This window comes from Mus caroli, unplaced genomic scaffold (genome assembly GCF_978045245.1).
Source record: "Mus caroli unplaced genomic scaffold, Mus_caroli_1 scaffold_6, whole genome shotgun sequence".
NCBI classification, from domain to species: Eukaryota; Metazoa; Chordata; class Mammalia; order Rodentia; family Muridae; genus Mus; species Mus caroli.
Window position 1 is genome coordinate 50,011,484 of NW_028227261.1, and position 72,089 is coordinate 50,083,572.

The following is a 72,089-nucleotide window of genomic DNA, read 5'->3' on the forward strand; positions in this document are numbered from 1 at the left end:
TAGTTAACACCATGGGAACAGAATGAGGAATTGAAGGAATTCTTTACGTTTTTATTTTAATTTTTCTATAACTAAAATAAGTTAAAAATGAAGCATTTAAAACTAAGTGGCCATGCTGATTAGGCAGTGTTTATGAGAGAGACAGTGAAAGGCTAAGAGCCTGTGCTCTGAGTTCAAACCCAGCTCTGTAACTGATTCATTGCATAATTTGGAGCAAGCTGCCGTCATCACGCCGTGCCTCTGTTTCTTCGTTTTGAAAAGGAGTGTCAGCATAATGCCTACTCTGTGAGACAGTTACAAAGATTAAATAAGGACTCCTTGAGAAAGGTAAGAACATGGCTTGACATGGGATGCACACTCCATCACTTTCCTCTTTTATTGGTTATGCACAGTGGTCCTTCCACGCCAGGCAGTCCTGGAATTTCACTTGTCAAAGGATGAGCTGATGGAAGATGCCAATCACCTGCTGAGACTGGAAAATAAAAGAATACAGGGGCCAAGGTAGAGCCTCGTTCTGTGTGCTCAGAGCTCACCAGCTCAAGGGTTGAGGAAAGCAAAACTACAACAGTGGGTGGAGTCATTCAGATGGAATGGTGATGAGATGTGTCAGACAGGTTTTCTGTCCTGTGATGTACACACATGTTCCTGGAGAGGCTGTAGCAACTGACGGAATGCTTCCAAAGCAATCTCCCTTCCTCCCTCTCTCTCCCTCCCTCCCTTCCTCTCTTCTTTCTTTCTCTCTTTCTTCTCAAGAAAAGCAAGTATCTTGATTCTTTTTAAGAAAATTCATGCTGGGTGGTAGTGGCACACACCTTTAATCCCTGCACTTGGGAGGCAAAGACGGGATCTTTGAGTTGAAGGTCAGCCTGGTCTACAGAGTAAGTTCCAGAACAGCCAGGGCTACACAGAGAAACTCTGTCTAGAAAAAAATAAACAAACAGAAAGAAAGCAAGAAAGCAAGGAGGGAGAGAGGGAGGGAGGGAGAATTTATGATTTCTAAATGTCAATGGTTCAAGGATGTAAAATAGCCTGAGCCAACAGCCCATCAGCCAGACTCAACTTGCAACTGAACAAGATATAGCTAGTGGTTCCAACTTGAAGTGGTTACCATCTTAGAAGGTACAATTTGTAAAGTATCAAGCATGTGGGGTCAAGATACCTGCCACGAATCCTCTCTGATGTTAATTACACAATCCCAAATACACATGCATGTGTACGAACACTCTCTCTCTCTCTCTCTCTCTCTCTCTCTCTCTCTCTCACACACACACACACACACACACACACACACACATGCGCCCCTACACATGATTTCAATACATGTATTCACATCACGTACATCCGAAAAACTCAGAAACAAAATTAAATGTAAGTCTTAAACTGGAAGTCTCAGAACCATTTATTAAGCCCAAGTCCATTAGGAATAAATACAGATTAAATTCATGTTGTGGCTTCCCTCTTATTCACTCGCCTCTAGGCCATTTCCTGTCAAGTGTTCTGGGGAAACGCTTAGAAGACTTGGACAGGTGTCATGGGTGTTTAGTCCTCCTCGGTCTTGAGTTTATCAAAATATCTCTCTCCTTACCACCTAGTGTTGGCATCTGGTAGACCCCTAATAAATAATATACAGTATTCACGTAGTCCTGAGAAGAAATGTGAGGATCACAATAGTTTGTACTTCAGCTGAAGAGGGGAAAATGAGAAGTAAAGCCAGATACCACATGGGGCGGAAACTAGCTCCCGGACTCTGCCAGTTGGTTTTGATTGCTTACCAAGGGGGCAGGGGTGGGGGAACAATCATAAAAGGGGTGGAATTTATTTCAGCAAACAGTTCTTTTCAAAGAAAAGGAACTCAGTTACAACCTGAACACAGTTGCAAACAACAACTTAGTTAAACAAAACAACATGTTCAAACAATAGAACGTCAGGGTTTGTGGAAGAAGCATTTGGTGTCTGCGTGTGTGTGTGTGTGTGTGTGTGTGTGTGTGTGTGTGTCCTGGAAGGAAGGTAGGAAGAACATGCTTGCATATGTCATCTTTCTATCTATGTATACTTAATACCTCTGGAAACCAAAGTAAACGTACACACTGTGTGCTTAAGTACTGAGGGATTTAAGGTTATATTTTTCCAAACACTACTCAATCAGCAAGTGATGGGCTCAAGAGCCAAAAAAGATCAGTTCCTCCTTGCTCCTGGGTCCCTATTCCTTTCTTCCCTGTCTTCTCACCAGCACATCATTTCTTAAAAAATAGAAACATTAAGAGAAGTTTGAAGAGGTCAGAAGTATGTATAGTAAATTCCAGCAACAATAAAATGAACTTGGGACATTTGGACATATAGACAGGTCAAAGGGGATAAATATTGGTCAAAGAAAGGCATTAAAGGCTAATGCATACTGATGCATACTTCAATGCATGGGGAAATCTAATATTGCTGAGAGGTCTTGGAAACTATGAAGATATTAATGTCAGCTAACAGCAAGCCTCCAGTGAAGCTCTATTCCAGTGTTTCTGTCCTCCACCTTTTTTGAGTTCCTGCAGAAAAGATGGTACCACCAGATTCCAACAGAATGGAAGGCAGGCACCCTAAGTCAGTATCTGTCGAACAGTTTACAAGCAAATGTGTTGGGGATCTAATCCAGATCTCTGATTCCAAAGCCTTGAGTTGTTCAGTCATGTCCAAGGACAGCCCAGCTAGGAACCTGCAGAGGAATTTCAATCCGACAACAAGATAGCTCTGGCAAGGGATCATATTCAAAGTCCTTTTAGGTGTAGATGATCCAGCCAGAATGTTGGGATACATACACACCTTTACTCCCTAACATTGACGGTAAGACTAGTTTGTAGAAGGAAGCAGCCATGTTTGAAAGTGACATCTTATTGAGGGGCAGACAAAGTACTGAATCAGAGAAAGATTTGACAAAATGAGTTGGAGATAGGATACGGAGATAGGAGAACAGCATGAGAAAGAGAGGCTACTTAAAGAGGGTGGGGGAAGAGGAGTGTGTGTGTGTGTGTGTGTGTGTGTGTGTGTGTGTGTGTGTGTGGCAATTTTACCAGAACAGTTGTACAGAGACAGGGTGCACAAAGACACAGATGAAGACAGAACAAGACAGAGAATGAAAAGAAGCTAGAAGATTAGAACATATTGCCAAAGTTAGCATGAGGTTAAGCAGAGCAATTCAATCAGCAGCTGAGGGAAGCCATATTAAATCAGTCTTCTTGGAAGATTGGATTGTATGCAAGCTAGTTTGCAGGCCTAGGCCTCAGAATAGTTAGAACAGAGAAGGAAATACTCTGGGATCAAGCCATGTATTCACACAGCTTGGTTACTCTCATCTAATCCCAGCATCTGAGGAAATAAAAGCAACATTTACAGAAACCAAGCATGCACTATGACGCACAACAGAGTATATAAGCCTGGAACGGTAGCTCTCACTTTTTAATCCCAGTACCTGAGAGGTCAAAGGAGGTATGTCTCTTCATTTGGACCCTGCCTGTTCTAAACATTGAATTGTCAGCTAACTAGATTTGCATAGTGAAAACTCTTCTCATAAAAGAAACAAGGGTATATAAAACGCTGAAAGAAAATTCTTGTCCTGTGTTTTCTCTGTGCCCAGAAAACATCAAGCCACTGTGAGCAGCATTGGGAATGAACACATAATACTCTGCCTTGGCATCCACGGTGATATCAGGGGTAGAAGGGATAGGTAAAATAAAAAAATAAATAAATAAAGGATGTAGCCCAGGAGTTCACGAGAAACCATTGCATTCAAGAGATCCTAGAGAAGTTCCTGGAGTTGATGCCGTGTGCGGTGATCCTAGAAGGGGAGACAGGATTTTCCATGGGAGATAAGGAGGAAAATACTGTTGTAGATGCAAATAGAGGGATTGGAAAGCTGAAGAGGGTGTGGAAGCAACAGGATTTGCTGGAACACAGCAAGGTCCTGAGGTATGACGTAAGAGGTAGAGAGAAATTGATCTAAAAACCTGAAGGACCTTGAACTTGAGACTGGGCTATTTGAACTTGATGTTATGGGTTATGAGCAGGAATGGAGTAAGTTAAATAGATATAGGACAAAATAATTTTAATGAGAGGGAAGTTGGCAGATGGGGAACCTGAGTTGAAAGATGATAGAGTCTGGCCTGTGTAGGAATTCCAGCTCTGCCACCTGCTGTATAGCCTTAGGTAAGTCTGTACCTTTCTGAGTCCCAACATCTTTAGTTGTAAATGCAAATAAAAACAGTAGTTTGGTTTACAATGACTTGTGTTAAAGTAGAATGTAACTTTGAATGGTTCTTCAAGTAGAAGGTCCTGATTTACCTAATATTTGGTTTCTCTGCTGTTGGACATAATGGATGACAAGGTCATTTCTCTTTCAGTGCTGGTACATGCTACACAAAGAATAGATGATGTGGAGGAGAGAACACTAGTTTTAGTGGCAGATAGGCTTGGCCCTTGGTTCTGATTCCCTTAGCTAATAGAAGAGCTCACTGATTGACATCAAGCCAGATGTGACCCCTCTGAAATCCAGGGTCCTCTCAGCACATCACAGTCAACATCAGCAAATAACTGAGCCTCGCTCCTCCTTAGGTGTCCAAATGTGTATGTTTCCAGAATCGTTTATAACGACAAGGGGCATAACTTTTTCCAATAGAGGGCTGAGAATGGGAATGTTGGCTGGACACTCGAGCCCATCCTAAAGGTCCAACAGCAGCTGAGATAATGTGGAATGATGATTTACAGACATAAAGAAGCATTGTGATGAGCCCAGACAAGTTCAAGTGATTCTACTGAAATGTTGACTTCCTGAGGCCAAAGAGAGTTAATGTTTGAAATGGCTGCATGAGCTCTAAGAAGGAATAGCAATGAAGCTTTCATCTGCTGGCCCCACATCAGTGAAAAGCGTTCACCTTTACGGGCCAGTTCATTGCTACCCTGTGAAAAGAGAGCTAAGACTATAAATTAAAATAAGGCAAGTTAAATCTACACAATTCTGCTTCCTGCCCCTTCAAATGTACCTTTTTCCTCCTGCAATTAATAGCCTCTCCATCACCTTTCTTTCCTCATAGCATAGTTTCACATCTGTGACTATTATAAAACGTGCTATCCGCACTGGAAAAAAGCCCACTCCCTTCTGCATACAAACTGGGATCTGCACAGGAGCACATATGTGTCACACCAGCACACTCCTGCCTTCCTACCTACATGCTTATGAAATAACTGCTCAGGGCGTGTGGCTGATGAGGATGTCACTGAGCAGCCAGATGACCTAACCTTGATGGCCTCTTTCCACATGCTATAACACAGACATCCAAGCTTAGCTGCAAGTCAGCCCTCTGAGCAGAGACCCAGAACCCAGATGCTCTCGTATTAAAGCCAGCCCCCAGAGCACTTGTTCACAGGTCTATGAGAGCTATTGGCTAGGAGCATCCACTGTGCTTCCTTTCCTATCTCCAGGAGCTGAATATTCTGTAGATGCCTACTGACTTCAAAACCATGTGTTTCTATTTTTCAATCCTGTTTCTTTGGGACAATAAGAAAAACCAAGGTGTTTGAAAGAAGAGGGACCTTGAGGTGAAGCTACCAGAATGGAAATGTTTCCTGTGATTCTATAAGCTGTGACACCTTGTGAGTGTCATTTCTTGTATGGGTCATCACGCCATGGTTTGGAGAGTTCACAGAGCTCCTCCCACTGCATGGTTTAGGGAGGGATGAGGATGGGGATGGTTAGGAGCATGAGTGGCTGCCCATCTTAGGGGTGATGTGTGAGCGTCAGAAGACACAGAGCCTACATTACACCTCTGCTTCCTCACATCAGATTTTACCTTTTGGAGATCCGTTCTCTTCATGTCTTTCAGGAAATATTTACACAAAGCATCTATCATGCCTTAGTCAAATAGAAGGGCTGACACTATCTTCTTAAATATATTCTCATGGATTATAAAAGTCATATAATTTCATCACTGGACTGAGGATTCTTCCCTTTTACTCTTTATTGTTAATGGAGTCTGTAACTTTGTATTCTTTAGGTACTGAATGTTGTCTATGGCCATACCACCCTGAACCCATCTGATCGCATCTGAATAGTATCTAATTTCCATGCTTTAGAAGAGATATACATGGTGAGCTACTCCAATCTTTTGTAGGACCAAATACAAGAACGGTGTATAATAAAACATTAGAGCAGAGGGGAAAGTTCCAGGATTAACATATACTTGTTTTCACAGGTCAATCTGTTTACAATTTTCTGCCCACTTATCCCAAGCCTCTCTCATCTTGAGGGCTGAAGAAAGGATTATGTGCTGCTACTCTGGGAAGGTTTCTGAAACACATACACTGTCAAGAATGGTAGCAGCTGTTTTCTTGATGGCTGGTTTTGAAATCAGAGGAAGAAATTGAAATCAAAACTCTAATATGGGGACTGGAAAGATGGCTCAGTAGGTAAGAGCACTTGCTGTTCTTATAGAGAACCAAAGTTCAGTTCCCAGAACCCACGACAGGTAGCATTCATTCTCTCTGTCTCTCTCTGTCTCTCTCTGTCTCTCTCTGTCTCTCTCTGTCTCTCTCTCTCTCTCTTTCCCTCCCTCCATCCCTCTCCCTCTCTTCCTCTGTCCTTCCCTCCCTCTCCCTCTCCCCCTCCCCCTCTCCCTCCCTCCCTTCTCTCTCTCTCTCTCTCTCTCTCTCTCTCTCTCTCTCTCTCTCTCTCTCTCTCTCTCTCTCTCCCTCCCTCCCTCCCTCCCTCCCTCCCTCCCTCCCTTTTTCTTTTTTGATCTTGCCTCAAGTCCTCAAGTTTCTTTGTAAAAACAGCATAGGACACTGGTCATCTGCACATAGTGTGTGGGTGTCACAGCAGTCCATCTATCTTCACACTGGCAGGAGCCTTTCCATGGAACCTTCACAGGGGCCTGGGCACCTTTGGGATCCTGGGCTGGAGCCGAATCCTGGGCCTGAGCTGGAACTGTGGCCCCTGCCTTGGCTTGGATCTTGGGCTTTGGTTGGCAGAGCCTATGCCCCTTGGCCATGTAGATTCAAATCTGCTTCCCAAGCTTGGGGTGAGCAATGAGAGCCAGATGGCTGAGTTTGCAGCTGGGGCCCCTTGGCATCTTGGGCTTGATGTCCTGAGGCTTCACAAGGGACTCAATGGCCTCGGTGTGTGCACTCACTACCTTTGCATTGTTGGCCTGCATCTTCTTCAGGCCCTTTTTGTTGTGCTTCTTGGCCAAGCACATGTTCCTCAGGAACTTGGAGTCAACCCCCTTAAGAGATTCTTATCTCTATGACCAGGGTTTCTTGATGCCATTTCTGTGCCATTTGTAGAACTGGTTGTATGAGGTGTGGTTCTTGGACTTGGCCATGTCTGCACGGTAACCCACGGCTTCTGTAGTGCCTGGAACCATAAGAGAAACTAAGGTAGACCTTTATGAATAGCACGGGTACATATACACATACATATATGGATGTTTTGAAGTCTAATAGCACAGGGCAGGGTGGAGAGAACAGAGCACCCAGCTGGCCAAGGACAAGGGACTTAGCTTTGCAGACATGCTGAACATTATAGCCAATGTTTTGAAGCTGCTGATAACAGGTAAATCACACACACACACACACACACACACACACACACACACACACACACTGTGGCTATTATTGAGGAGGTACCATATCCTCTGTACAATGTCTGTGTGGAGCTCAAGCCATTTTGAATTGTGTGAATTGACTGAATTGTCACACCTTCCCACTCCACTGTGACAATCTGCTTTACAGTCCTCCTGAACTTCACTGAGTGTTAAGAATGCTCCTAGTGAGAACATTTGCCCCAGAAAGACCAGCTATCCTTTTTGAGCACTGAGTGAAAACTATGGTGACCCTCACTGCCTCTGGGGCTAGGTGGTAGAATGCTAAATCAGACAGAAGGGGACAAAGGTATCAGAGGGGTGAACCAGACATAGGTAACTTTCCAGTGTGTTGTTAAGCTCTCTGGGCTCCTCTTCCCCATCTAGGTTCTTTGCCGCCTCTTCTTTCCTTCTTGAGTTTGTCTCCATGAAGCACTTGCTTTCTGCTTGCTGAGGTGCTAACACTTCACATTCAGGTTGTTTCATCTCGGACTCTTTCTTTTTTTCATCTCTTTCATTGGCAGAGTCAGAACTTGAGATTCTGCTGCTGTCCAAGGGTGTCTCCAAATCAGAGGCTGGAGGTAGGTACAGAAAGGCCAGCCCATTCATCCTTCTTTTCCCCTTTTCATGTAACTCCTGGTCCATAGCTATCCCATGGAACCCCATATAAGACAAAGCAGACTGAACAAAGCTTCCAGGCGCTCATCATCTTGGATGAAGGGAGAAGGTTGCTAGTGATACCCAGGATGAACCCTTCTCCTTAGATGCTTGCATGACATGGGACAACAGTTAATGAAGAAGAACAGAGCATGATCATAAACACTTTCATTGACCTGTACAAACAATTCTATTTAGAGTAGAATTTTCCACACAGACGAAAATGTTCTCTATCTAATTCTGTACAAAACTGCAACTATAAGAACTGAATGCGATAGAGTAGGTAGAACATGGCTAATTCAAGTGAGTGTTTAATTTTATTTAGTTTGAACTGAACAAGCTTTAAATTGCCACTAGTGGATTCGATGTAGAAGTTTAAACCATTCCTGGATAAGTTGTCTTACCTGAGTCACTTCATCACTCTGACCCTACAATCCCCCATCTGTAAAGTAGACACTGTCCTGCCACCTCACGGCTGTATTGGACTGACAAAGTCAGAGAGAGGGGCACTGAGTTGATACATGCCAAGTGTTGGCTTTGAGTTTTCAAAACCTTCTTTAATGAGGGTTCTTAAATGCTTCAACCTCCCTTCTAGCCCACTAGCCATCAGAGGTAGTAGAAAGGAAAGGCTGATAGGGCAAAGGGTGTGTAAACTTGTTTAGAAATAATTCTTTTGGGCTATGCCAATCTTCAGTGTCATCAGTCCAGTCCTTTAGCAAAACACCATGACAAATCAGCAGCAGCAGCAGCAGTACAGTCCACTCGGCAATCACAATTCACAAATCAGCAACAGCAGTTCAATCCAGAACTGTGAGGCTCTACCAATCAACCCAACTCCTCAGAAGTGGCCAAGAAGCCATTGGAAAATCACAAGACGTTCTTTGAAGAGTCACTCTCTATGAAGTCACGCCAAACAAGGATCAGTGACATGAGGCAAGGCTAACTAATGCCAGAGTGTCTTCAGCAATGAATAAAGAGGCAGAGCAAAGCAAACCAAGGCCAAAGCCTCCTCCCATTGTCAGTGGAGTCATTTATATTCTTTCTAAACATCACACATCCTCTCACATGTCTGCTTCAGCAAAACCTCCTCTCACCTGTGTCTGCTTCAGCAAAACATTCTTTCGCCTGTCTGCCCCAGCAAACATATGGCATAACTGAGTTTCCAAAGAAATGAGATATTTCCACTTCAGCCAGCTCCAAACTTTGCTCTCCACAAGGACCTAAGAGACCTGAGTCGAATCTGAGAATTAAGACAATGTAACAGTCTAAAATAAATGCATATTAAAAATCTATGACTGGAATGTCCTCCAGAATGAATATCTTATGATTGCTGTGTTTACTCATCCCTCATTGTTTGCCAAGAGTGTCCTGGAACAACAAGAGCTGAAGAAGATCATACCCACAGGTGCCCTAGCTGTCACCCACTGCAGTCCCAGGCTTGAAGAGAGAAGAAAAGGTGAACTGGATACCTCTCTCTATTTCCAGATGGCCAACACACCCTGCCACCATGACTTCCTCACTAGGATGGGCTGCACCCTTAATCCCATAGTCAAAACACTGTGTCTCTCAACTGCCTTGACTAGGGTACTGTCACAGCTGTAAGAGGAGTCCCTGGTGTATCTTGTAACCATCTCAAGTTAAATGTGTTTAAAAGCAAGATTAGTGGCACTCTCATACAAGCTGTTCCCCTTCGAATTTCTCATTTAAGAATGTCATTTACCAATAGATCTGGGAAATGGTAGGTCTAGAGATAGTGAGTTCAACCATTGTGGAATCCCTTGGCTTCCTACCGAACCTGCCCATGAAGCCTGGAGGTGGAATATTTTCTCATCACTATCTCACTCATTGGCCTTGCCAATAATTCAGACTGTATCTTCCACGGGCTTGTTAGTTCAAGGACCTTTTAGAAAATTTATTTTCTTAGGCTTTGATGCCTGCAGAGGGCAAGGAACACATTCTCTATATAATGTATTCTTAGTGGTCAAAACAGGTATAGCAAAATGACACTCGGTTGCAATTTTCCTGCTTTTACTATAGCATGCTCACATAAGCTATGACTGACCACAGTTTATTCCTCTTCGTGGGACTACAAGCCCTTGGTTTGTCTTTGCTGTCTTAGCACCTCACTCACAGCCCGATACATAAGAAGTATCAGGAAACTATGAATGAATGAATGAATGAATGAATGAATGAATGAATGAATGAAAAAATGGCACAGTAAACTAATGAATGGAGAACAAAGAAACAAAGGAAGCAATGGAGTTCTTTCCACTGGACAGCCCTGGAGAGCCCTGAGTAAGCCACTACCAGTGGAAGTTTAAACAAATACTCTCCCCCCTCCTCCCCATGTCACAACCCAGGCGAGACTCTAAAAGGAACCTTGTGAGCAGCCTAATGTTGAGTGAGAAATTCTCACCAACAATCAACAACCAGCTTGACCTTCCAAATTCCCATCCTCTCTCCTCTCTTTATCGTTCTCATTTCCCACCTGGCCCATTATTTCAATAATGACTTCAAACGCCAAGTTTTGCTATTCAGGGCACTATGGAAATATGTTTTTCTCATCGGCTCTAATGAAATAGTTTCCACTGTCTGTTTCCCTTGCAGATAGCGATCACAGTCCGGCCGCAATAAAAAAGAAAGCCCAAACTCTTGACCGATATAGAATCTGAAACTTGTCCTTGGAAAGCAACACCCTAGGGGATTCTATCATAACTGCTCTGGACTCGGCCTGGCTGTTCCTGTTGAACACAAGGTATTTATTTGGAATGATCTGTTTCTGTGAACTGACTTCCCGATTCTTCATTCTAAGTCTTCCCAGAAAGCCAAAAGAAGACGACTTTGAAGAATGTCATTCCCTTAAGACTTCCAGTGGAAGGCTTCCCAGGGTCTAACAATAGGACTTCAATGCCCCTATCTTCTTCTACCACCTCCTCTGGCTATATAGTCCTTCACCTTTTATTGCATTGTTGCCTGGGCACTTGCCTGTCTCAGGTTGGCTGACTGCATAAGCAAGTCAAAACCTTCTCCCACCACACACAAGATAAATGACCGTGGACAACTGTTTTACCTTTTGATTTCAGTATCCCACTTACTGCTTCATAGGATACTATGAATTACATAATATACCAGGTGCCCCACCGGAACAGGTTCCTGGTCAATTGGAGGAGCATGTGCCGTGCGTGCCTCCTTCTTGTCAGTATTTGATTTCTCTGAGCTCTTGGAGGATGATGCTAGCACAGAGCTTATAGCTGGGTGGCCTTGAGGGATAGCCCATTTCACATGTTTAATACATATACATGCTCACCTCAGCACACTCTCCCCCATATGTACACTAACCATATATGGGCCACATAAATTATATGGATAGCATATATCATATATAACAGAAATGCAGATCACACTATGCAAACTATTACATGCATACCAGATTCACAGATACTATACTACACACACACAATTCAATTCAACATACACACACTGGGAGGTGGGGTGTGGCAGGTATTTGGACATTTGCCAATTAAAATTCCCAGGGTGACTTGTCCCCACTGCCCTTTGTTGTGATCCTAAAGAGGAAACAACTCCTGAGCTCCGTCCAAAGGGGTTGGGAGGAAATGCTTTAGGAAGCACAAAGAAAGGGGATGTGCTGTCCTTTTAAAGCTTTTGATCTTTGCTGAGACCCTGTTTTCAATCCCGGCTGATAGCAATCAGCAGCAACATACCTGGATCATTCACTCAAGATCAGGTACCATTTAGCACACACTTAGGAGGCATTCGGGCCATCTAGCCAACCTTTGGGTGTTCAGCTGATAATCAGTCTGGGGCAAGCGAGCAGTTATCCTAGCTGATCTCTGCCACCACTTCAGCTTTGCTCCTTAGCAGTAGACTAGCTACAAGCTGACACTGACCAGACACGGACGATCTAAGGAGCTTGTATCTACCTTGCTGTACTTTACCAACAAATGTCTCAAAACTAACAGTTAGCCTCCATTGATCTGGGGTGTGGACCTTTATTCCATTTCATCCACCTGTAAATGTGGCTACTATCTGTGTTGTTAAGGTTTGACACCTTCCAGCAGCCTCCTGACTGTATAAGGTCCATGTGAAGCTTAGTGCCCTCAGCTCTAAACCAGTTCAGTAACAGCTTTGTTATTTGAAATGCACAGATTTCTAGAGAGGTCAAACCAGCTGTTTCCTTCCAGCCTAAGTTTAGTCATTTGTTAATTGGATTCAACCTAACAATTTCCCCACAGAGCCATTTACCATCAGGGTAGGACATAGCCACTCCAGCTCCGGAGATGTGAGGAGGTGATGGATTCCATGATGTCAGGCAAGTAGAATTTCAGTGATTTCATTAAGAAGGAGCACTGTCTCCTTTGTCATGTCCAAGTTGTGCAGCTAATAATTAAAATCTAGCTCTTCGTGCTTTAGATATTATAAAGGAAATATGTAAATTAATGGCAAGAATAGGACTCCAGAGCCCGAGCCAGGGTGAGTCTTCAAAAGAACTGTCCAATGGGATCAGCATCTTCTATCCTGTGTTGCACCTTGGTGCTGGATCAGATGACCTCCGAACGCCTTCCCCTCTTTATTTCATGTTCTTAGCAGTTAAACTAAGTTGTGTTTATTATCTCATTAGTTATTTACAGTGGCCTGGAAGATTTTCACTTTTGTTTCCCAAATATGGAAGTTATGGATCACATAAGTATCTCACTAAATATCTCAAAGCCCACAGTGGCAAAGGCAGAACACGGAGACTGCCCCATGCTCAGGACACCACACTGGCTTGCCTTCAGCCATCCCACGAGTGTCTGCAATTTGATAATGGTAGACATCCAGGGGATGGCTTGAAACTTTCTGGTCCATGTGTCAGAAAAGATTAGGGATATCTCTTGTAGGTATAGGCTTGACTGCAGAACTTCCCACTGGTCAGAAGATGATAGCTGGTCAGTTCACCCATAAATACTGGATGTCACTTTCTCAAGGTGGCCTTCCCTATACCCTTGACTCAGGGTCCCACTATTACATGTTACTTCAGTGTCTTGTTCTTTGTACTTTATAGTACCATATTCAAAGTAAGATTCCCTAATTGTTCTTCCCGTGGATGAGCCCTGAGCTTCCTAAAGGTAAGGATGACAGGCAGTACAGCTTCTAGCACTGGAACAAAAGAATCAATTACCCTGTCTCATGGGAAAGTCTCTATAGTTTAGAGACTATGAGCCAATCAGTCAGAAAGAAATATCCCAGAGTTAGCTAGAACATGCCCACAAAAGCGAATAACAGTTGGTCAGATTCCACTGGATGCTTCTCAGAGTGATAGTGAGATTAGGCATCAGATAAGAGGAAGCATTAGGATGAGGGGACCTGGAACCTTTGCTCCATCTTGATAAGTTGCACGGCTCTAGGACATCTTGGCAACTGGGCCAGGTGGACAAATTTTTCAGATTTCTTCAGAGCTCTCATTAGAAAAGATGACTTTAAAGTTGAGAAATGTTTTCCTTCTTCCACATCTGAAAGATGGAGAGGCATTGAAAGGTGCTAAGGGGTATGGAAGAATTCCATGAGCAAACATGGCAAGGGGTCTATATGAATGGATTCCATGAGAGAACAGGGCAATGTGGATGTAAAGACGGATTCCCTGAGAGAACCCGGCAGGGGCTATGTGAGGAGAGGCACCCTCTTGGAACTATAGAAATCCCCCATCAGAGCCAGAAAAGCCAACCAAAATGCTAATAGGCCAAAGTGAAGTGATGAAAACATAAATTAAAATGTGACAGTTGGACCAAATGAACAAAATCAAAATAGACTATGGGGGTTCATTCTGTAGCAATCACTAGTTGATAGAGCATGGCCATTTCAGTGCCCCTTTGGTCTGCCTTCTAGTCATTAGCTAGTTTGACAACTTTGGTCTTCTTTGAGTCTAATAAAAAAGCATGTTACATGGATTAGGAAACAAACTCAGAAGCCACCGGCCTAATCACATATCTTGGAGCAGCCAGCTGGATCGGAAGCTTATGTCTCTTGAGCAGCAGCTCCCAGTTCCTCTCAGGGCATCAGGCTGTTACATACGAACAGTTGTTTGATTGTAGGATGGTCTCACCTCAGGTTTTCCAGGACCAAGATGCCCTTGATCTTGCTTATATATTTATTCAACAAAAAATTACAGTTTTGCATTTTCTAGAAGAGAGATGTAGGCATTTCTGTTAGCAACAGTAAGTTGATAATAGTGATCGTCTGATAATACTGTTTTCAGCTACTGCACACAAGTATCCTACATCCCAGCTGGCTCTGTCACCACAAGGTAGACATGTTTTTTCAGCTTCACCATTTTTCCTGATTCTTAAAGAAATTTACACGGCCATTGTAAAAAGCATCCAAGTAGGAAATACTTAAAAGGATAATCTCCCCTATCCTTTGTACAGTATACTTTTCCCCACAATAATAGAATAAAATGTGGATCTATTGATTGTTGATTGACAGGCATGGCACAAGATACCCTCATTATACAGCACCTCATTGTATGTTGAGAATAACCCGGTCAAATGCAGTTACTACAGCTGAGGAAACAGAATCTTCCAGAGAGAAACTTTTCCAAGTTCACAGAACCAGAGTGGCAAAGGAAGGATTCTGGCCAAGCCCTCAAATCCCAAAGCCCAGCACACCTAGCCACACTCTCCCTGTACCAGGGATCTCTTTCCAATGCCTGGTGAAATCTTGATTCTTCAAGAGCATTTGTTATCTCTTGTTCTCCAATTCTACCTTGGGCCCATTACCAGAGCAAAAGGGCCCATCTGAAATTCATTTTAGAAAGTCAGTGCCACAGGGCATCTTTCAGGCGATTCTTTCCTGCTAGTTTGCTGAGCCAGAAGTCCTCAGGAAGCACCTGGCCAAAGTCAGGAAACTTGAATCTTGAGTCAGACCCCTGCTCTTGGATGCACTGCTTAGCCATCTCAGCTTCTGCTCAAGCCCCTCTCCTTCTGTATATTTTCTTATCTTTGACCTCTAAGCATTGGGTAATCTTTGAGGGGCTTCCAGCTCTGACCTACACACACACACACACACACACACACACACACACACACACTCCTGATATCCTAGAATATGGATGCACTTATTTTGTAAGATCGTTTTGGCAAAAAATAAAGCTAAAATATTCATAGTCCTGCTCAGACAAGTGACATTTGGGGAAAAAGCCAGATGATGTTTCTTGTGGCAATAGTCGCAAGTGATCACAAGCATTGTGGCTTAAAATAACAGAAAGTCATCTGTAAACAAGACAGAAGTCAATGTGTCAGTGGGGCTGTACTGTCTCCAGACAGGAGGAGAACCATTCCTTGCCTCTTTCAGTCTTTGGTGGCCAATGACATTCTTGACTCTATTTGTGTCACTCCAATCAGCTTCAGGTCTCTGGTGGCCATGTTGTTTTTCTCCTTCCCCATTCTGTGCTCAATATCTATTTCTTTCTTTCTTGTTTTCTAATTATGTATTTCATGTGTGTGTATATGAATATGTGTGTGTGGTTGTATATGTGCTTATGGAATATGTGTGTGTGTTTTGTGTATGTATGTATGGAGTGTATGTGTGTGTATGTGTGTGTATATATATATATGTATATGTGTGTATGGTTGTGTGTGTGTATTTGTGTATGTGTATATAGTGTATGTGTGTGCGTGTGTGTGTGTATGGTGTATGTGTATAGTGTGTGTGTGTGTATGTGTGTGTGTATGCGTGTAGTTGGTGTGTGTGTATGCATACATGGAATCCACAGAAAGATGTCAGTTTTCTTCCTTTGTAGTTCTCTGCCTTGTGAGGCTCAGTGAACCTAAAGCCCATCACTTCAATGAGGCCAATGAGCTACTAGGATTCTCCTTTCCTAACCTCCCAGACATACCTCTGAGGTATGTGCTGGGGATTTAAACTCAGGTTGCTATGCTTATATAGCAAACAATCTTTTCCAGTGAGCCATCTTCACAGGGCTTCTGCTTCTCTGTTATATGGATTTCTGAAAATATATTTAAGAGTCACATAGAAAATCCATGACATCTCCATCACAGCCTACCACCTCCATCACAGCCTACCATCTTCATCACAGCCTACCATCTCCATCACAGCCTACCATCTTCATCACAGCCTACCATCTCCATCATGGCCTACCATCTTCATCACAACCCGCCTCATGGAATCACATCTCCAGTGGCCATCAACCAGATGCAGTAGCATTTAGAGGCTCTGAGGATGAGATGTTTGTGTCTTGGAAGACTTATTCAGCCTACTAAGGAACACTGTGATTGCTTTCAGATGATAGTCAAAGTAGTCATTCAACGACATCACCATGGACAGGGCAGTCACACCCCTGCACTCCAGATCTAAACCACCAACCCACCATAGGTGGGCCAACAGACAACCATTTTATGACACTAACTATTGGTCATAAAAACAAACTTCCTAATGCCCAGAATTCTTCTTCTATGACCCATCCAATTTCCTAAAATACTTTTCATTATTAATTTGAAGAAAATGAAAGGCATTTTTGTTGCCATTACATTATGAATGTGCTTGTTGCACTAGCATGGACCGTCCTGCCCTAACTCTCTCACTTAAAAAAAAAATCTGCTGTCAATACATGTCCTTAAAAATCCAAAAACACATGGAATACTATACAGTCCAAAGACAGTGATCTTTAGGCTTATTAAACCAGTCCCTGGATTTTTGTAGAGAAAGAATGCAGGCTTGGGTTCTATAAGCAGCACAGAAAGAGAAACACAAAGATTCACACCTTCTCCGAGATGCCACAAAAATCCTACAGTCAGGAGGTCATTCACTGTGCTAGTCGTGTGACTTTAACTATGCTATGCCTTGCTCAGAACCTGAGGTGAGCCTCTCCTGGCCACATAACCTTTATTTATTTATTTATTTATTTATTTATTTATAATATTCTTGTAAAATGTTTGCACTCTACTTCTGAACTGTGAGCTCTGAGGTAGGAGGAGCCTGTCCTAAGGACATGATGGCTGATTTACTGGGGCATGTGGCTCCTCCATCCCTTAGCAACATCCCTGTGAACCATGGGAACTATTCCTTGTTCACAGATGAAGAATAAAGGAACTTGTGCCAAAGCTGCATAGTCAGGATCTCACATTAGGCAAACCTAAACCCATCATCCTTCCTCAAATTGCATATCCTAGCTCATCTCTGGCCTGTTGATCAGAACCTAGAATGTGGAAAATTTGAGAAGTAGATGGATTTCTTTTTCCAAAGGAAGACTACAAAAGACTAGGAAGTGTAAGAAAAGAAATAGGCTTTCATGTGTTGTATGCTGTATCACTCCTGAAGGGATAGAACCCACATGCAGATGTGACAGGGGAGAACTAAGGTTGACTGAGTCAACAGTGGCACCTAAAAGAAATGAACAACTCTCTACTACACTCAAAGCAATGACCCTAGAGTTGGTTGTATTTGGTCCCCACAGACCATCCCAGAGGCATGAGGTATAAGGAAGTAGATTTGCCACTATAGTAACAGAAATACAAGCTTAGTCCTTCCTTCAGTGACTGAATGGTGGAGCTAGGGTAGAACCCAGGCCAGAGGGCTTTGTCTATGCTTATCCCATCATCTAACACTGATCTACACCCCCCATGAAGTTTCCTCCTGAAAATCCATTACCTACAGCCTGCTCATAGGCTCTGAAGCCAGCACCTCTCCCTCAGCTTCCTGTCAGGTGCAACATGGTTGCCAATGTGGCTTCATGACACAGTTTTGACTTCCAGAGCATCATCACCCTGAACAATGCATCTCTGGCTTCCTAGTATTACTAGTATTCAGACGGCACTGCTTTTTCTTATACATTTGTCTGTTTTGCCATTTTCTATACCATATTTGTCCTCAAAGGCAACTCTGGGAAAGATTTCTGGGAAAGATTTCTGGAAAAAGGATTGAGAGCATTACTAGAAAAGGGAATGGCTCTGGTGTCTATTAGGAACAAAGTGCTCTGGCCCTGGCCATTCAAGCAGTCAACCCAGGCATAACGGGACAAGGGGTTCTGGAGGTCGAGGCTGGCTGCCTTAATTGTTCTCTTTGAAATCTTAGCCAGCTCATGATGATTAAGTTGTATCAGGAAATACTTGAAGCGGAAAATTTTTTTTGAGAAACCTGAAGCTTTAGTAGTTAAGAGAATTGAAGACCCCAAGGAAAAGAAGTACTGGGACTGGGTCACTAAGGACAGAGATGCCCACATAAAATACAAGGGAAAAGACAGAGGAAGAAATAGCTGTGTCAACTGGATTAACGAGCAGTGGTGAGAGCGCCCATGAGGGGACATCTCTAATAATAGAAAAGCTTGATTCAGAAATATTATTGGAGAAAATTGGAAGATATATGCATAAAAAATGATAAAGGATGGGTAGAAGTCTTTGGACCCCATGAGGGGCCTTTGGATTCGTGAACTGACCTTCCTGCAGAGACTGGAACTTACTGATTCGAGCCCCTGGCATTGCCTGCCTAAGAAAATTAGGCTACAAGATCTAAGAGATAGAACTTGGGCTTGGGAAGGAGCCCTGGGAGAAGCTGCAAGAGGAATGAATATTGCATATGGAAAAGAGTTTGAAAAGCATTGTACAAATAGATATTCAAATGAACTCAATAAACCAGAAGAAGAGATTCTGCCAATTTAGACAAGCTAAAAAATATTAACATTGCCCTGACCTGTTTAGCACCTTTCTGCTCTCCTGTTAATTCTGTAACTGCAAGATCAAGCCCAGTTGGCCTGTGATTTGAAGGGTTTTTTTTGAGAGTTAAACATTTATGTATAACTTGCTTTTGTAGATACTGAACTGTGACCTTATGTGTACATTGTGCTTTCTGGTGAAAAAATTACATGGGGGCTTGGGGGAAAATAACAGGTTTGAGGAAAATAATGAAAAGGTTTTTGATTGTGTATTTTCGTATAACAAGGAAGTGTGTAACCAATAAGACTGAGGTGAATTCAGAGAGAGAGAGAGAGAGAGAGAGAGAGAGAGAGAGAGAGAGAGAGAGAGAGAGAACGAACCTGAAAGCTGTCTCTGGCCATAGCTTTAGAGCAACAGTAATTTACCTACCAGCTTGCACCTGCATCCTTACCCAAGACTGGTTTCATGCTGACCCAATCCTCCCATTCTGGAGACACCTTCCCGACCCACCCCCACTTCCCCCAAAACACCAACTGAGGCTGATCCTCAGCACCTAGCCTCACTGACAAGAGAACTATGAGACTGGCTTCACTTACTATATTTACAACCCCACTGGTGAAAAGACAGGAGAAGGGTCCCTGGGGAATAAATATGACTCCCTAAAAGGATATAAACCAAATGTCATTGTCACACAGCTCTTTTGGGTATGCTTAAGGATTTTTTTCTAATGACTTCTACAAATAAACCTCTGGGTGGGGCATATGTGCCTGCATGTGTGTATATTTGGCTAATACCCAGGGCATAGGAGAAGTTATGCATCATTTAGTGTATTATGATACACCTCTTGAAAGGCTTACACACTAGAGTTGATAAACTTTGTCCCCACTTTGATCCTCCTGCTGTGAGACAGTGAGCCAATCAGCCTACATCAGTAGTTTAAAGATGAAGGTGGATACCAGAAAAATGTCATCCATCAATTCAAGACAATACCATTACTCAATTTATTCAATCAATAGATGTGCAGACTTGCTCATGGAAACATAGGTGACTCTCTAGCACAAGCTCAGCCACTCTAGAAAGTTTCATATCAATGGAAAGTTCATGCATGGTATAAGCTTTGTGGTAGCAAGGGTATTTCTCTTCTTAACATACAATTCCCAAAGAAAATTATACTATCTAGTATAGAATTAGTGTTCTATGTATTGTTGAAATGGCTGAGAATCAGCAATACATCGGACTGAGTAAAACTACAATGGTAGGCAATTATGGCCTTTTACCCGGGAACATAAAGATTTTGAAATAATCTTTTAAAATGTATCTTCAATTGTGGATCTGATTTTTTAAAAATCTTGTGTTTATCTAATCCCACAAAAATCAAGTTTACAAATTCTGTGTAGCAAACGTACAATGTTTAGATGTGTCATGGTCAATCTTTGTTTTGCCTGTTGGCTCTCTTTTCTTTCAACTGGATGTGTCAATCTCATGCTCTGTGGGAAACTCTTGTTGAGGTTTGGTCTAGTGCTATGAATTGCAATGCTAAAGATGAGAAGAGAATCCTCAAATATACCAAGTGATGCAATGTGATCTTGCTCCCTAATAAAACTATTGGTTGAATAAAGATGCCTACAGCCTCTAGCTGGGCAGAAGTAGGTGAAGTTTTGGTTCCTGGGCTTGGGGTCAGAGGGCTGGTGGGAAGTCAGTGAAGGTGGAGAGAGGAGAAGATGCCATGGGGTAGGTGAATCATAAAAACAGGGCCATGAGGGCTTGCCAATTGGAGTTAAAAGCAGCCCAGATGAAACATGGAACGTTATAACTCAGGGTTATTGATAGAAAAATAAATACTAATAACTTAGAGGGTAGATATCTGCCCACGTCCAGTGTTTTAAAGACTTATAAGTTTTGTGTCTTTTATCTGGAAACTGGATGTTCTAAAGCAGGGTAAAAACCCTTGACTGAGATAAAATTATTAATACAACAAACTCTTTCTTGGGGTCTTATACCATGTCCTTTAGAATGGTGCTTCCTATTTATAGGTTTCCATGTTGGCCATGTGACCCAGATCCAGCCAATAAGAGTTCATCAACTACCTGACTACATGATGGATCCAGATATGAGCACCTGGAAGGCAGTCCCAAGACCATTGCAGTAGTAGATTTATCTTCTAGCTTAGATGACCAAACTGCTCAGATGCTTTCTTGGTGACACCAGTATTGCTGTCACAAGAGCTCTCTGGAAAATAAAGCCAGCCAGAGAAAAGCAGCCAAAACAGGGAGAGACACAGGATCCTAAATATAGCTTTGTAGTCATAATATTAAGCTGAGCCACTCTATGAAGCAAGCTAATGCATTTCCCCTGTATTTTCATGAGCCAGTTTTAATGTGCTTCTCTAATAACTGAGACTCATGTTGACAAGAAAAAATATCAAAAACATGTAAAATTTAATAAAAATGATCAAAGAAAAGTATTTAAATGGAGAAGTCCTATCATTGATTGGTATTGCTTTGTAGTGTTATACAATTGCATACATGTTTCAGAAGTAACAACCATATGAACTGAGATTAGAGTCAATATGAGCACTTATGAGTGCTGGACCCTGCTGGGCTCTAACACAGATATGCTCTGGGCTACCAACTGACCCTGAAAGGATGAATTTCTTAGCAACACTCTTGGACCAGGACAGTGGGTTACCCTTCAAAGAACTATTAAGCTTCTCTCCTTAGGTCTGTGTAGCAAACTTACAATGTTTAGATGTGTCATGATCAATCTTTGTTTTGCCTGTTGGCTCTCTTTTCTTTCAACTAGATGTGTCTGGCATAAAGCACAGACTGACTTTGAAAGGTCAAGGGTGTGGGTTCCTCTTAATCTCATGTCTGTGCCAAGAGAAGAAGGAGGAAGGGCAAGATGTTCCTGATACCAGATGAGGATCTGTGGTGGCTGGAGTGACTGATAGGTTGCACCATAGCACTCTGTCAACTGGGTCTGGAGGCTGATGTTGAGAGAAGTGGTTTCTTCTCATTGTCAGAGAGGCTTGTCAAAAAAAATTGATAAAGTTCCATTAAGGATAAGAGATATCGTACATTGAAGAAAAGTTCTCATAACTCATGAGAATTTTTATATATTTTATTAGGTATTTTCTTCATTTACATTTCAAATGCTATCCCAAAAGTCCCCCATACCCTCCCACCCCCACTCCCCTACCCACCCACTCCCACTTCTTGGCCCTGGCATTCCCCTGTACTGGGGTATATAAAGTTTGCAATACCGAAGGGCCTCTCTTCCCAAAGATGGCCAACTAGACCATCTTCTGATACATATGCAGCTAGAGACATGAGCTACAGGAGTACTGGTTAGTTCATATTGTTGTTCCACCTATCGGGTTGCAGACCCCTTTAGCTCCTTGAGTACTTTCTCTAGCTCCTCCATTGGGGGCCCTGTGTTCCATCCAGTAGCTGACTGTGAGCATCCATTTCTGTGTTTGCCAGGCACTGGCATCGCCTCACAAGAGACAGCTATATCAGGGTCCTTTCAGCAAAATCTTGCTGGCATATGAGATTGGGGTCTGCGTTTGGAGGCTGATTATGTGATGAATCTCCGGGTGCGGCAATCTCTAGATGGTCCATCCTTTCGTCTCAGCTCCAAACTTTATCTCTGTAACTCCTTCCATGGGTATTTTGTTCCCAATTCTTAGAAGGGGCAAAGTGACCACTCTTTGGTCTTCATTCTTCTTGAGTTTCATGTCTTTTGCAACTTGTAACTTTGGTATTCTAAGTTTCTGGGTTCATGTCCACCTACTAGTGAGTACATATCGTGTGAGTTCTTTTGTGATTGGGTTACCTCACTCAGGATGATACCCTCCAGGTCCATCCATTTGCCTAGGAATTTCATAAATTCACTCTTTTTAATAGCAGAGTAGTACTCCATTGTGTAAATGTACCACATTTTTTTGTATCCATTCCTCTGTTGAGGGACATCTGGGTTCTTTCCAGCTTTTGGCTATTATAAATAAGGCTGCTATGAACATAGTGGAGCATGTGTCCTTAACTTCACATAAAACCAGAGACACTGAAACTTACAGAGGAGAAAGTGGGAAAAAGCCTTGAAGATATGGGCACAGGGGAAAAATTCCTGAATAGAACAGCAATGGCTTGTGCTGTAAGATCGAGAATCGACAAATGGGACCTCATAAAATTTCAAAGCTTCTGTAAGGCAAAAGACACTGTCAATAAGACCAAAAGGCCACCAACAGATTGGGAAAGGATCTTTACCAATCCTAAATCAGATAGGGAACTAATATCCAATATATTTAAAGAACTCAAGAAGGTAGACTCCAGAAAATCAAATAACCCCATTAAAAAATGGGGCTCAGAGCTAAACAAAGAATTCTCACCTGAGGAATACGGAATGGCTGAGAAGCACCTGAAAAAATGTACAGCATCCTTACTCATCAGGGAAATGCAAATCAAAACAACCCTGAGATTCCACCTCACACCAGTCAGAATGGCTAAGATCAAAAATTCAGGTGACAGCAGATGCTGGTGAGGATGTGGAGAAAGAGGAACACTCCTCCATTGTTGGTGGGATCGCTAGCTTGTAAAACCACTCTGGAAATCAGTCTGGCAGTTCCTCAGAAAATTGGACATAGTACTACCGGAGGATCCCGCAATACCTCTCCTGGGCATATATCCAGAAGATGTCCCAACCGGTAAGAAGGACACATGCTCCACTATGTTCATAGCAACCTTATGTATAATAGTCATGAGAATTTTTAAATGGTGTCATAGTTAGTTAGTGTCAGCTGTCAACTTGACAAGTCTAGAGTCACCTGGGAAAAAAGAACCTCAACTGAAGAATTGCTTAGATCAGATTGTCTTGTGTCCCCATCAGTAAGACATTGTCTTAAGTGTTAAATTGATGTAGGAGGACCCTGCCCACTGTGAGTGCAACTATCTCTAGACAGTGGGTCTGAGCTATATAAGAAAGTTAGCTGAGCAAGGCAGAGAGAGGAAGCAATGTAGTAAGCAACATTCATCCATAGTCTCTGCTTCAGTTCCTGCCTTATGTTCCTGCCCTGACTTCCCTTGGTGATAGACTGTTACCTAAAGACATAAGCTGGCACAAACCCTATGTTCCTGTAAGTTTTTATTATTATTATTATTATTATTATTATTATTATTATTATATTTTTTCTGTCGTGGTGACTATCACAGCAATGGAAAGCAAAGCAAAGCAGAAGTTATAGTTAGTTTTAGCTATCAACTTGGCACAGGGTCATCTGAGGCAAACTCAGTTGAGAAATTGCCCAGATCAGATCGGACTATAGTCATGTCTGAAAGAGACTGCCTTGACTGATGATTAATGAGAGAGGGCCCCATCTACTGTGGGTGTCTCCATTCCTATGCAAATGGATCTGGACTATATAAAATGCTAGTTGAGCATGAGCCAGAGAACAACCAAGCAATCAGCATTCCTCTATAGTTCTTGCCCATGGCTCCTAGCTTGAGTTTTCACTCACTTCCCTCAGTGATGGACTGTGACCTGGGGGTATACAATAAAATAAACTCTTTCCTCTTCCAGTTGGCATTTGCCATAGCAACAGAATAAAACGAGAACAGAATTATTCGGTTATCTGTCTTGGAAAGACTACTTTACCACACTGGAGTCTCCCCTAAGTACCCACAGGTGTCAAGCCAATTTGAGATGAAGCAAGAGTAAGGCTATATATGATGTACAGTGCATTGCAATGCTTTGAGGCACATTTTGCTTTGTTAAAACCAGAGCATCAGCATATTACTTAAGATGGTTCAAGAACTGTGGGAAGACAGATGCTAAAGTACCTTAATAAGGTCCATTGTGTTGCACCAACACAGCAAATGTGGGATTTCTTCCTCTTTCTCTCTGCCCTCCTCTTTGTCATTGAACAATGATAGTGTGTGCAGCAGAGTGGAATGAGACATACACACTGTTAAGTCAGTTTAAATGAGTGCCTTATACTTGCCATTTATTGTCTGTAAGATCTTAAAGAATTTTAACTTTAAACAATTTTAACTTCATAGCACATTCTACAGTGGTATCTCGAGAAAAGTGGAATCTGTTCTTTCCTTCTTGCTACGTGGTGGTGAGAGATAAACCTACATACGCCACTTACTGGATAATACAACACCCCAACAATCCAGAAGAGACAAAGAAAACAGATATACGCTGTAAGGGAAAAATCTGAACTCTTCTACAAAAGCAGAAACACCAGAATGATTTCAGATCCTTTATCAGAAATCGTCTAAGCCATGGAAGCATGGAATGATAGATTTCAGGCTCAAAGGGTAATTGGCAAATAGTGCTATATTCAGCAGAGCTATCTTTCAACACTGGGACATTTGAGGATAAATACAATCTCAAGCAACTCATGATCACCAAGATTGTTCTGCAGAAAGACACTTAAAGAGATCCTACACACAGAGGAGAAGGAAAGGTAGTCTCAATAATGAGAACACAAGACTAAAGTTCACAGGGCTAGAGTGATGCCTCAGCAGTTGAGAATGGTTGTTACCCTCCCAGATGTCCTGTGTTTCGTTCCCAGCACATACACAGAGTGGTTCACAGTCATATATAACTGCAGAAGGTCAGATGCCCTCTACTGGTTTCTCTGGGAACCCACAAACACAGGACCCCCATATATATATCCTTACACACAAATTTAAAAATAATAACAAATATTTTTAAAAGAATAAAGAAGCAGAAGATGGCCTAGTTGGCCACCAATGGGAGAAGAGGCCCTTGGTATTGCGAAGATCATATGCCCCAGTACAGGGGAATGCCAGGGCCAGGAAACGGGCGTGGGTGGGTTGGGGAGCAGGGCAGGGGGAGGATATAGGGGGCTTTGGGGATAGCATTTGAAATGTAAATGAAGAAAATATCTAATAAAAATGCCTTTTAAAAAGCCGGGCAGTGGTGGTGCAAGCCTTTAATCCCAGCACTTGGGAGACAGAGGAAGGCGGATTTCTGAGTTCAAGGCCAGCCTGGTCTACAGAGTGAGTTCCAGGACAGCCAGGGGTACACAGAGAAACCCTGTCTCGAAAAACAAAAATAAAAAAGAATAAAGTTAGCACATGCCTTTAATGCCAGTGGTAGGAAACTAGAGGCAGAATTCTTTGAGTTCAAGGCCACAGTGTTATTACAGTTTCCAATGAAATATGAAGATACATTAAAAAGTAATTTAAAATTCATATTTAAAAACTGGAAAATCTGGAATAAATGAATAAATGCCTACATATATATAACATACAAAATGAAGTCAAAAAAGGCACAAATAACTTAAATCCATCCTGATCATCAAAATTGAAGCAGTAATAAGAAGGCTCCTAGAAAAAGAAGTTAAGGATCAAACACGCTCATTGCATAACTCTACCAAACCTTTAAATAAGAGCTCAACCAGTGCTCCTCAACCAGTTTCATAAAATATGGGAAGGAAGACTAAACTCATTCTATGAGGCCAGCATTAGCCTGATGCCAACCAGATAAAGACAAATCAAAGAGAGAAAGCTATAGACCAAGTCCCTTCATGAACTATAGATGCAAAAGTTCTCAACCAAATTCTTGTAAATAAAACTCAAGAACTCATCAGAAGACCATACTCTTAAGTTGTTATTCTTCCAGATATGCAGAATAATCCATTATAGCTAGCCCATGTGGCTCTAAATAGCTTGAGTTGCCCTTAGCAGAAAGGACAATACTGGAGGAAAGACAATATATGCGACCCTAAATTCTAGTAGGGAGCCATATAGACAAAACCAGCGTGGTGCTGTCTCAAAAATAGAGATACAGACTAATGGAATAGGATAGAGGACCCAGAAATACACTCAGTTGCAGTCACCTAACTGTCCAACAAAGATGTTTGGAGTGAGTTGTTTGAATGAGCAATGTCCTCCATAGGTTTGTGTACTTTAACACTTGGTCCCCAGTTAGCAGCACTGTTTGGGAAGGTTACAGGGAGATGCAGTCTTGCTTGAGGAAGTATGTCACTAGGGATGGGTTTGGGAGTTGAGAGCCCCTCTTCCAATTAAACAACAGTGTTTGTAGTTAAGATGCATCTCCCAGGTTCCTGCTCCAGCTGTCTACTGTCATGCCTGCCCCACCATGGTAGGCCATTCCTCTGGAAACATAAGCTCCAAATAAACTCTTCCTTTTATAAGCGGCCTTGCTCAGGATGTTTGACCACACTAAGAGAATAGTAATGATGCACTCTTAAAAGTGTGTATTGGAGAAAAGACAGACTTTAGGAAATGATGCTGAAAAAAATTGTATAAAAGAATGAAACTAGAGTCCTGTCTCTCACTCTCCTCAAAAATCAAATCAAAATGGATCAAAACCTTAATGTAATACCTTAAATGTAAATTGCTATAAAACACACTTACTTCAAGGTGTGTTTTACACTTCAAGGATTTTCTGAACAGGACTTCAAAATCAGGGGAAATAGTCTTAAGAATTAACATGGTTATAAGAAATTAAGAAGCTGAACAAGGAAGGAAACAACCACCAAAGTGGAGACTCAGACTACAGAATAGGGAACAGTCTCTGACAGCTACGCCTTGAACACGGGGTTAAGACCCAGGGTTTGCAAGTAACTATGAAAATTAAGGCCAGAGAAAAATAAAATTGTCCAATCTGTGCCTGAGGTAATGACCTAAATGGAGGGCTCTCAGAACTAAAGAAAATGGCCAAAAACACTTGAAAAGGGATCAGCATCTTTACCCAAGGGGAAGGCACAAATAAAACTGCTTCTGTATTCCATTTCAGCCTAGTCAAAAGGATAAGATTTTTAAAAAAATCATAGCAGATGCTGGCAAGAATGCAGGAAGAATAGAACCTTCTCACTACTGCTGGAGATGTGAACTGGTGCAGCTACTGTAGAGATCAGTACAAACCAGTGGTTCTCAACCTTCCTAATGCTGGGACTCTTCCTTAATATCGTTCCTTATGTTGAGGCAACCCCCAGTCATACAATTTCTACGTTGCTACTTCATAAACTGGAATTTTGCTACTGTTATGAATCATAATGTAAATATCTGATATACAGGAGATGATATGTAACGCCAAAAGAGTCAGAACTCACAGATTAAGAACTGCTGATATAAAGTTTCCTCAAGAAACTGAAATTATTGCTGCAACATAACCTAGTTCTACCACTCTAGGGATGAACCCATAGGACTCTAACTCAACATGCCAGAGACACTCACACATCTAGATTCATTGACATGGCACAGAACCAGCCTAGATGTCCATTAATAGAAAACTAGAGCAAAAAGACATGATAATTCCTATGAAATTTTGTGCAACTATATGAAAAAGTGAAATAATCTCATTTGTAGAGAAATGGTTGTAAGTGGAAATTGTATTAAAAAATAAGCTAGACACACACATATACCTACATGTAAAGTGGGTAAAGTGCCTTTTTGCCAGTCTTGAAAACCATAAGTAAGTCTTTTAGTCTTTAGGTCTGTGAATGTGCATATATAAGCCACTAGTTTGTTTTTAAAGCATTCAATCTGTTGATTCAGTAATGTTGTTACTATAATAACCTAAACAATATGATAGGTATGCTCATCAATCTCATTGAACAATTCTGCAAGTTCCTTTATAAAGCAATGGGTTTCACCATCTTCATACATATGTGCCATTAGAATGTTGTCTTTTGTCCCCTCCATCACCCCACCCTGCCCTGTGTTCTCCCCACCTGGTCCCATCCTCCACCTGCTTAGTCTCTGCTTTCCTAGTGTTTTATTATCTGTCTACTTGGCATCTCCTTAAGTTTTCTTCTTCCTATTGTGGTTTTTCTATAGTTTCATAATCTACAAGCACACATATAAATGCCACACACACACACACACAAACACACACACACACACACACACACACACACATAAACAAATGTTGCTTTAAAAGTTCCTTCCTTCCTTCCTTCTTTCCTTCCTTCCTTCCTTCCTTCCTTCCTTCCTTCCTTCCTTCCTTCCTTCCTTCCTTCCTTTCTTTCTTTCTTTCTTTCTTTCTTCCTTCCTTCCTTCCTTCCTTTCTTCCTTTCTCTCTGTTTTTTGAAACAACTTTTCTCTGTGTAGCCCTGGCTGTGTTTGTAGACCAAGCTGGCCTAGAACTCAGAGATCCACCTGCCTTTGTTTCCTGAGTTCTGGGAATATAGGTGTGCACCACCACTACCTGGTGCTTTACAAGGTTTTCAATACCAATGGGTCTTTATGCCCTTGGATTTCGCAATAGACACTTAGATTCAATACCAAAACCAGGAGTAATGAAAGCATAAAATGGATTGGACTTCATCAAAATTTAAAATCTATCCATAGCTAAGAACAGTAAGCAAGAAAGGGAAAAGACTGCCTATAGGCTGAGAAAATTATTTGCAAAAGGCAACTCTCATAAATGCTTAGTATGCACAATATCTCAGCTCATGTTAAAAAGGGAAATTAAATACAATAGACACGTCATCAAAGATCGTCATGTGAATGATCCATGAAACACATAAGAAAATGATTAACATCATTAGTCACTAGGGAAATACAAATCCAAACCACAATGAGGTATGGCTTCACACCCACTGGGAAGAATATAATAATTTTATTTTGAAAATGAAGAAAAGAACAAGTGTTGGTCAGGATGTGGGAAAGTTGGAATTCTTATGCACTGCTATTAGGAGTGTAAGATGGTTTGCCACTACAGAAAATAGTTTGGCAGTTCCTCAAAAAGTTGAACAGAAAATTGCCATCATAACCTCACTATTCTATGCTTTTGACTGTACCCAGAAGGGTTGGATGGATGTAGGTATGTGAACAAGTACAGACTCCTACCTCCATAACAACCCCAAAGTGGAAGCACTCCAAATACCCATCTACAGATAAAAGGATAAACAGAGTGAAGTCTATCCGTACAAATGGTCATTCCTCAACCATAAATAGAAATGAAGAGCTGATACCTGTCACAGCTGAAAGAACTTCAAAATGTGACAAAACCAGACCAAAAATGTTTTGGACTGTGTGGTTCTGTTCAGATGAAATGTCAAGATTGGTAGATCCACAGAGAACTGAAGGAGATCCACTATTACCAATGCTAAGTAGGAGAATGAAGAGAAGGTGCTTAATAGGTCAAGCATTTTATTTGTAGTGATGGGAACTGTTTGTGGGCTGCAGTTGGTTAATGTTGTAGACATCGCTTTGGTACATGGCATTCACCCAAATGCATTGCTTTCAAATAGATATGTCTGCTCCAACAATATTTGAAGCAGGCTCATCCAAGAATTGTCCTGTATCTACATATTTTGTTTTAAAACACACGGTAGCAGGCTGTAGTGATGGTTCAGTGGTTAAGAGTGCTTACTGCTCTTCCAGAGGACCTGTGTTCAGTTCCAGCACCCATGCTGAGTGGCTCACAACTGCCTGTAACTCCAGCTCCAAAGGCTTGAACACCTTCTTCTGGCTTCCACAGATCCCTGCACTCATGGGTGTATACACATAAATAGAAATAAAATAAATCTCTAAAGCATAACAGTGATCCTATGTATTTCCAATAAACCTGTAAGTGCATTGATCAGTTAGTAACTACTAAGTTTATCTTGGAAAAGCATGTTTTTGTAAGGGACACAGAGACAACACCCATAAATGTTTAAACAGCAGAGGAGATTCGTCGCCAGTGACATCACTGCTTTTTAGAAAACTTTGATGGAGTGAAATAAAAAATTAAAACTATCCATAAAATGAGCAAGATGGCATGTAATACTATGACAGAATGGCAAGCTTTTTTTCCAAAATATGTTCCTTGTTACTCTAAGTTGTGCTTATTCTTGTCTCTGACTCTACAGAAGAATGTTTCCTCTTCAAATTAAAACTAGCTAAACTCTATTTAAGGAATTCAAACAGCAACATTTATTTCAACTCTGAGGCTCCAGTCAGCTGAAAAAATAAAGTTGAAAGGAGTAGTAATAAATTTCTCTATTGCCAAATCACAACATGGTTATAATTTTGAGCCTGTTTACGTTTATAGGATATTATCCTCCTTAATACATATTTCCAGGTTTCAAAAAGTATATGACATTCACCTGCTGAAAAGAGAACTATTTAACAATTGACAAAAATTGATCTAGTTGAGTGAATTTAGTGGACCTGTTAAACAAAGGTCTCTAAGCATCAAGCTAGAGAACTTTCCTATGAGGAATTGGTGGTCGAGGCAAGGGACACTTAGAAAACCACACTGCATACCTTGAGGCACACCAGAAGGCAGCAACAGAAGGGAGTGGAGCCTAGCCAAGGAACTATGGTCACTGGGCATACAGGATAAAAACAGAATGAATCACCCTTCAGCCTAGATTACTACTCAAGACACAAGGGAGAAGACCTGGCTTCTCCCTTCTTCCTGGCCTCCAGTCTCTCACCTAGCCAGATGCTAGTTGATACAGAAACCAAGGAAACAGACTCCAAGTTCCCAGTCTCCTGGAACATAAAAGCCAGCTGGAAAGAGGGGGGACTGCAAAGGAGGGTATGAAGGTTAAGGTGCTACACAGAGGGCACAACTGGGTATCACAGGATGGATACAGTATGATATGAGTTACACACAAGTATAATCTCTTTATACTTACTGTCCTCAAGGTTCTGATTATTTACTTTGGGCAACACGACATGTAACAATTGGCCTGTTGGTGTCTAATTAATTTACTTGTGAATATTTCCACAGATAACAACAAACAGTAGCACCATACAGAGCATTTCATGGGTTATTTGATTGTTTGTTTGTTGTTGAGACAAAGACATTAAATCTTGCAAAGAGTCCACAAACTTGAAACTGCATGCTCCTTGATGCACCTTGGGGTTCCTCTCTCCATCAGGACCCAATTCACACCTTCATGGAATCCTTCCTACATTTATAACAGTCTCTCATAATTCATCCACTTTTTTCCCACTGAATAGCTAATCTGAGACTAATTAATCTCTCACTTGGACTACTATCTGTGGCTACAAATCATATATCACTGATCATCCATAATTCTCCAACTCATTGGAGCGGTCACCTTTACAGATGCAGATATTCTAGTACTGGTTTATTAGAACTGCCTACAATTTTTCCTGTTGCTCTCAAGTTAATGACAAGCTGGAATGAAAAAGATCCAGCAGACCAAACAAATAGCTCTCAGAATGGGAGAAAATCTTTCCCAGCTGTACTTCAGACAGGGGTTAATATACAGAATTTACAGAAAACTGCAAAAATTAAGCACTTGGAAAGGGAACTGCCAGTCAACAAATGGACAGTTCTCAAAAGAAGAAACCTGAGCAGTCAATAACTGCTGTAAAAATTGATCAGCATCCCTAGCCACCAGGGAAATGCAAATTAAAACAACTTCAGATACCACCTCACCCCAGACAGAATATCTGTTCTAAAAGAATCTGATACTAAAAGTTGGAGAGACAATGGGGAAGCAGAGCTCTTCCTTCCTCACTGCTAGTGTAAGTGCAAATTATGGAGGTCAATTCAGAGGTTCCCCAAAAACTAAAAATGGATCTTCCACCAGACCCAGCTATTTGACTCCTGGGTATATACCCAAATAACTAACAACACTACCCTAGAGAAATTTGCATTTCCATGTTTGATTACAGTAAGGCAAGGGAACCAACCTAGCTGTCCATTAACAGACGAAAAAGATAACGAAACAAGATGGAATATTATTCGGCTAACAAGAAGAATGCAATGATGAAAATTTAAGGAAAAACAGATACATTGGAAAATATAATGATATTAATCAAGGTGTCCAAACTCAGAAAGGGAGAAAAAATGGAGCGCAAGCCCTAGGATGTTCTTGTCCTGCCTTATAATATGAATAATTAATTATTCTGATACAAGTGATGGTACAGAATCTAATTTAGAAAGGAGAGCAAGAGGGAGCAGGAGGTTTATGAAGATGGAAGGGGGAAATCTAGATAAAAGGTCATGAAAAATGTTACAAAGCTAATTTTTGTCTAGTTTTAATTCTGTCACAAGTTATGTGCTTATGGGTGAAAGGGTGAAACCCTAATTGAAGCTCCATTGCTTCCGAATGGTTAGTCCAACAGTATAGGAGTACACAGAGCTGTGGAGTAGCCAAGTGACTTCTTTAAATCAGTTGTGTGATGTTTTCGTTCTAACTAAAGTAGAATGAAATGAGCTTGTGAAAGAAAAACTCAAGACTCATAGACTTGAGTAACCATTGTCAGACACTATTGTTTATTTTTAAGACAAAGCTCACGGTAGGGTCTTCCTCATTTTCAAGATCATGATTTCTCCTTTCTTGGTGTCCAGTATATTATCACAGCAAACCCTCATATCACCCTACAGACTACACATTTTATTCCCATTTTTCTACACAAGAGAAAGATGCTTAGAGGGAGTCAATGATGTAACTGGTAGAACTGAACACAGAGATCCCAGCTGTGGAGATGGATGTATCCAGGATTCAAATTCCACCTTATGGTATATCAAGGACATGACTTGGGTGATTCATTTCCTCGTACAACATAGAAACAATGATGAAACAGTTTTGAGGGTTCAGAGAAGCCAGGCATTTGCAGCATCAGGCACTAGTGTCTGTCCTCAGTGAGCAGGAGCTAGCTGCTACTTTTATCACCACCATCCAAGTTGTCTTGTGTAGCATAACCTGCTACATAGTACATTTTCAAAACGACAGCGGTTAGTCTCACAGTTAAGTATCAGAAATGACCTTTGCATTTTTATTTGCTTGTTCATAAAGACACAAAATACCCTTGTCCTATCTATAGGCAAGATTTCCTTGGTAGCACACCCTTCTGGGTAAAATGTAACCTACTCTCTCCTCTCCCGAACTCTTACAGTCCTTGGAATGCTGCCTCTCTCCCACTGCCACCTCCCTCAGGCTCAGGGGAGAATAATATCCCATCATTCCTCTAAGAGACATAAAGTAGCTTAAATAATTAGCTATTGTAAGGAGCTTTGAAAAGAGAGAACAAAAAAAAAACCATAAGCACCAAGAGAGAATTAATTCATGAAATCACTGGTGGGCTCAACAATTACATGTGCCGTATTTATTCAGCTGTGGGAATGGCATGGGACATTGAAGTTTGGAGTGTGGTCCAAATCTCTCAAGACCAGGGATTTCCTGCAACTCTAGATCAGCTGTGTTCTCTAAGGCAAAGACTGGAAAGTACCAGCCTCTTAGACATAGTGTCAGGAACACTTGCATTTATTAATTCTTTTGATACTTCTCTGCTCTCAGACTTCACCTGCATCATACCCTTCCTTTGGAACTCAAACGGTGGAGAAACAGCACACAAGATTCTGTTAGCTGCACTGTGTTGGACTTGTGAGTCTATCGATTTCCCAACTGGTTATTTAACTTCCCTTCCCCTTAAGAGAATGATGATGTTAATAATTTAGGTTGTGACAATGAACTAATGAGACAATGATGCATATGTATTTCTCCTCAGGAAGCTTGAGGTTATCTTATACCATACTAGATTTACATTATGCATTAGAAAGTATAAAGATTCCCTGGTCAGAGCTGACAGGCACATCCATGAGTGCTATTAAATGACTTGACCTCTCCCCTCTGCCTGTGCTCTATAGCCACAACAGCAGCAGTCAGGAGCTTGCTGAGTATACAAAAACCTCAGAGCTACTACATCCACACCTGTATGTCTCATAACAAGGTCCCAGGGCATTAATACTGAGTGACTGAGGCTTAATGCAGTGCTTTGGACGGTATGGGTGCTTACAGAATTGTTAGAATGCAAACATTATCAAGACGGATGCGCCTGGTGGGTAGTGAAGTGCAGTTGGTGTCAAATATTAGGCATTCAATTTAAGGAGAGGGATTTACACAAATACACAGAGATGAGCTCACAAGGCATCTTCAAAACCCAGAGCAACTCAGCACTTCTTAATTAATAAAATATGTGGGTAGTCAGCTGCCCTTGCTGTTCAAACCCAGTCCCTAAGTATGACCAGAGACCTATTCCTGATGGTCCCTACAGAAACATCAGTGGGTCTTGTACTTAGGCTTTAATTCCAACCGCTTCATATGAGTTTCTGATATGCTTTCTGGAAGGGAATATCAAATAGACAAAGGCAGGTGCAAACCTACATAATCCCTTTCAAAAAAGATGTGCAAAAAGAAAATAAAATCATTTGAGATTATCTTTTCCTTCATAGTGTATAGAATATTATCAGAACCATTGAGCTTGTATAAGCTACTAATGTTTATAGTGTTTTATCAATTGGATTTAACTTGTTTTATTCTCTTAGATTTTTCTTGGTTTTTTGAAAAATAATTTAGGGTTCCGGGACTCCGCAGAAAGTTGTCTGCACAGGCAAGAGTGTGGACCACAGAAGCTAACAGCTTCTGGGACAGACGAGAGCCACAGAGCTTCTGAGGCAGCGCCATATTCGGGCTCCAGACATCCAGCCACCTTCCGGGCCAGAGCACAGGTGTCCGCCCGGCCCCAGAGGATTTTGCCTCAGGATCGGTAGAAGCCACCTTGGTTCCCAGACTCCTAAGAAAGTAGCCTGCACAGGTGAGAGTGTGGACTACAGAAGCTAACAGCTTCTGGGACAGGCCAAAGCAACACAGCTTCTGGGAAAGGTCCTGTTTTGGCCCTTCATCTACGGCCAGGAGGAGGTCCAAACGCCAGATAACTGTGCACCTTCAATGTAAGAGCTGATCTTGCCTGCAGAGACTGCTCTGACCACTGAAACTCAGAGGAGAGAGCTAGTCACCCAGGTCTGCTGATAGAGGGTAACAGAATCACCAGAGGAACAATCTCTAAACAGAGACAACTATAACAACTAACTCCAGAGATTACCAGACGGAGAAAGGTAAATGTAAGAATCTTACTAACAGAAACCAAGACCACTCACCATCATCAGAACCCAACACGCCCACTTCGCCCAGTCCAGGGCACCCCAACACACCCGAAAAGCTAGACCCGGATTTAAAAGCATATCTCATGATGATGGTAGAGGACATCAAGAAGGACTTTAATAACTCACTTAAAGGAATACAGGAGAACACTGCTAAAGAGTTACAAGTCCTTAAAGAAAAACAGGAAAGCACAACCAAACAGGTAGAAACCCTTAAAGAAAAACAGGAAAACACATCCAAACAGGTGATGGAAATGAACAAAAACATACTAGACCTAAAAAGGGAAGTAGACACAATAAAGAATACCCAAAGTGAGGCAACGCTGGAGATAGAAACCGCAGGAAAGAAATCTGGAACCATAGATGCGAGCATCAGTAACAGAATACAAGAGATGGAAGAGAGAATCTCAGGGGCAGAAGATTCCATAGAGAACATCGGCACAACAATCAAAGAAAATGGAAAATGCAAAAAGATCCTAACTCAAAACATCCAGGAAATCCAGGACACAATGAGAAGACCAAACCTACGGATAATAGGAGTGGATGAGAATGAAGATTTTCAACTCAAAGGAGCAACAAATATCTTCAACAAATTATAGAAGAAAACTTCCCAAATCTAAAGAAAGAGATGCCCATTAACATAAAAGAAGCCTACATAACTCCAAATAGACTGGACCAGAAAAGAAATTCCTCCTGACACATAATAATCAGAACAACAAATGCACTAAATAAAGGTAGAATGCTAAAAGCAGTAAGGGAAAAAGGTCAAGTAACATATAAAGGCAAGCCTATCAGAATTACACCAGATTTTTCACCAGAGACTATGAAAGCCAGAAGAGCCTGAACAGATGTTATACAGACACTAAGAGAACACAAATTCCAGCCCAGGCTACTATACCCAGCCAAACTTTCAATTACCATAGATGGAGAAACCAAAGTATTCCAAGACAAAACCAAATTCACACATTATCTTTCCACGAATCCAGCCCTTCAAAGGATAATAACAGAAAAAAAAAACAATACAAGGATGGGAACCACGCCCTAGAAAAAGCAAGAAGGTATTCCCTCAACAAACCTAAAAGAAGACAGCCACAAGAACAGAATGCCAACTTTAACAACAAAAATAACAGGAAGCAACAATTACTTTTCCTTAATATCTCTTAATATCAATGGACTCAATTCCCCAATAAAAAGACATAGACTAACAAACTGGCTACACAAACAAGACCCAACATTTTGCTGCTTACAAGAAACTCATCTCAGAGAAAAAGATAGACACTACCTCAGAATGAAAGGCTGGAAAACAATTTTCCAAGCAAATGGTATGAAGAAACAAGCTGGAGTAGCCATTCTAATATCGAATAAAATTGACTTCCAACCCAAAGTCATCAAAAAAGACAAGGAGGGGCACTTCATACTCTTCAAAGGTAAAATCCTCCAAGAGGAACTATCAATTATGAATATCTATGCTCCAAATACAAGGGCAGCCACATTCATTAAAGAAACTTTAGTAAAGCTCAAAGCACACATTGCACCTCACACAATAATAGTGGGAGACTTCAACACACCACTTTCACCAATGGACAGATCATGGAAACAGAAACTAAACAGGGACACAATGAAACTAACAGAAGTTATGAAACAGGAAAAAACTCAGTCGCTCACTGAGCGGTCAGGCAGAGACTCCTCTCGGCTTTTTTCCCTCCTGCCTAAGGATCTCCTACAGAGAGCTGCAACAATGCCCAAAAGAAAGGCTGCAGGTCCACAGAGGCAGACAGCTTCTGGGACAGGCGGGAGCCACAGAGCCACTAAGGCAGCACCCTTTTGGGGCCGCAGACATCCAGCACCCTGCCAGCCAGAGGACAGTGGTCCCGCCCTACACGGTAGCCCTCTGCCTCAGGAGAAGGGAGCGCCATCTTGGATCCGGGACTCCGCCGAACTTAGGAACTTAGTCTGCACAGGTGAGAGTGTGCACCACAGAAGCTGACAGCTTCTGTGACCTGCCAAAGCAACACAGCATCTGGGAAAGGTCCTGTTTTGGGCCTTCTTCTTCGGCCAGGAGGAGGTCCAAACACCAGATATCTGTGCACCTTCCCTGTAAGAGGAGAGCTTGTCAGCAGAGAGTGCTCTAACCACTGAAACTCAGAGGAGAGAGCCTGTCTCCCAGGTCTGCTGATAGACAGTAATCAGAATCACTAAACAGAGACAACTGTAACAACTCCAGAGATTACCAGATGGCGAAAGGTAAACGTAAGAATCTTACTAACAGAAACCAAGACCACTCACCATCATCAGAACCCAGCACTCCCACTTCGCCCAGTCCAGGGCACCCCAACACACCTGAAAAGCTAGACCTGGATTTAAAAGCATATCTCATGATGATGGTAGAGGACATCAAGAAGGACTTTAATAACTCACTTAAAGAATTACAGGAGAACATTGCTAAAGAGTTACAAGTCCTTAAAGAAAAACAGGATAACACAAACAGGTAGAAGTCTTTAAAGAAAAACAGGAAAACACATCCAAACAGATGATGGAAATGAACAAAACCATACTAGACCTAAAAAGGGAAGTAGACACAATAAAGAAAACCCAAAATGAGGCAACACTGGAGATAGAAAACCTAGGAAAGAAATCTGGAAGCACAGATGCGAGCATCAGCAACAGAATACAAGAGATGGAAGAGAGAATCTCAGGGGCAAAAGATTCCATAGAGAACATCAGCACAACAATCAAAGAAAATGGAAAATGCAAAAAGATCCTAACTCAAAACATCCAGGAAATCCAGGACACAATGAGAAGACCAAACCTACGGATAATAGGAGTGGATGAGAATGAAGATTTTCAACTCAAAGGACCAGCAAACATCTTCAACAAAATTATAGAAGAAAACTTCCCAAATCTAAAGAAAGAGATGCCCATGAACATACAAGAAGCCTACAGAACTCCAAATAGACTGGACCAGAAAAGAAATACCTCCCGACACATAATAATCAGAACAACAAATGCACTAAATAAAGATAGAATACTAAAAGCAGTAAGAGAAAAAGGCCAAGTAACAAATAAAGGCAAGCCTATCAGAATTACACCAGATTTTTCACCAGAGACTATGAAAGCCAGAAGATCCTGAACAGATGTTATACAGACACTAAAAGAACACAAATTCCAGCCCAGGCTACTATACCCAGCCAAACTCTCAATTAACATAGATGGAAAAACCAAAGTATTCCAAGACAAAACCAAATTCACACATTATCTCTCCACGAATCCAGCCCTTCAAAGGATAATAACAGAAAAAAACCAATACAAGGACGGGAACCACACCCTAGAAACAACAAGAAGGTAATCCCTCAACAAACCTAAAAGAAGACAGCCACAAGAACAGAATGCCAACTTTAACAACAAAAATAACAGGAAGCAACAATTACTTTTCCTTAATACCTCTTAATATCAATGGACTCAACTCGCCAATAAAAAGACATAGATTAACAAACTGGCTACACAAACAAGACCCAACATTTTGCTGCTTACAGGAAACTCATCTCAGAGAAAAAGATAGACACTACCTCAGAATGAAAGGCTGGGAAACAATTTTCCAAGCAAATGGTATGAAGAAACAAGCTGGAGTAGCCATTCTAATATCTGATAAGATTGACTTCTAACCCAAAGTCATCAAACAAAACACCCATGGAAGGAGTTACACAGACAAAGTTTGGAGCTGTGATGAAAGGATGGACCATCTAGAGACTGCCATATCCAGGGATCCATCCCATAATCAGCTTCCAAATGCTGACACCATTGCATACACTAGCAAGATTTTCCTGAAAGGACCCAGATATAGCTGTCTCTTGTGAGACTATGCCGGGGCCTAGCAAACACACAAGGGATGCTCACAGTCAGCTATTGGATGGATCACAGGGCTCCCAATGGAGAAGCTAGAGAAAGTACCCAAGGAGTTAAAGGGATATGCAACCCTATAGGGGGAACAACATGATGAACTAACCAGTACCCCAGAGCTCTTGTCTCTAGCTGCATATGTATCGAAAGATGGCCTAGTCGGCCATCACTGGAAAGAGAGGCCCATTGGACTTGCATACTTTATATGCCCCAATACAGGGGAATGCCAGGGTCAAAAGAATGGGAATGGGTGGGTAGGGAAGTGGGGGGGGGCATGGGGAGTATGGGGGACTTTTGGGATAGCATTGGAAATGTAATTGAGGAAAATACGTAATAAAAAAATATTAAAAATTAAAAAAGAAAGAAAGAAAGGCTGCAGGTGATGTGAGCCAGGAGCCAAAGAGAATATCAGCCCGACTGTCTGCTATGCCTTTGCCCTTTACACAGGAGTTGAAACCTAAAAGAGCATCAACTTCAAGGAAAACCAAGACCACAAATGTCGTGGAAGAAAACAAAGATGCAAGTACCATACCAATTCCTGAAACCAAGCCAGAAGATGTTAAAGACGAATGCAACATGGAAAATGCTGAAAATGGAGAAGCCAAGATTATGGAGGCACCCATTCCTAAAATGGAAGCTGAGGAAGTAAAAGAACAGATAAGTGAAGATACTGAAGAAGATGGAGGAGAAAAGAAAGAAGCAGTGGCAGCAGAAGCCAAAGATGATGAGCTAGAAGCAAACATTCAAGATGTGGAGAAAGATGAAGATGGAAAAGAGCAGAAAGATACAGGTGAGGAGGTGGAAGACGGAAAAATAGAAGAAGGCCTAAACGAGAAACCAGGTACAGCCAAAAGTGAAGATGCAGAGGTGTCCAAAGATGAAGAAGAGAAAGGAGACAATGAAAAAGGAGAAGATGGCAAAGAAGAAGGTGATGAGAAGAAGGAAGAAGAGAAAGATGACAAAGAGGGGGACACTGGAACAGAGAAAGAAGTAAAAGAACAAAACAAGGAAGCCGAGGAGGATGATGGGAAATGCAAGGAGGAGGAAAACAAGGAAGTTGGAAAGGAAGGTCAGCCTGAGGAAGATGGAAAGGAAGATCTGTATGAGGAAGGTGGAAAGGAAGATCTGTATGAGGAAGGTGGAAAGGAAGATCTGCATGAGGAAGATGGAAAGGAAGGTCAGCCTGAGGAAGATGGGAAGGAAAGTCATCATGAGGAAGATGGAAAGGATGGTCAGCCTGAGAAAGATGGAAAGGAATATCTGCATGAGGAAGATGGAAAGGAAGGTCAGCCTGAGGAAGATGGGAAAGGAAGGTCAGCCTGAGGAAGATGGATAGGAAGGTCAGCCTGAGGAAGATGGATAGGAAGGTCAGCCTGAGGAAGATGGAGAGGAAGGTCAGTGTAAGGAAGATGGGAAGGAAGGTCATCATGAGGAAGGTGGAAAGGATGGTCAGCCTGAGAAAGATGGAAAGGAATATCTGCATGAGGAAGATGGAAAGGAAGGTCAGCCTGAGGAAGATGGAGAGGAAGGTCAGTGTAAGGAAGATGGGAAGGAAGGTCATCATGAGGAAGGTGGAAAGGAAGATCTGCATGAGGAAGATGGAAAGGAGAAAGATGGTGGAAAAGAGGATAGAAAGGAAGAAGAGCAAGAGGTTGCTGTAGATGAAGGGAGTGATGAAACAAGGTGGAGGCAGAAGAAGAGGGAACTGAAAACAAAGACTTCAAACAAGATGGAGAGAAAGAGGAGCCTCTGAGTATTGTCTAAAACTGCCCTCTGTGAGATCATAATTCGGTAACACGTACCTTCCTGTTGTAATGTTAATAGAGATAAATATTTTTATCAGATATTTTATAAACAGTGCTTTTCTTTAGCATCATTCAATCTTAGATCATCATCATCATGCAGGTTATTAGTTGCAAAATGCCTAAGATGACACCTTTATATATTTTTTGATTACAGTAGTGCAAAATATAAAATGTATACTTACAACTTTGTGAATTTCATCGTGTGTAAGTTATGTATTAAATCTTTGAGTTTCAATTTTATTCTTACACATGGTAATTTTGCAGAGTAGGAGAATTCCAAAAGAAAGAGTTTGGAACAACTTTGATGTAGTTCACTAGGTTGCTTTTATAAAGAAAGTCAACTATTGTCAGGTAATGCTAAGAATTGGAGTTGACATTACCAAATACAACTGTATTAGTAGCTTGGAAAGAATATAAAATTTTAATTTCATTTTTGAAGAAATTTGAATGTTTATTTCAGGAGGGCAGTTTTGATTGTATGTGTATGCACAAACTTTTGCTGGATTTATCATAATAAAAGAGTTGCACAAAAAAAAAGAAGTTATGAAACAAATGGATCTGACAGATATCTACAGAACATTTTATCCTAAAACAAAAGGATATACCTTCTTCTCAGCACCTCATGGTACCTTCTCCAAAACTGACCACATAATTGGTCACAAAACAAGCCTCAACAGATACAAAAATATTGAAATTGTCCCATGCATCCTATCAGAACACCATGGACTAAGGCTGATCTTCAATAACAAAATGAATAATAGAAAGCCAACATTCACGTGGAAACTGAACAACACTCTTCTCAATGATACCTTGGTCAATGAAGGAATAAAGAAAGAAATTAAGGACATTTTAGAGTTCAATGAAAATGAAGCCACAACATACCCAAACTTATGGGACACAATGAAAGCATTTCTAAGAGGAAAACTCATAGCTCTGAGTGCCTCCAAAAAGAAACTAGAGAAAGCACACATTAGCAGCTTGACACCACACCTAAAAGCTCTAGAACAAAAGGAAGCAAATTCACCCAAGAGGAGTAGATGGCAGGAAATAATCAAACTCAGGGGTGAAATCAACCAAGTGGAAACAAGAAGAACTATTCAAAGAATCAACCAAATGAGGAGCTGGTTCTTTGAGAAAATCAACAAGATAGATAAATCCTTAGCCAGACTAACTAGAGGGCACAGGGAAAGCATTCTAATTAGCAAAATCAGAAATGAAATGGGAGACATAACAACAGATCCTGAAGAAATCCAAAACACCATCAGATCCTTCTACAAAAGGCTATACTCAACAAAACTGGAGAACCTGGATGAAATGGAGAAGTTCCTAGACAGATACCAGGTACCAAAGTTGAATCAAGATCAGGTTAATGATCTAAACAGTCCTATATCCCCCAAAGAAATAGAAGCAGTCATTAATAGTCTCCCAACCAAAAAGCCCAGGACCAGATGGGTTTAGTGCAGAGTCTATCAGACCTTCAAAGAAGATCTAATCCCAGTTCTTCACAAGCTATTCCACAAAATAGAAACAGAAGGTACTCTACCCAACTCATTCTATGAAGCCACAATTACTCTGATACCTAAACCACAAAAAGACCCAACAAAGATAGAAAACTTCAGACCAATATCCCTTATGAATATTGATGCAAAAATCCTCAATAAAGTTCTTGCTAACCGAATCCAAGAACATATCAAAACAATCATCCATCCTGACCAAGTAGGTTTCATCCCAGGGATGCAGGGATGGTTCAATACGGAAATCCATCAACATAATCCAGTATTTAAACAAACTCAAAGACAAAAACCACATGGTCATCTCGTTAGATGCGGAAAAAGCATTTGACAAGATCCAACACCCATTCATGATAAAAGTCTTGGAAAGATCAGGAATTCAAGGCCCATACCTAAACATGATAAAAGCAATCTACAGCAAACCAGTAGCCAACATCAAAGTAAATGGTGAGAAGCTTAAAGCAATCCCTCTAAAATCAGGGACTAGACAAGGCTCTCCACTTTCTCCATACCTATTCAACATTGTACTTGAAGTCCTAGCCAGAGCAATTCGACAACAAAAGGAGATCAAAGGGATACAAATTGGAAAAGATGAAGTCAAAATATCACTTTTTGCAGATGATATGATAGTATATATAAGTGACCCTAAAAATGCCACCAGAGAACTCCTAAACCTGATAAACAGCTTCGGTGAAGTAGCTGGATATAAAATTAACTCAAACAAATCAATGGCCTTTCTCTACACAAAGAATAAACAGGCTGAGAAAGAAATTAGGGAAACAACACCCTTCTCAATAGTCACAAATAATATAAAATATCTTGGCATGACTCTAACTAAGGAAGTGAAAGATCTGTATGATAAGAACTTCATGTCTCTGAAGAAAGAAATTAAAGAAGATCTCAGAAGATGAAAAGATATCCCATGCTCATGGATTGGCAGGATCAATATAGTAAAAATGGCTAGCTTGCCAAAAGCAATCTACAGATTCAATGCAATCCCCATCAAAATTCCAACTCAATTCTTCAATGAATTAGAAAGGGAAATAGGCAGATTCATCTGGAATAACAAAAAACCTAGGATAGCAAAAACTCTTCTCAAGGATAGAAGAACCTCTGGTGGAATCACCATGCCTGACATAAAGCTGTACTACAGAGCAATTGCGATAAAAACTGCTTGGTACTGGCATAGTGACAGACAAGTAGACCAATGGAACAAAATTGAAGACCCAGAATTGAACCCACACACCTGTGGTCACTTGATCTTTGACAAGGGAGCTAAAACCATCCACTGGAAAAAAGACAGCATTTTCAACAAATGGTGCTGGCACAACTGGCTGTTATCATGTAGAAGATTGTGAATTGATCCATTTCTATCTCCTTGTACTAAGGTCAAATCTAAGTGGATTAAGGAACTCCTCATAAAACCAGAGACACTGAAACTTACAGAGGAGAAAGTAGGGAAAAGCCTCGAAGATATGGGTACAGGGGAAAAATTCCTGAATAGAACAGCAATGGCTTGTGCTGTAAGATCGAGAATCGATAAATTGGACCTCATAAAGTTGCAAAACTTCTGCAAGGCAAAAGACACTGTCAATAAGACAAAAAGACCACCAACAGATTGGGAAAGGATCTTTACCTATCCCAAGTCATATAGGGCACTAATATCCAATATATATAAAGAACTCAAGAAGGTAGACTCCAGAAAATCAAATAACCCCATTTAAAAATGGGGATCAGAACTGAACAAAGAATTCTCACCTGAGGAATACTGAATGGCAGAGAAGCACCTGAAAAAATGTTCAACATCCTTAATCATCAGGGAAATGCAAATCAAAACAACCCTGAGATTCCACCTCACACCAGTCAGAATGGCTAAGATGAAAAATTCAGGTGACAGCAGATGCTGGCGAGGATGTGGAGAAAGAGGAACACTCCTCCATTGTTGGTGGGATTGCAAGCTTGTACAACCACTCTGGAAATCAGTCTGGCGGTTCCTCAGAAAATTGGACATAGTACTACTGGAGGATCCAGCAACACCTCTCCTGGGCATATATCCAGAAGATGTCCCAACCGGTAAGAGGGACACATGCTCCACTATGTTCATAGCAGCCTTATTTATAATAGCCAGAAGCTGGAAAGAACCCAGATGTCCCTCAATAGAGGAATGGATACAGAAAATGTGGTACATTTACACAATGGAGTACTACTCAGCTATTAAAAAGAATGAATTTATGAAATTCCTAGGCAAATGGATGGACCTGGAGGGCTTCATCTTGAGTGAGGTAACCCAATCACAAATGAACTCACACAATATGTACTCACTGATAAGTGGATATTAGCCCAGAAACTTAGGATACCCAAGATATAAGATACAATTTACTAAACACATTATACTCAAGAAGAATGAAGACCAAAGTGTGAACACTTTCCCCCTTCTTAGAATTGGGAACAAAACACCCATGGAAGAAGTTACAGAGACAAAATTTGGAGCTGTGACGAAAGGATGGACCATCTAGTGATTGCCATATCCAGGGATCCATCCCATAATCAGCTTCCAAACGCTGACACCATTGCATACACTAGAAAGATTTTGCTGAAAGGACCCAGATATAGCTGTCTCTTGTGGGATTATGCCTGGGCCTAGCAAACACAGAAGTGGATGCTCACAGTCAGCTATTGAATGGATCACAGGGCTCCCAATGGAGGAGCTAGGGAACGCACCCAAGGAACTAAAGGGAACTGCAACTCTATAGGTGGAACAACAATATGAACTAACCAGTACCCCGGAGCTCTTGTCTCTAGCTGCATATGTATCAAAAGATGGCCTAGTCGGCCATCAGTGGAAAGAGAGGCCCATTGGACTTGCAAACTTTATATGCCCCAGTACAGGGGACCGCCAGGGCCAAAAAGGGGGAGTGGGTGGGTAGGGGAGTGGGGGGGTGAGTATGGGGGACTTTTGGGATAGCATTGGAAATGTAAATGAGGAAAATACCTAATAAAAAAATAAAATAAAAGGAAAAAAAAGAAAAATAATTTATTTTTATTTTATGTACATTTGTGTTTTGATTGCATACATATCTGTGTGGGGATATCATATTCCCTAGAAAAGACGTTACAGACACTTGTGAGCTGCCATGTGCATGCTGGGAATTGAACCCAGGTCCTCTGGAAGAGCAGTTAGTGCTTTTAACCACTGAGCTATCTCTCCAGCCCAATGTTGTTATTGTTTTCTTTTGCTGATTATTTTGATGATTTTTGATGACGATTTCATTCATTTCTAGGCATTTTTGCCAGAACTGTTTGTATATGTTGGATGTATTTCCAGTTGCCCAACCTCCTCAGGTATGGCTAATAGAGCTTTGAGGTCTTGCCTACCTTTCTCCCAACCCTTGTTGCCTATTCCTAACCTGCTAGTAGAAATAGTGTTCCTTGACAGAGAATACCCCTGTTCTGATTTTGATAGACTCTTTCCTCTGCCCAGAGCTTCCTTATCCTCAGGAAAACTGCCTCTCTTCAGAGTAGAACCACTGGTTGGAGCCACCATCTAGTTTGAACCAGCAAATATTCAGCAGCTTTTGTTTACTGTCTTCTCATCACTAAGAGTTCTCTCTCACATAGCTCACTCTGTGTCTCAGACTCAGTTATCTAGGGAACTCAATCTGTGACATCATTTGTAAAATGCCTTCACATTGATAATCTCATTTCACTTTAGACTGTCTGGGATTGTCTGTACCAGCCATACTCAAACCTCTTTTTCAATAGTAATTCATTATTAAATCATTTTAACAATTGATTCGGTGGCTATGTATTGGACAACTATATCCCAGGCTCCAGGCTATCTGGCTACCCTCTGGCCTTCGGATAAGCTCTGGTATTTGGTCCTTGCCTTTCCTACTCACAGGCTTTTAGACTTCTTTGACCCTTCCAGTCATCCCATCCACCCTTTGCTGCAAGTCAGACAACCTAGGGGAACTCTCTTTACCATGGCCAGCCTCTGCTTACACACTTCTGTAAAGGGAGACCACGTCTCATAAAGATGTTCTTTAGAATATACTTTATTATATGTGTGTGTACATGTGTGCTTGTGTGTAGCAGCCAGAAGTTGACATCAAAGGTCTTCCTTTATCACTCTCAACCTCACTTTCTGAGGCAGCGTCTCCAAATGAACCAAGAGATCACTGCTTTGGCAAGATGGGCTTGGCCAACAAACCTTCAGCATCCTGCTGTCTCCACCTCTCTAGCATTGGGATTATTACTTTGTAAGTGGGTGCCAGAGATCTGAACTCGAGTCTTTCTCCTTGCACAGTGAGCACTTTACCAACTGGGCCATCTTCCCAGCTCGACATCCTAATATTGAGCAGAGTTCTTCCTCTGTGTCTACTCCCAGCTCTCTGCTTCTACCCTCTGCTCTTTTTCAGAGTGTCACCTCCCACTTCCCCTTGAAGTTTATAATGGAAGAAGCTTAAGGATCATTTCCTACAACGCGGCCATTTAGGAAATAATTTTCATGATTTGTCAATGACAAACTCAAAGCTCTGAAAAATGCCTGACACAAAAACCTCCCAGATGCTAGGCCTGCACTCTTTCTAGGAAAGCACCTGGCTTCTCGTTGGTCCTGATTGACATGTCCACCCCACTGGTTAGCCCCTTCTGTACATCTCTCCCTGCGTATATCTCTGTGCTGCCTGTTGTTTGTACTAACAATTCCTGCTTTGCCAAGATTTTAGACAAAGAAAGATTAAGAGTTTTAATATGCCTCATTAAATCATCAGTTGTTCCTATCCAGTTATTCAATTATTTTGGTAGTTACTATTTTTTAAATGTTTGTGTCCAAGGAAGATGAATGGACCACTTGAATGGTTCACATTCAACATATGCCCTGGGTGAGGCACTATAAGGCATTGGGGGTGGGGTAAGGTATCATAAAATTGATGAAGACATGGTCTCTGTTCTACAGAAGCTCCAAGAAATCTATTTGGGAGGAGATATAAATAACCCAGAGGTTAAACATGTGGTCTCAGTGTCAGGAGTTCCTGGGAGAGAATTACACTTCTCCTACTTATTAATTATCAGCTCTAGACAAGTTTTTTAGCTTCATTTTTATCTCATTATTGGTAAAAAAAAAATAAGGTAATATGATATGGTGTTAGTGTCAGCATATTTTAGTGATGATTAATGACTCAATGAGTTATAGCTATTATTATAATTATTAATCATGATGTTAATTTAGCAAATGGTCATTGTGTCTGCTCCAAAGGTACTCTATAATATATGAATAACATGGATATGAGCCCTCCCGGTTCCAAAACCATGACAGTCCAGCCAGTGAACGAGGTGATAAATAGCAGCTCCAAATGCCAACATCATTAAGATCAACATCAGCTGGAAGGATTCTTGGCCGAGTCTTTCTTGAAGGCAGCTCTGATCTGTAGACTAAGCAAGTTAACTAAACTCTAAGAGACAAGGTCTACCCCAGTAGATCCTCCATCCTGGTTGTTCACAGATCTTGATTACCAGTAAGCATGTCACACCTTAAACTCTATTTCCACATCTGCCTTCAGAGAAGTCAGTGTATGATAGCTTTGCAGCCAAGTCTGAATTATTCCCTCTATGGTTATGGTTTTCTATGAAATGAAATAGTCACCAGTCTTTGTCTCTTAGAACTGCTGTGAAGGACGAAAAAAATTGCTAATTCATGTTCAGCCCTTAGAATAGAGCAAGCATTTGGGAGATGGCAAAGTGGTTAGAGTTACCACACGCTGTGCCACATAGGAAATACAGAGAAGAACATGTGTGACTCTCACCTTCTGGTAAACACTGGGACAGATATGAGTCAAGGAGAAAGAGACACATGTCTGTGGAGAGAATTGCTAGCTAAGAATTTATGATTTTGCAGCTGCAAAATCCACCCAATGCTGGGATAGTCTGGAGGGAGCCACTCCCACTGGAGTACTGCTTCATAATGTAGGTGGTGCTAACAGTATGAGACTTAAGTCAGGCCACGTGATAACTAATCTTGGTTGTCAACTTGAATGCATTTAGAACCAACTAAAGCCCAAAGCGTCTGGCCATGCCTGGGAGGAATTTTCTTGAGGGAGGAAGACCCACCCTACATCTGGACCATAGCTTCTGGTGGTAGCCCACATAGAAGACTATGAAAGAAGGAATCGTTCACTTTTTGCCTGCTTGACCTCACGCTCTCTGGCAAGGTCATCTATCCTGTTGTTGAGACATTCCTTTGTTGGTATTAGAACCCACTTCTTAAAGATCTCAGTCCAGACTGAAAACCAGCTGAGACATCCAGCCTCATGCACTAAACAACAGCTGGATTCTCAGCCCTTCCTTTGCTAGGCAGCCATTGTTGGACTAGCTGGGCTGCAGTCTGTAAGCCAAACTAATAAACTATATATTCATACATGTGCCACCACGTCCACCCTTCCTCATCTTCTACCCTGACCAATGAATGATAAACAGTAACAGTAATTCATAGCACCATCCAGGAAGTGCATCGAGGAGTTTTTCACTAGCTTTTCTGGTCACGGAAAGCAGTTCTCCAGCAGCCCAACAGTTGAATCCACTCTATAGCCTGGTAACGCCCTAACAAGCTTCTCTCACACCAAGCCAAATAGGACTCTGCTAAGCCAATCACATTTCTGATTTTCACACAGGAAACTCAACAGTCATTTTGCCTGAACCAGTTACAAGGACTTCTCTGCATCTTGAAAAATCACAGGAATTTTTCCCATTCACACCTTTTATCCAACTGGGACGGCTAAAATCTGAATATGACAGTATTAGTCCTGAGAGAGTTTTCCCATAAATTTCTTTTATAATACAAGTAAAGAGACAAAGGTTGATACTTGTGCTTTTAATCCACTCAAAGACAGCGAGTGACTGTTACTTCTGACTGCCACCCACTTGACTTATGTATTTTAATAAAAAACAAGCAATGTGTACATATTCTCCTAATGTTCACAGGATATCGTGGGAACTGTAAATTACACTAAAGGTTAACTTCCTTAGGATTGAATGTGTTGCATAAAAACAAATGACATATTCAACTTTGAAGGGTTATTTTGGTTTAAAAACTTGAATGGGGAACAGAAAAGGAGGAAAGGAGAAAATGTATTTGTTCTATCACATGCCTTTCATGAGAGAGGGAAATTATTTTAATTACTTAAAAGTATAAAATGTATTGTGTGCATATTGATTTTTCTCATTCACTCTGCTAAATTTAGGAACAGAGTTTATTCGAGGAGAAAATGCATAATGTCCTAATTGAATTTGCTCTCGATTATTAAAATATTAAACCACACGCTACTTAACTTTAACCCTCTTTTGAGGTACTTAGTACACTAAAATTTGCAGGAAAAAAGTGTAGTGTTTACTGAGAACAAATTCAAATATGAAAAAAATTTTAAAATGTGTTCATTCTATCACATGACAACTTTCATAAACTGGGAAAATTATGATCCCCACTTTGCATGGGAGAAATAATGAGTGTCATAGACTACAGAATATGACAGAGAAGCAATATACAGTAAACTGTGGCTAAAAGAGTGGAAAGTGCCCCTGTATGGTCGCCGTATTTAACGTAAAGAGTTTCAGCTGACAGTCCAGACACCCATTTCAAATTGTAGGACTGTCATCCTGACCTGAGTGACCTTGGGCTTGTTTTAGGTCTCCAACACCTTGACCATCAAATGGTAGATCCAAAAGCACTAAGTGCCACGCCGCCATCACCATCAACTCTGGGGAATCAGTGGCTGTGTGCAGATGAGGCAGACTAAAGATCTGTACGGCTGCTCCTATCTTTGCTTTCTCCATTACATCCAAGTACTAACTATAATAATATCCTTTCTGTGAAGGACCTACTAACATGGTATGGCATATGTGTTCTACAAAACACCATCTCAGAAACATGCCCTCAATAGGAACAGCCCACATTTGGGAAAAGCTTTTAATTCAACCAAACTCTTGTCTAAGTCATAATTTATAAAACTCTGTCATATGATCATATGTAATAGGGGACTTACAGATGGTAAAGGTGTGCTGTAGTCAACCAGGAAGGTGGCAGTGAGGGTGAGACTGACCCCTGAGTCACATCTCAACAAGCATGATAATTTTCTGTTTCCAGCCAAGGCTACAGTGGAGACTCCTTGAATTGGCCTAGAACCCACTGAGACACTTGTTCATTTACAAATGCCCACCATACCATACATGTTCTTTTTGTGGTCAAATAAACCATGGAACAAAGGCCTGAGAGGTCTGCTTTCTCTGGAGTTCACGATGTAGTGTGAAGAAAGACTCAGAAATGTCCAATAGAGCCTCCTGGCTCTGTTCTCCATGAGGTGGATCTAACAAAGTAAGAAAATATGAAGCTAACAAGAAGCTCTCAGAAGAGAGGTCTGGGAGGAAAGGATCTATCATGGGTGAGGTCTGGAGAGGAGTGAAGCAGACACGGGTCACTGGCCAGGGCTACGCACAGCCATACAGATGGGACAGAATGTGAAGCTGGGAGAAATGCCCAGCATGACACTCTTGGTGGTGAGTGGGTACAGAAGGAGGTCTGCGGTGGCTCCTATGTCTTTCTGTCCTTCTTGCCATTCATCTCATAAGCATCAGTTAGTATTTACAATGGGTTCTGTATTGTGAAATAAAGTACTGAGTCCTTTCTAAGAACCTTGTCCCAAAACCTCTACTCCTCTTTTTTCAGAGAGAGAGACAGAGACAGAGAGAGAAAGATTGTCAGTCTTTTTTGCTGCTGGCTTAACGAGAACAGGTAGACAACAGTAACTGTCCTGCATGGAAGAAAGTCGCTGTGAGTAAGAGCCTCTGTGGCCTGATAAAACTGTTCCCCTGGCCTTTAAAATCACCTGCCTCTGGCTCCAGGCAGTTCTCACAGTTCAGAACTCCCCCACAGCTGCCAGCTTGTTTCCAGGCCCTTTGCAGAGTAGTAATTGCCTTTCAATTGCTTTGTTTGCTCATTCATGACTGTGGAAGCATCCCAACTCCATCTAGAGCACCGGCTGGGTACCACAGTATCCCAGCTCCTTCCCAGAAAGACAGAAACTCTCTCCCTACCTAGCTCAGGTACAATTTCCCCCTGGACAGCCTGCCTCTGGTATGTAAAGTAATGCCGGAGGCCTTGAGACAGGGGGCCTTCAGTTTTTTCATAGGAGCCTGCTCTGGGGGGGAGCAGAAGATGAAACACCAGCAGAACACCAAGCTTGGCAATTAGAGAGTCTTGTTTGGCTCTTTGTCCTTACCTTTCTAATGCTCTATTGGTTGTGTCAATGAATCTACTGCTCAAGGAAGGGAGTGTGTGGAATGCTCCTGATGTCTATCACACGACCAAATAACCATTCTAGGTGGCCTCTTGACTTCGGCCCTGTATGGTAAGCTTTCTGACTAGTTGTGTGGTCTCAAGTCATCAGAGGCAACCAAGGACAAAACTCCCCTCAAAAGAAAGCTTGATGGGCCTCTTCGACTGTGTCCTCCTCCCAGGCAGTCATCCTATTCCTGCAAGCTGATGTTACACTTCTTTGTGGATCAAACTGCCAATCGTGTTTACCTGTGGAAAAATCACACATTTAACTCCCACTTCATTAATGGATTCAGATTTTGTTGGGGGGAGTTGCTCACTTGAAAGGTCCATTTCTCACAAATAGCCATGTGTCCAAGGCTGGTAATTTAAGCTCTTTGACTCTCCATTTCCCCAATGTAATAATTATGTATGTCGTGGAAATATTGTGAAGAATAAATGGGGCACATGGACATACAGACTGTGCATTCTTTCTTCTTCAGTGATATTTCCCTAGTAATTAAAAATGCCTACCATCAGTTGGAGAGTGTTCAGAAAAAACAAAACAAAAGGGCAAAAAAAAAAGAGAAGAAAACAAACATAAAACTAAAATAAAGAAACATTCATTATGAATTTTATTACTTCAACTACTGTAAACTGTGTAGGAATCTGAGCTGCAAAGCTACTCATTAAACTGTCTGCTCTTTCCTGTTTAAACAAGGCCCCTCTTGGGTCGAGCAGCCTGAGCCTTCATGGGTCTGCATCCAGGAAGGAAGACGTTTCTACGGTAACCGAGGAGGCCTTCTCCAGAGGGTCTCTGGGAGAGGCCAGGATCTGGTGCAAGTGACAAACTCCAGCTCCCTTGATAATGAACAGAGAGGTAGCAGCCACGATGGCCGGCCTTGAGTAGAATGAGGGCATTCAGGCGTGAAATCCCTTTCAATCGCTCGTTTGTTCTTCTCTGTGGAGAATTCACTTTGTGCCACTCTTGAAAAATGGCTGATGGAGACTCAGTGGTGTGTAAATAATAAATGTTCCAGAAGGAAATGTGTGTGTGTGCATGTGTGTATGTGTTTGTGTGTGTGTGTGTGTGTGTGTGTGTGTGTGTGAGAGAGAGAGAGAGAGAGAGAGAGAGAGAGAGAGAGAGAGAGAGAGAGAGAGAGAGAGAGATTTGGGGAGAAAGGAGTTGTTGGCATGCCATCTGTGATTTGGTTCAAATTTTTATAAGGCCCGATGTGAGGGACAAAGTCACAGAGGAAGGTGTTTGGTACCAAAATATAACCTATGCTCCTGGTGGACAAGGTTTGAATTATACGACTGGGATGCTTGCAAAAGAAGGATGTGTGGACAAGAGGAGTCAGAGGTATAAAAGCGACCAAGTCTGAAAGATGGGATGGAGCCTTAGCCAAGACTAGGGAGGGAGTAAATGTCACTTCTCTTTAAAAATGCTACGATGGATTTCCTCCTGCATTGTCCACTACATCTTCACCCTCAGCTTCTTACGTGGGTGCCATATTAGTCACTGGAGGGTAGATGGAGAAATGGGCTCAGAGAAGTGGCTTTTCCACTCAGCCACTAGATAGTCGGGTCAGGATTCAGACCCAGGTCAGTTTGACACCTTAGGCGAGGTCTTTATTAATGACTAGTATGCTGCCTTCCCCAGATAAGTAAGAGTGCAGTATATGAAGCGCTTGTGGACAATGTTCTGGGTTGGTATGCTGGAGGGGGGGTGGCATACTGTGTGCTGTCCCCATCTGATGCTTGTCAACTTATAGAGAGCCTCCTAGTCCCCTCTAGCTTTATCCATGACCAAAGAAACTTTGTCATTGCTTCTGAATGCTAAGGACTTGGCCCTGACTTGGATTAATATGAGATTTTCCCTGGGATCAAATCTCACATATCCTCAGCCTCTTGAAACCTAGAACAGTTACGTTGTAAATGAACTCATCTCTAAACAGCCCCATAGCTTTCTAGGCTCTCTACTCATTCAGAGTGCACCTCATTTTGAACATGCAGAACATGAAGATTTTCCGTCTCAGCTTTTTCCATGAGGGCGTTCTGACCTTCCATGTTGATATCCAAAGTGGTTCCAGTTTAGTAATCAGTCTTCCATGGAAAACCTATGGTTGAAGCTGATGGCATAATTACCTGCTCATAAGGAGGCTACAGTAGTGAAAGCCAAAAATGAATGAAAAGTGAAGGTTATCCAGAGGGTAAGGCCAAATCCCCCACACGGGAGTGGGGACCCTCTAGGTATTGAGTGAGCAGTATCAAGTGCTCACTCAGGAAAGAGGAAGGTTGGTAGGGAAAAGTTCCTTCCGTATCATAGGTTGTATGTATCTCGGAGTTTCCTTCATTCTAGAAGTCAGTTGGCTATGCTCAAGTGTTAAGTCTCAGCCAGGCACTGATGCTAAAAAGAAAAATGTTCTGAGAGATCCATTAGCAGATAGGGTGCATAGAGATGATGTTGTCATAGAAGTTAGAGAAGGAGTCCCAGAAGAAGTGGAAACGAGAACAAGTCCAATACGAAAAAGTGGGTAAAGTTAAGGTTAGAGTGGTGGGGGCGGGGGGTTGGAGGGTTATGGTGGAGACACCTCCTGGAAGGTGTGCTGTTTAAGCTGAGTACTGAAGGACTCAAGAGTGTTGCCAGTCAATGGTACCTTGAAAGAGTGTACAGGAGAAACAGAACCGTAAAAGATCCAGAAAGAAGGGAGAACCTGGCATAACTCCTTAGTGGGTCAGCAAGCATCCATTATAGAGACTGAGAGGAAAACAGAAAAGCCAACTTGTTTGTCCCAGGTTACACTGCTCATAGTAGTCCAATCCTGGCCCCAGATTTCCCAGCTAGGAACACCATCCCTGCACTACCTACTCTCCCCAACTAAGGACTGGCTTGTATGAAGACCATGTCACATTTAACCCAGATGCCCCAGGATCTTCTACCGCTCTTCTACCATATGGCTTCGTGTAGTTAATGTCATCTGTAACCTCATGTTTTTCCACCTATCCACTTTGCTCCCAGAAATAACAACTCTGAGATTTAATGTTTCAGAGAATAAATGCCTAGGCCAAAAGCTTTGCTTATTCCCTGGCTAGCTCAGGGAACTGACTGGTAACTTAATTATCTGTTTATTATATTCTAAGTTATGCCACATGGCTAGTTACCTGGTCCTTAGTTTCATGGAACCATCTTCGTCTATATCTGGGGCGAATCTCCTCTAGGCCTGAGTCTATTCCCAGAATTCTCTCTGTACCAGAACTTCTATACCCCTATTCCCTGCCTGAGCTAATAGGCCAGCAGCATTTTATTGGCAGATGATACTTCAATATAGTACAAGGAATTCTCCCTACAGCCTTGAATCTCTCTTTGACTCTGCCTTATTCTGTGTCAAATGGAAAAAGTAATTCCTACCTTGTCAACTTTTCTGATAATGACTGAGAGAGGTAAAATTGCTTAGGAAAAAAGACAAAGCAAAGGTGTGCTTTCATAAACCCGAAACTCCATAATTGTGAGATGTCCATCTAAAATGCGATCTGACCTTTGAAATAAGAATACGTTTGTGAAGAGCCAATTAGCAGACAGAGCCAAATTTTAGAAGTCTCTATTTTGTTTAGAACTCTAGATTTGCAGGATTTAACTGGGGAAATGGGCTTTTTCTGACTCCAAGTCTCTTGTTTTGTTTTTTTGGTTTTTTTTTTTCTGAAACAGATATAAACATTGGGTCCTCTGGATACACTGAATGCTGACCATCTGTCTCTGCTTATTTTTCCATTTCATCCATTGTTTGGTATGATGCTGCCTGCTGGATATTCCTATGCTGTGAAGTACTAATGAATAGGGAAACAAGAGTTTTATTTTCATTTTGGCCTTCGAGTTCTGTTATGCCATAGTGTCTCAAGTGGCACTCCGTAGGAATGAAGCCCCATGGGATAATCTCCATTCTTAGGAAATAAAAATAGGATACTGTGAGGAGCCTCTGTCAGTCCAGATCGTGTCTATGGTCAAGCAGCTACAAATTTGCCCAGACTAGCAACTGTAGCTTGCACCATTCAAAGCACATTTGCCGTTTCCCCAGACTCTCCATCCTGCATGCTTTTCTCCAGGACTGCTTCATACCTTAGCATCAGACTTTACATCTCCAGTCCAGACCTGTTTAATACCTTCCAACCAGGTCCTCACTTCCACGCCAGCACCAGGATGATCATTTTAAAACATAGATAGATCTGACTAAATCAGCTCAGCTTGTTAACTCTCTGTGGCTCTTTCTTCCCTAGAAAATAGTCTGACTCCCTCGCTGCTGCTCTCCATCATTTGATTTCTACAGATCCTCCTGGTACCATCACATGGCCGTCTCTGCTGCATCACAGCATCTATCTTCTCCTATCAATCTAGCAATGGTACCTGCTAGCAAGAGACACCTTGGATGGAGGACCCATTCTCAGAAAAACTCCTAGGAAGTACCTTATACAATTAATGTTGTCAGACTCAAATTGTTAAAGGACCTGGAGGGGCCACACAGGTGACAGAGCTAAGACCCAAACTCAAGTCAGCCTGACTCCCAAACGTCTCCTAATTTGGTACATGGGCACTGAGAAATGCTGTTTCCCAGATAGGCAATCCAACTTGAGCACAGCCACTGTCTTGCCACTGCCCTTCTTTTTACTTTTAAGACCTTTTCCTGCCTTTGACAAGTAGCTTACTGCTACCTAGTCCCAAAGATTGGCTCAGATTCTGCCTACTTTGCAATGCTTCCATGGCATCCACTGTAAGCGAAGCCATACACTTGCCCATCTATGTATCCTCGCAGTTTGAGCACAAATTCTGGAACAGTGAACCAGTGAGTTTGACAAAAGTACAACACTGCATTGTTGTGAGAAATCAGGCCAGAAAAGTGACTTGGTCCGGATTGTGGTTTCTGAATGAACAGTGCTTTAGAAGGGTGATTTCGTCCCAGTGTTCTATGTGGTGATCATCCAGAGTTAGCAACTGCCATCTTGTAGGGTTCAGATGTGGCCCCATTACAAAAGGGTCACCCCATCTAGGTTTGTTGGTTGTTTATATATCCTCACAAAGAGGCTCACAAGACCCTCACCTGACTATCTAGCCTTTCCTACTACCTGTTGTATGCAACTTTGCCTTAGTAGAATGTTAAGGCCTTGAGGAGAGATTAAGTGTGTAGACTAGGATACAGTGCTCTATCTGTGGGGCTATGGTGATGCTCTCATTCACTCTAGATAAAGGCTTCCCAAATAGTGTCTGCTGGGAAGACCGCATGTGTGTGTGTGTGTGTGTGCGTGTAACTAATCCCTTACCTGTGCTCCTTACGGAGCACAATAAACTCATTGGCTCCCCAGAGAGAACGTTAGTAGAATTGTGTCTGAATTTTGTCATTGAGATCTTTGTGGAAGAGGATCATCTTGCTTATGTCTCCCTCAGGGGAGGATATCAGAAGGAGAAAAAAAATGTGATACTGCCAGCAGAGAGATCTGAAGAAAGCTGTTACAATTAGCCTGGTGGCAGGCATTGATGGAGACTGAACAGAACTCGTCGTCAGGAGGTGAGAGGCCAGATCTGGTGGCTGAATTCCTGGGTCAGCAAGGGCAAAGAATCTGCCCAAGAGAATACCAAGACTAACTGGGTATCCAAAGACTAACTGGGTATCCAAAGACTGGTAGCAAGTGTGGTGGTGATGCAATAAAGACAGCTGCTTTCTAGAGAGCAAAGGTGGTGCTATTATCTGGAAGCAACAGAGCAGGTTCAGTGATAAAGACAAATGTTAAGATTTGTTGACATGTTCAAGGCTCAAGACAGAGGTACCGCTCTTCCGGTCAGAAAAGCACCGGGGCAGCTGGGGCGCAGGGTCGGCTGACACTCGCCAGCTACCCACAACACCCGCCAAAGGATCTTAAGACTTCTGGTGAGTGGAGCACAGCTTCTGCTCCAATCCAATTGCGCGGGACCTGAGACTGCATTAGTTAGGGAAGCAGAAACCGGCCTGAGTAGGGCCACAGGCCTCATCCGGCCCGATCAGCGCCGGGGTAGCGGGAGCGCAGGGTTGCCTGACACCCGCCAGCTACCCACGACCCCCGCCGCAGGATTTTGGGACTGCTGGTGAGTGGAACACAGCTTCTGCTCCAATCCAATTGCACGTGGGACCAGAGACTGCATTAGTTAGGGAAGCAGAAAACCGGCCTGAGTAGGACCACAGGCCTCTTCCGGCTGGACCAGCACCGGGGTACCGTCAGCTACCCACTACCCACGACCCCCACCGCAGGATTTAGAGACTGCTGGTGAGTGGAACACAGCTTCTGCTCCAATCTTTAAACAGTGACAACGATAACAACTAACCCCAGAGATTACCAGATGGCGAAAGGTAAATGTAATAATCTTACTAACAGAAACCAAGACCACTCACCATCATCAGAACCCAGCACCCCCACTTCGCCCAGTCCAGGGCACCCCAACACACCGGAAAAGCTAGACACGGATTTAAAAGCATATCTCCTGATGATGATAGAGGACTTCAAGAAGGACTTTAATAACACACTTAAAGAAATACAGGAGAACACTGCTAAACAGGCAGAAGACACTAAAGAGGAAGCACAAAAATCCCTTAAAGAATTGCAGGAGAACACTGCTAAAGAGTTACAAATCCTTAAAGAAAAACAGGATAACATAATCAAACAGGTAGAAGTCCTTACAGAAAAACAGGAAAACACATCCAAACAGATGATGGAAATGAACAAAACCATACTAGACCTAAAAAGGGAAGTAGACACAATAAAGAAAACCCAAAATGAGGCAACACTGGAGATAGAAACCCTAGGAAAGAAATCTGGAACCATAGATACGAGCATCAGCAACAGAATACAAGAGATGGAAGAGAGAATCTCAGGTGCAGAAGATTCCATAGAGAACATCGGCACAACAATCAAGGAAAATGTAAAATGCAAAAAGATCCTAACTCAAAACATCCAAGAAATACAGGACACAATGAGAAGACCAAACCTACGGATAATAGGAGTGGATGAGAATGAAGATTTTCAACTCAAAGGACCAGCAAACATCTTCAACAAAATTATAGAAGAAAACTTCCCAAATCTAAAGAAAGAGATGCCCATGAACATACAAGAAGCCTACAGAACTCCAAATAGACTGGACCAGAAAAGAAATACCTCCCGACACATTATAATCAGAACAACAAATGCTCTAAATAAAGATAGAATACTAAAAGCAGTAAGAGAAAAAGGCCAAGTAACATATAAAGGCAAGCCTATCAGAATTACACCAGATTTTTCACCAGAGACTTTGAAAGCCAGAAGATCCTGGACGGATGTTATACAGACACTAAAAGAACACAAATTCCAGCCCAGGCTACTATACCCAGCCAAACTTTCAATTACCATAGATGGAGAAACCAAAGTATTCCACGACAAAACCCAATTCACACATTATCTCTCCACGAATCCAGCCCTTCAAAGGATAATAACAGAAAAAAACCAATACAAGGACAGGAACCACGCCCTAGAAACAACAAGAAGGTAATCCCTCAACAAACCTAAAAGAAGACAGCCACAAGAACAAAATGCCAACTTTAACAACAAAAATAACAGGAAACAACAATTACTTTTCCTTAATATCTCTTAATATCAATGGACTCAACTCCCCGATAAAAAGACATAGACTAACAAACTGGCTACACAAACAAGACCCAACATTTTGCTGCTTACAGGAAACTCATCTCAGAGAAAAGGATAGACACTACCTCAGAATGAAAGGCTGGAAAACAATTTTCCAAGCAAATGGCATGAAGAAACAAGCTGGAGTAGCCATTCTAATATCTGATAAGATTGACTTCCAACCCAAAGTCATTAAAAAAGACAGGGAGGGACACTTCATACTCATCAAAGGTAAAATCCTCCAAGAGGAACTATCAATCCTGAATATCTATGCTCCAAATACAAAGGCAGCCACATTCATTAAAGAAACTTTAGTAAATCTCAAAGCACACATTGCACCTCATACAATAATAGTGGGAGACTTCAACACACCACTTTCACCAATGGACAGATCATGGAAACAGAAACTAAACAGGGATACAGTGAAACTAAGAGAAATTATGAATCAAATGGATCTGGCAGATATCTACAGAACATTCTATCCTAAAACAAAAGGATATACCTTCTTCTCAGCACCTCATGGTACCTTCTCCAAAATTGACCACATAATTGTTCACAAAGCAGGCCTCAACAGATACAAAAATATTGAAATTGTCCCATGCATCCTATCAGATCACCATGGACTAAGGCTGATCTTCAATAACAAAATAAATAATAGAAAGCCAACCTTCACGTGGAAACTGAACAACACTCTTCTCAATGATACCTTGGTCAAGGAAGGTATAAAGAAAGAAATTAAGGACTTTTTAGAGTTCAATGAAAATGAAGCCACAACATACCCAAACTTATGGGACGCAATGAAAGCATTTCTAAGAGGAAAACTCATAGCTCTGAGTGCCTCCAAAAGGAAACTAGAGAGAGCACACATTAGCAGCTTGACAACACACCTAAAAGCACTAGAACAAAAGGAAGCAAATTCACCCAAGAGGAGTAGACGGCAGGAAATAATCAAACTCAGGGGTGAAATCAACCAAGTGGAAACAAGAAAAACTATTCAAAGAATCAACCAATCAAGGAGCTGGTTCTTTGAGAAAATCATCAAGATAGATAAACCCTTAGCCAGACTCACTAGAGGGCACAGGGAAAGCATCCTAATTAACAAAATCAGAAATGAAAAGGGAGACATAAAAACAGACCCTGAAGAAATCCAAAACACCATCAGATCCTTCTACCAAAGGCTATACTCAACAAAACTGGAGAACCTGGATGAAATGGAGAAGTTCCTAGACAGATACCAGGTACCAAAGTTGAATCAAGATCAGGTTAATGATCTAAACAGCCCTATATCCCCCAAAGAAATAGAAGCAGTCATTAATAGTCTCCCAACTAAAAAAAGCCCAGGACCAGATGGGTTTAGTGCAGAGTTCTATCAGACCTTCAAAGAAGATCTAATCCCAGTTCTTCACAAACTATTCCACAAAATAGAAACAGAAGGTACTCTACCCAACTCATTCTATGAAGCCACAATTACTCTGATACCTAAACCACAAAAAGACCCAACAAAGATAGAAAACTTCAGACCAATATCCCTTATGAATATTGATGCAAAAATCCTCAATAAAGTTCTTGCTAACCGAATCCAAGAACACATCAAAACAATCATCCATCCTGACCAAGTAGGTTTCATCCCAGGGATGCAGGGATGGTTCAATATACGGAAATCGATCAACGTAATCCAGTATATAAACAAACTCAAAGACAAAAACCACATGGTCATCTCGTTAGATGCGGAAAAAGCATTTGACAAGATCCAACACCCATTCATGATAAAAGTCTTGGAAAGATCAGGAATTCAAGGCCCATACCTAAACATGATAAAAGCAATCTACAGCAAACCAGTAGCCAACATCAAAGTAAATGGTGAGAAGCTTGAAGCAATCCCTCTAAAATCAGGGACTAGACAAGGCTGTCCACTTTCTCCATACCTATTCAACATTGTACTTGAAGTCCTAGCCAGAGCAATTCGACAACAAAAGGAGATCAAAGGGATACAAATTGGAAAAGATGAAGTCAAAATATCACTTTTTGCAGATGATATGATAGTATATATAAGTGACCCTAAAAATTCCACCAGAGAACTCCTAAGCCTGATAAACAGCTTCGGTGAAGTAGCTGGATATAAAATTAACTCAAACAAATCAATGGCCTTTCTCTACACAAAGAATAAACAGGCTGAGAAAGAAATTAGGGAAACAACACCCTTCTCAATAGTCACAAATAATATAAAATATCTTGGCGTGACTCTAACTAAGGAAGTGAAAGATCTGTATAATAAAAACTTCAAGTCTCTGAAGAAAGAAATTATAGAAGATCTCAGAAGATGGAAAGATCTCCCATGCTCATGGATTGGCAGGATCAACATTGTAAAAATGGCTATCTTGCCAAAAGCAATCTACAGATTCAATGCAATCCCCATCAAAATTCCAAATCAATTCTTCAACGAATTAGAAAGTGCAATCTGCAAATTCATCTGGAATAACAAAAAACCTAGGATAGCAAAAACTCTTCTCAAGGATAAAAGAACCTCTGTTGGAATCACCATGCCGGACCTAAAGCTCTACTACAGAGCAATTGTGATAAAAACTGCATGGTACTGGTATAGTGACAGACAAATAGACCAATGGAATAGAATTGAAGACCCAGAAATGAACCCACACACCTACGGTCACTTGATCTTTGACAAGGGAGCTAAAAACATCCAGTGGAAGAAAGACAGCATTTTCAACAAATGGTGCTGGCACAACTGGTTGTTAACATGTAGAAGAATACGAATTGATCCATTCCTATCTCCTTGTACTAAGGTCAAGTCTAAGTGGATCAAGGAACTTCACATAATACCAGAGACACTGAAACTTATAGAGGAGAAAGTGTGGAAAAGCCTTGAAGATATGGGCACAGGGGAAAAATTCCTGAATAGAACAGTAATGGCTTGTGCTGTAAGATCGAGAATTAACAAGTGGGACCTCATGAAACTACAAAGCTTCTGCAAGGCTAAAGACACCATCAATAAGACAAAAAAAACACCAACAGATTGGGAAAGGATCTTCACCTATCCTAAATCATATAAGGGACTAATATCCAATATATATAAAGAACTCAAGAAGGTGGACTCCAGAAAGTCAAATAACCCCATTAAAAAATGGGGCTCAGAACTGAACAAAGAATTCTCACCTGAGGAATACCGAATGGCAGAGAAACACCTGAAAAAATGTTCAACATCCTTAATCATCAGGGAAATGCAAATCAAAACAACCCTGAGATTCCACCTCACACCAGTCAGAATGGCTAAGATCAAAAATTCAGGTGACAGCAGATGCTGGCGAGGATGTGGAGAAAGAGGAACACTCCTCCATTGTTGGTGGGATTGCAAGCTTGTACAACCACTCTGGAAATCAGTCTGGCGGTTCCTCAGAAAATTGGACATAGTACTACCGGAGGATCCAGCAATACCTCTCCTGGGCATATATCCAGAAGATGTCCCAACCGGTAAAAAGGACACATGCTCCACTATGTTCATAGCAGCCCTATTTATAATAGCCAGAAGCTGGAAAGAACCCAGATGTCCCTCAACAGAGGAATGGATACAGAAATTATGGTACATTTACACAATGGAGTACTACTCAGCTATTAAAAAGAATGAATTTATGAAATTCCTAGCCAAATGGATGGACCTGGAGGGCATCATCTTGAGTGAAGTAACACAATCACAAAAGAACTCACACAATATGTATTCATTGATAAGTGGATATTAGCCCAAAACTTAGGATACCCAAGATATAAGATACAATTTGATAAACGCATGAAACTCAAGAAGAATGAAGACCAAAGTGTGGACACTGTGCACCTTCTTAGAATTGGGAACAAAACACCCAGGGAAGGAGTTACAGAGACAAAGTTCGTAGCTGTGATGAAAGGATGGACCATTTAGAGACTGCTGTATCCAGGGATCCGTCCCATAATCAGCTTCTAAACGCTGACACCATTGCATACACTAGCAAGATTTTGCTGAAAGGACCCAAATATAGCTGTCTCTTGTGAGACGATGCCGGGGCCTAGCAAACACAGGAGTGGATGTTCACAGTCAGCTATTGGATGTATCACAGGGCTCCCAATGGAGAAGCTAGAGAAAGTACCCAAGGAGCTAAAGGGATCTGCAACCCTATTGTTGGAACAACATGATGTACTAACCAGAACCCCGGAGCTCTTTTCTCTAGCTGCATATGTATCGAAAGATGGCCTAGTCGGCCATCAATGGAAAGAGAGGCCCATTGGACTTGCAAACTTTATATGCCCCAATATAGGGGAATGCCAGGGCCAAAAGAATGGGAATGGGTGGGTAGGGAAGTGGGGGGTGCTATGGGGGACTTTTGGGATAGCATTGGAAATGTAATTGAGGAAAATATGTAATAAAAATATTTTAATAAATAAATAAATAAATAAATAACCTGCAGTGGGGAAAAAAAAAGACAGAGGTACCAATATGGGGACTGTCCTTTAGAGCCCATCTTCACAGGAGTGAGATCAGAAGCCAGAAGGATAAGATGAGGGAAACTCTTAGGGCCAAGGCAGACAGGGGCAAGGTTGGGTCCTTTGAGTTTTCCTTGGAGAAAAGGTCCAGGGAAAGAGAGAAAAGAGGGGATATAGAAAGGAAGCAATGATTAATTAAATTAATATTGTCTTATTCTGGGTGATGTTAAGAAGTTCTTTTCCTCCTCTAAACCTTCATATTTCAAATATTAAATTCTAATGCTAATAGTGCCTTTTATAATGTGAGGATTAGGAATATGTTGTATCTTTGCTTAGCATTGATGGGCCCCCACCAAGTAACCACCATAAATGATCAGCACTAATATTTTTGTCACTAACGGAGGCCCAGGGTGACAGGCCTCTGATGACTAGTCCCAAGCCATCTACTGGGGTTACCAGCCACATCTATTTGAGCAAAGATAAGAGAAAAACAAGGGGTCAAATGTCTGTCATCAGGATCTACAAAGAGACTTCAAAAGCTCAGAAATGTCTATCACGCACAGGACAAGACTAAGCCATTTTAAACCAGTATCAACACTAAGCCGCCTTCACAAGCATCTGGAAAAACTCAACAGGGGGAAAAGTACCCAGGAAAGGTGGCTGGACCAAGTTACACAGGGCAGCCTGGAGCCAGGAGATAAGAGGTCACTGGTCAGCACTCTATTCTGGGTCCCTCGGCATGCTAGGAGGACCCATGCCTAGAGAAAAGGCTTAAAGTGGGAGCAACTGCTATGTTCAGAAGAGCACACGTCTCAACAGCTGGGCCACTTAGTTTTTATGCAATGCTGAGACAATGACTTAGTCTTAACTAGTTTCTCCATCTGCAAATTCAGAGAACAGTATCTTTTCCACATGATTTCTTTCTGTTAAATAATGTATTATTTAAGTGATATTTAAATAACATATGCAAAATACCTGAACCATATACAAAGTTGTCAATATATGGTGCCATTGTCCCTTCTGAATGGCCCAGTTACCCACTGAAGTCCATTCATCCATGACTGTTATTGAGGCCTTAGCATTTCTTCTTAGCACAGCGATGCCTGTGACTGAGACCTGTAGCCTGTCAAACACAAAACAGCCATGTAGTAGACACACAGATTTCAGAACATGAAGGCTAGGCTCTAGGCCAGAGGTTCTCACCCTTCCTAATGCTGCGACTCTTTAATACAGCTGTTCATGCTGGGGTGACCCCAACCATAAAATTATGTTGCTACTTCAAAACTGTAATTTTGATCCTGTTATAAATTGTAATGTAAATATCTGACTCTGCAGGATATGATTCAACCCACAGGTTAAAAAACCACTGTTCTATGCTGTTCTTAGCCCGGGGAGGCAGCCTCTGCTTTTTGCTGGAAGCCTTCCCACTCGGTTTGTGAGCTTTTTAAGAAACACCCCTTATGGGTGACAGTAGCCATGACCGAAAAGGGGCATAGGAATGAGGATGGCCATTTATCTAACATCATTTTTGCTATAGTGTCTATTTCCTTGCTCTGTGCAAAGTAGATGGCATTGATCACATTTTCAGAAGTGATTTAGAGAGGCCAAGGAGTTTGCACAAGGTCATGGGGCTCATACCCAGCTGAAGTGAAACTCAAGCAGGAGCCTGATCTGTACTTTTTCTTTTGGCCACACTAGAGCTTCTTCTAACTAGCCTGATAATGAGCTATAGCAACAGGTGGAGAGATGACCTAAAGCAGGAGGCAGCACATGAAAAGAATCCCAGCACCTCTATATCTGAACCTCCTGGCCTATAAAATGGGCCAAGAACCCACACGCTGCTACTACCTGAAGTTTCGGGGCGTATCGCATGACAGTTTATAATTGAAACCACTTTGCAAAATTATCAAGTCTCGTATAAATGTAAGTTATTATTAATTGTTTTAACCATTAAATAATTAAATCTCAGCCATAATAATGAGACAGAAATTGCTGTTAACGACTATTAATCAAAATGTATGCCAGTGGTAATTATGCCAATTAAGATTCTCAGTAATAATGATAATTAGCACTGATACTGAGCAGTGGCCCATCAGGTGTGGACTGGCATGAAACTGTAAGTGTAAACATTGCAAATGATGTGGGCTGAAAACACAGCCAAGCTAGTAAAGACAACCCCACTTGAGCAAGACCAGATAGCCTTGCTCCCCTGATGAGCGTCTCGCGGGGCTAAGGCAGAGAGGACTAGGAAACGCCCACACTGTTAATGTTGGCACTGTTAAATTTGGGTTGCACCTGCCCTGTGGCCATGTGGCTGCTGTTTCTGGGCTGTCTTTTCCAGATGAACCTTCACCCTATTGAACCATTCACAGCTCCATGGCCTCGGCATTTTCTTGAGATGCTATCTACCCATGCTACATCGCTCATGTCTTCTGACACTCTAAGACCCTCCACGTCCCTATCAATGCAGATGGCATTCGATGGGACTTTTCTGAATTTTTTTTCTCTGTATCCCTTCACACCACTCTGTCCTGTCATCTGTGCTTGTCATCTACTTGTTGATCTTTCCATTGTTATTAAAATGGTAATGGACAGAAGGTGTCCCTGATCTACAAACAATAATAAAAGAATTAGTGTAGAGAAATGATTGACCGTGTTCTGAAGATGTGGTGTAAGCTTGGTCTCCCTGGTTACTTGCTGCTTGGTTATTGACCACGAGCTCTGAGGGTTTGGCTTTACTCTCTTCTTCTAGTTACTCAATAATTGGTTTTGTGTGAATCTCTTCTTTTTCCTGTGACTCAGTTTCCTCATCTAGGAGATGGAGCTAGTGACCTCTAGCCTGCCTGCACCGTGGAGTTGAAACGAGGACACAAATGCTCAGTGCTTTGGAAAACAAAAGGCACCAATCAAATCCGAGATGCTTTTACTGTTATTAGAACCATCTGGAAGTTGTTTGGACCTACAAATTGATAGAATCAGTCAACACTTCCTTAACTTACAAAGAAAGCGCTTGTTAGGGGTATTTTTTTTAAGTCATTAACCCTACACATGTCGCAAGCCTTTTTTTTTTTTTTTTCCATATTCTTCCCAACTGAGAGTTTTCTGGTTTCTTGTTTCAAAACCTGAGTGGCAATAGGGATGTGAAAGAGCTCAAGCTGAAACCGCCCTGAAGCCTTTTGGTTTCTGTTTCTTTAAGATGCTTCTAGAGAGCCAGCTGATTGCTGAGGTATTAGATAGAGCATGGGGCGTCTTGGGGTTTCAGGAACCCTCTGAGGTTGTTCTAAGATAATGAGGAGTTTGGAGTAAGATGGCTAGTAAATCTTTGAAAACAAAAGGATGAGCCAAATGAAAAAGAAGCCCTAAATATCCTGCTAGCTCTTCCAGTTTCTCATCTGATGTCTCTCCTTCCTGGGCCTTGCTTTTAACATGTGGAAAATGGGAACACCCTTCTCAAGCTTTGCTGCCAGCAAACCACCTCAAATGCCAGAGACTTCCACATCATAGATCTAGGGGCTAGCTGAGTAGTTCTGCTCTTCTGCCTGGACCATAGCAGCTCCAAAGGAAATTTAAAACTGTGAGCCTGTAACTATGATAAGAGCAGAGCCAGGCCTTTTACCAGGGCCAGCATAATATCTTATCAGAACTACATTAATTAGTATGTTAAAACTCTGAACTTTTGATGTCTTGCTATAGCAATAGCATAGGAAGAGGGAAAAAATCTGAATTTTTTTCATTTTTCACATACCTTGAATCATTTCCTCAGACCTTTGGGCCTGGCAAGCCCCTCCACTGAGCATCGTTCAATTAGTAGGTTACTGAGAAGGCCGTGCTGAGGGGACAGGGCTGGGACTCCAGGCTTTGCCATTCTGTGCAGAGTTTTCTCATACTCCAGGAACTGGTGTGGGTCTCAGCACATGGCAATGGCTTTCCAAGAGGATCAAAGCAGGGACTTCACAACCTCGCAGGGGCCAGCCTTGAAACAGTTTCTGAATGAGAAAAGGAAATAAAAGACATGAAAATGGAAAGGGGACATTCAGTTGACTTTGTTCATGCATGATAGGAAGAAGGTAGAAGATTATAGATTCTACAGTGGGGAAGGTCCTGGAGTGATCTTGGCAAGGCTTAAGAAACAAGGTCATCATAACATGAATCCAACTGCTTGTTCATACACTACCAAAGGAAAAATTAGAAATTAGTTTAAAGACAATCTCCCACAACATCAAAATGTAGAGCACTGGAAATTTTTAAATGTACAAGGCTCTTAGACACCAGCCTCATCAAATCCTTGCTGAGGAATATTGCCAATGCAGCAATAACCCAGTGATAGACAGCTCGCCGCTATTGTTTAAGGTTAATTCTCCAGTGCTCAATCTCAATAAGATTACAGCAGAAAACTTTACGTAATTGGCAAGGTATTATATAACTTATATAGAAATGTAAAAGATCTGGTGTGATGGTTTGTATATGTTCAGCCCAGGGAGTAGCACTATTAGAAGGTGTGGACCTGTTGGAGTAGGCATGGCACTGTGGATGTGGGCTTTAATACCCTCATCCTAGCTGCCTGGAAGCCAGTATTCTGTTAGCAGCCTTCAGATGAAGACGTAGAACTCTCAGCTCTGCCTGCACCATGCCTGCCTGGATGCTGCCATGTTCTTGCCTTGATGATAATGGACTGAACCTCTGAACCTGTAAGCCAGCCTCAATTAAATGTTCTTCTAAGAGTTGCCTTGGTCATTGTGTCTATTTGCAGCAGTAAAACCCTAACTAAAACAATTTAATTTAGACAGATAAGACAAAATCAATTTTTTAAGAAAAATAAGAGATAGAGGAGATCACTCCATGAATAAGAACCCTTGTTGTATAAGCATAAGGATTCAAGTTCAAATCCCCGGCAGTGGTGTTCAAAGCCAGCCATGGTCAGGCTCTTAATTCTAGTGAAGGGAGATGGCTGGGGCTTGCTGGTCACCAACTGAGCTCTAGACTCAGAGAGAGACTCTGTTTCAAGGGAGTAATGTGGAGAGTGATTGGAGAAGCACCTGACATCCTCTGGTCTCCATCAAAGCACATAGGTATGCCCACACATTAACACACATGAACACACACACACAAAGAGAGAGACAGAGACAGAGACACACAGAGAGAGACAGAGAGAAAGAGAGAAACTTAAAAGAAAGTTGGAGAATAACTTCTACTATCCATTCCCAAGATTCTTATAAATCTGCATAGATCCATTGGGTAACATTGGCAGTAAGATAAATCAATGAATTATATATTTTCTTTTCAATAAAGTTACAAAATTATACAGTCATGGGAGGCTTTCAATGAATGGATATGCACCTGGAAAAAGGTAAAAAAAAAATACTCCAATACATATTCTAAGCTGGAATTAGCATAGACCATCAATCTATATGTACAGTCAAACTGTCTAGGAGAAAATGGATGGAAAGGCCTTTGCAACCTTGAACCAAATTGGGACTTCTGGGGTTCAACAGCACAGGAACGGACTGTGGACACAGTGAACAGCTCACTGCAGGAGCCACTCACTGGTGAAGTCATTGCAGGCAGTCACTTGGGCCTTGGAGAAAAAGTCAAGACTAATGAAAATTCCTATGTAAAGTCTTTACAGCTCTCTGAAGTCAGCTAGGCTCATGTGGGCTTTCTGTTATTCCATGGAACCGGAAAGGCTCTATCTGAATAAACAGTTACTTTTTATTTCCTTTTCTTTCAGGCCCAAATCCAGAATTTGTTGTTGTTTTAACATTTACCACGAGCACACACACCCAGCCACCACCTTACAGAGTTATTTCTCTGCCGTTTGAGAATTGAGGAATTATTATTCAGGCTTTGAAAACGGCCTTGCCCACTAGTCCTTCCCCCCAGCATTTTTGCATGAATAGTTTTCCAAACAAGGACAAGATATTGAAACATTTTAGGTTTCAGTTTAACAAGGGTTGGAAGAGAGACCTGATTCCTTCACACCTCTATGCTGATAGCTTCTAAACCTCTGATTCAAGTATGAAAAATGACTTTGCAAAAGAGCCTTAGTGACAGCAGATTTATACCCAGACACACACACACACACACCATATATCTTCCCTTTGCTACCAAGTCAAAGCCAAGAATAAGGGTGATGCTATGATTTGAATGGTGTGTGTTCTTCAAACCCCCCTTAAAGGTCTGGTCTCAAGATAGTAACTCTTGGAGTGTGGGAGAACCTTTAAGCAGTGGTGATGTGGGGAAGGTCTTTAGGCCTTTGGAGGTATGCCCTCCACAGGGGTTGAGAGAACAGGTCTCTCCATCTTCCTTGCTTTGCTTACTGGCTCAGGGTATAAGCAGGTTTATCCTGCCATATACTCTCCCAAATCCTACAGCGTACCTTTCTTGCCAAATGCTCAAAGCAATGAAGCCATCTGATCTTGGACTGGTTTCTCTGGATCTGTAAGCCAAAACCAACCAACCAAACAAACAAAAACAAGCAAAACCAAAACAACAACAATGACAACAAAAACCCCTTTATAATTTTTTTTGTATATCGTCTGATAAGTTAATTGCCATAGGTATCTCACTATAATGATGGAAGGCTGACTGACGCACTTGACTTTACTGCTTAGTAATATGGCTAAATACAACCCATACGAGACTCCAGAAAGTGGATTATTTGGAACGTTCAGCAGCTAATCAGACTTACATTGGCTCATGCGTTGATCTATTCATTATCTAAGATTTTACTTGTCCCCATCAGGAAGCAGCTACCCTGGGGGGAGACTGAAGCCTCATGCTTACCCCAATCTGTGAAACAGACAACATGCTTCCCCCCATAGAGCATTTGTACCTGGCCCCTTTCTTCTGCGAGTAGTTTTCTCTTTGTGGTAAACTCCTATTCTTCATTCAAATATGTTAATATGACATGACTTCCTATGAAAGAAGGCTCTTGACTCTGAATTGGTTGTTTCCTTGTCATGTCTTTCCTTAGATCAGCCTATTATTTTTCCCTCATCGATGTCTATTTTGTTGCATTAAAGAGATATGATGCTGAATCTACACTTGTAGACTAAACATGAATGAGTAAATGCGTGGATTAAAGACATAAAATAAATTGTGGATCCAGAACTCCTCCTGGATAAAAGGTCAGTGTCAGAGTTCATATGCTCTTCAATATTGAAAGTCAAGCATTACTACTCTACTGAGTCAACTTTATGACATACCTGAAAAATGGAATGGGTTGGCAACTGGGAAGTAGCTAAACTCTTCAGCATGGTAGCATTGTTCTCTCCCAAACAAGTCTTCAGCCATCTGTGCATATTCATATCTCACTAAAAGTATCCCCTTATTTGTAATGAAGCTACTATGGCCAGACACATGTTCTTGGTTTTGTTCTTCCATACTGAACCCTTCACTTTACTCTGTCTCTGTGACGTTCCCCTCATCTAGTGCAAATATATCTCAAATGCCATCCATGGGCTGTGGCCGTTTTTCTGGTCACCTGCCCTTTCTTCTCTCCTTCTTTTCCAGACCTGCTCCACATGCTGTTGCATGCTGTTTGTACCCAAGAGTTACTCTACTTAACATCATGGTTT

General features: G+C 41.7%; 1 protein-coding gene across 1 annotated transcript; it reads left to right on the forward strand.

The window, feature by feature from the left end:
• The first annotated feature begins 7,545 nt into the window (after positions 1-7,545).
• Positions 7,546-41,589, forward strand: LOC147004238 (uncharacterized). The gene is given in 6 exon segments (XM_085839521.1): positions 7,546-7,588; positions 8,141-8,197; positions 14,620-14,651; positions 40,106-41,030; positions 41,140-41,418; positions 41,421-41,589. Coding segments are annotated over 6 exon segments (1,425 nt in total). The 3' UTR covers positions 41,510-41,589.
• Positions 41,590-72,089: the final 30,500 nt, after the last annotated feature.